This window comes from Eretmochelys imbricata, chromosome 1 (genome assembly GCF_965152235.1).
Source record: "Eretmochelys imbricata isolate rEreImb1 chromosome 1, rEreImb1.hap1, whole genome shotgun sequence".
NCBI classification, from domain to species: Eukaryota; Metazoa; Chordata; order Testudines; family Cheloniidae; genus Eretmochelys; species Eretmochelys imbricata.
The window spans coordinates 225516226-225588140 of NC_135572.1; the positions used below are offsets into that span (position 1 = coordinate 225516226).

A 71915-nucleotide genomic window follows, 5' to 3' on the forward strand; every position below is an offset into this window, starting at 1 on the left:
AAGGAGCCAGCCAGTGGCCGGCGAGGGAGCGCAGCACGGGGAGCGGCAGCCAGCCGCTGCCCAAGGCACAGGGACACTCCCGGGGAGGCGCACGGGGGCAGCGGGTGAGGCCAGGGGAGAGGCTCGGCCCCTAACACTGGTGGATCCGGGCCCTCATGCTCTGAATATTGGTGGAGCACGGGCACCACGGTCCCATATTAACTCGCTGCCTATGCCCATCCTTTCCCATATCCCTTACCAGGAGTGTCTGATAGAACACGGCTACGATGAATTTATGAAACAAGTTCCAACTACTGGTGAGCCCCATGGTGACAGGACACGCTGACTGGCTGAAGAGCTCTGCTGTGATGTACCAAGATACGGGACCAGGGTCAATCTCATAGAATGCCACCATGGTGAAAAGGGCCAAGATGAGAAAGTACTTTGTCCATGGCACTTCACCTTGCATGCACACAGATGCAGAGAGATGGGAAGGACTGAAATACACCGGTGCCCTGCCCCACCGGGCAAACCACCATTGCCATTCATTATATTGCTTTACCCCTTGGATCTGAAGAGCTGAGGGTGTTATACAGACATTCATGGAGTTAGTCTCACAGCCTTCCCCAAGACAGACTCGTTCTCCCCATGTTATAGAAGGGGAAACTGAAGTGAAGTTCACTCAGCAAATTTGTGGCAGAGCTGGTTCCCAGTCCCTACTCTATTCAATAGACAACACTCCATCCTTTTTCCTGCTCTAAGTAGTAACACATCCTGCCCTCAGCCTACTTCTGCTCTTAGCTCTACACACGGTGCCTCCAAGTCCTTTACTCTGACCGTTATACGTCACCGCTTCCCTCTCCCTAGCCGAGCACTGGATGAACTGTCTTGTTCCCTTCTCTAACCCCTAAACATGCTCCCGGCCTGCCCCCTCTTCTACCAGACAAATACCTCCCATTTCCTTCTGCACTAACTGAATTTCCCCAGCACTTTCTTTTTGTGCCCTGCTCTGATCAGTAGCCATGTTCGTTCCTTAAGCCGGGCTCTAACAATTAGATGAGCACCACCCACTTCCTTCACTCTAGCCACTAGACATACTGTCTCATTGGCCTCAGCTCTAACCACCAAATGCCACATCTTTGCTGTATCCTGTATCCTTCTGCATCCTGCTGTAACCACTAGGTCAGAGCCCTATGGACCCGTCCTTTCACCTTGAGAGGACACTGCTTGCCCCCAGGTACCCAGGGGCTACCAGTCTCCTGATCTAGCCACTGGAACATGACGTCTCGGCCCTTCTGCACCGAAGTCCTGTGGTCTCTTGCCATGACTGCATTCCCACAATCCTTAGCAGCTGTATCTCATAATCATTTGTGGCCATTGAGGACTGTGGGATTGGGAGCCTGGGAAGAAGCCCTGGCTGGTTTTGGTGGGGGTGCTGAAGGGTGAGAGATGAGATGAGGATAACAGACAGGGCTGACCCCAATACCTCCTTCCTCCTCCCCACATGTTCTCTGCTAAGCTCCAGGGACGGGGCCCTTTCATGAGAGTGATGAGGCACCTGAGCACCATGCCACCTTTACAGCAGGCACCCTTCTGGCCAGAGCAAAGGCTAGGCAGAAAGTTGCAGAGTGGGGCAGCAGCAGCAGGAGGAGGAAGCAAGTTTCTCCTTCTGGCTTATACACCCCGTTGCCCTGTGCCCACCCCCTAGTCATGGAGACAGAGCAGGAGAAGAGTGAGAGCAGGATGCCTCTTACCCCACAGCCAGCCTCTCACAGTCCCCCTTAAAGTCATGATCCCAAGACTGAGAGATGGGGCTGAAGAGCACACCGTCTCCCCGGTGCCCTCTCTAAGTAATAGCCACATTGCCCGACTGCCTCGCTGTAATCACAACCACGCATCTTTTCTGTAACTGTCTCTCCCACAATTCGCACTTCAGAGGCCAACGCCTCCCAGCTACCTCCTCTCACCACATACTTCCTTCTTGTCTCTCTTCTCTACCACGCACAACTTCCTCTTGTCTCCTGCTCTAACCACTAGACACGCTGCAGGTCTGTCCTGTGCACTAATAACTAGACAACCTTGCCTGTCAGCTTTCTGCCCTGACCACTAGCCAGCACCCCTTCCCTGTCACCTGTGCTAACCACTACACTCAGTACCTGGCTATCTCTTGTGCCAGTCACTGCATTACACTGCCTCTCACACACTTAATGTATTCACTATACCACTATACAGCAATCCTGACTGCCCCCTTCTGTCCATCAGACACCGCCTGCCAATTCCCGGCTGTACCCACTAAACACACTGCCAGCTGCCCAGTTCCATGCGCCAGTCAATAGAGTACATTGCTTTCATTGGTGATGGAAGATGGAACATGGCTTCATTTGTTTAAACCCAGAAGAATGCAAGAGTACCGACTTAACCAACGTACCAATGGAAAAGGTGAGCAGCATATTGCATAAAGCCATAACAAACTGGCCAAACATGAGCAGGCTCCTCCAGCCTAGTCTCTCTACAAGGAGACCTGGAAAGGAAAGAGAAGAACCTTCATACAGTCCTGAGGTTCTTTCTGCTATTTTATTTTAGCCCTTGCACATTTGTACTAAGCATCTAACCCACGGGGTTCCAAACTTTTTACTGGCATGACCGCATTTTAATGAATTATATCCTCCCAGGACCCCAGACAGCATGGAGGATACCATTTTGCTCTTCAAAATGGCATCCTCCATGCATCGTGACCTCGCATGCACCATGCATGCGAAGTAGGGTTGCCAATCCTGCAGGATTGTCCTGGGGTCTCCAGGAACGAAAGATTAATCTTTAATTAAAGATTATGTCATGTGATGAGACCTCCAGGAATACGTCCAACCAAAATTGGCAATCCTAATCTAAAGTCATGCAGTGTGGAGCAAAATGGGGTTCTCCACACACTAGGGATCCCCACAACCCCATCTGCTGATGGCATGACCCCATTTAGGGTTGCCACGCTCAGTTTGGGAACCACTGATCTAACCCATAAACACCCATGCTCTCAATGATACATGTACCATGAACTTAGCAGGCACCAATGATGTGTTAAAGATGAACTCGGGAAATGGATCACTCAGAACCAGGGTAAATTTCAGTGGAGAACCAAGAAAGATTCCATTTGCTCATCAGGCCTTGACCTTGCATTATAGATCAGCTATAGAAAGAGGTAAAAGTGAGACAGGACATAATGGAGGACTATAAATAATGAATGGTAGAGAGAAGGTTATATGAGTGTTCCACTATACCCTTTCTCCTTAATGCAAGAAGAAGAGGGCACTAAAAGACAGCAGATTTCAAATGGATACAAGCAAATACTTTTGGATATTCATTATAATTAATCTGTGTTGCTTGCCTTACCGGGATATTATTGAAGAAAATACTTTTAAAAATGCATAAAATGTGTTGGTGTAAATGAGTGAAAATTACGAGTGGTGTCAACCCACATGCTTCAGGGCACGGACTGCTCACCAGCAGTGGGAAAGGAAGACACTTCGCACCCCCTGCCCAACTCCAATACTCTGATGTAGTGATGCAAAATTGTTACAGGGTTTTATTCCTTCTAATGAAGTACCCAACATTAGACCCATTGGTCTAGTCACTCTGGCAGGCAGGACTGTTGGAATAGATGGATGAGTAATATGGTTTGATATGGAAAGAAGGTGGATAACAGATCAGACAGGCTAACTGGTGTGTTTCCGAGTGATAGGATGTAGAATACAGGACTAGAAGGAGGTGAGATACTAGACTAGATGAACCAGAGGATCTGAGATGGTAAGGGAGAATGTAGAATACTAGACGGGATAGGTGCAGTGTGGATCTGATATAGCAGGAGGCAGGATTTCAGACTAGCTAGTCTATTGGTCTGTTCCCATCTGGCAGGAGGTGGGATATCAAAATGAACAGACCATTGTTTTGTATCTATAGGGTGAGCAAGTCCTATGTTCTGATTGCCCCCTGTGCACTGGCTGGCATGTCTGCCAGGACAGACTGACTGCCTATCAGCCAAACAGCCAGAAAACAGAATTAAAGCCCTGCGTGAAGCCCACTTACAGAGAATATTGTGAAGAGGATGTTAATGGCCCCAATTCCCATGGTAGTGTGTGTGGGATGGGCAACACCAGCTAGCCGGAATATTTTTGTGGAATAGTTGATTACCTGGGAGAAAAAGACACAAAGTAACATGATGAGAAAATGCTCCTCCCCTTTTAAATCAGCTGTAGGGTCTGCCCCTCAAAGCTCATCCCGAATGCCAGCTAAACCACTCCTAGAGATTCCCCTGTATTTACATTCAGTCCCACACACTCACACTGTACAGAACCCTTAATCATTGTTCTCTCTCTTTGCCCCAGGAAGTTCTGCTCCTTCTGTGGCCACCTACAGCATTGAACCCTGACAGCTGGGTGCTGGCAGTAAGAATGAGAGCAATCAGGATGGGCTGCTTGTAGCTGGGGACAATGAATAGTCTCAGCATGGTGACATCCTCTGTTCCCTTAAGGTTGGCTGCTTCTTCCTTCATCTCCTCAATCTCTTCCAAGATGTCCTGGATACCTCTGAGCCTCTGGAGTTCTGTAAGGCACCAGAGAACAGGAAGAACAACTAGACGGTATCCCTGGAATCCTCCCTGGTTCTGAGTGTGACACAGTTCCACAACTGATCTGCAGTGTCAAATGAGTTAATGAGACCTCTGAACCTTTCATGGATATCCTTTGAAACTCCCCTGGTTCCAAATGACCCATAAGAACACAACCATGGCCATTCAGGAACACACCGTTGTTCTGTCTAGTCCCACAAACTGTCTTTGACTGTGGCCCATGCCAGATGCTTCAGAAGAAGACAAAGCCCTCCCTCATTGTGCAATATTGTCCTCTGAGAAGGCATTTATTCCTGACTCTCCAGCAAGCTGGAAATCAGTTATGCCCTGATGTATGGGAATAAGTAACAGCTTGAAGAATAGGCTGTAAGGAACAACTGCATTACATCCCATCTCTCTGATGCCTGTGGATCTAGGTTTCACAGTCCTGCAGTTTTGGAGTTTCAGTGGGCATTTTGTGCCTTACCTCTGGAAGCCAGTTCATCTTCGTGGCAATTGATGAGAAAATAACGGGGGCTCTCAGGGCAAAAAGTGAGGGTGAGGTACTGGAGGATGGCTGGTAGGGCAGACAAGGACAGCATGACTGGCCAACATCGGCTAGTGCCCAACGCATTCTCCAGACTCACGATCTGAAACCAAGAGACAGAGAGAAACTTTCCAGAGAACATTATCTCATGCCCAGTAGGGGGAGGCAGTAGCCCTCTCTGTCCCACCAACATTACCCTGTGTCATAAATCCTGAGACTGAGGGACCCAAACCCAGCAACTTTCTGGACCAAGAGGTGAGAGCCATGCTGCTAGGTGTGCCAGGCCTTTGTACCAGCAGTGCTGTGTTTCAGATGCATAGGTCTGCAAAGGCATTCAGTGTGTCCTATAGAGGGATATATCCAGTGGTGAGCTGGAGCCAGTTCGCACCGGTTCGCGTGAACCGGTTGTTAAATTTAGAAGTCGGTTTAGAACCGATTGTTAAAGCGGTGGGCAAACTGCAGCCCGAGGGACCGTCCTGTCCGTCCCGGCTGGGGAGGCTCCCCTGTGAATTTTTACTCACCCGGCAGCACTCCGAGCCTTCGGCGGCACTTTGGCGGCAGGTCCTTCAGTGCTGCCGAAGACCCGGAGCGACTGAAGGACATGCTGCCGAAGTGCCGCCGAAGGCTCGGAGTGACTGAAGGAACCAGTTCTTCAGCTTCTGGCAGCTCATCGCTGGATATATCCTTCCTCATGCTCCCTCCCAGCTCCCCACCTCATGTTCTGATGGGCTCAGGCCTATGAGTCATAAGCCCTCACATTGCTGGAGCTAACAGAAATGCCATTATTTCTCTTTTAGGTCAGCTAGTCAGGGGCCTGGGCTCTGTTGCAGAAGGATCTGAGTTTTGCTGTGAAATTCTAGGTGGAAATTATAATTGTAATCCTTGCCCAGGGCCAGCTCTTTACCTGCCCAATGAAGATGCCCACTGTCTGAGACAGCTGGTTCCTGGTGGAGAAGGCCCCATGGAGCCTGGTTGGGGATATCTCCTGGATATAAAGGGGAATCAGGGTCATGTTGAGTCCACAGAAGAGTCCAGTGAGGAAGCACCTCACAATCAGTGCCTTCAGGGAGCCTGCAATCTTGGAGATGCTTATGAACGCCACGGCCATGAGAGAGAGGGAGTTAGCAGTCAGGATGGAATTGCATCTGAGAGAGCAAAGAGATAGCAGGGTGGGTTATGGAGGAAGGGAATACATTAAAGTCTGGCACAAAGACACTGGCTCTGACCCTGAACATGCCCAGCCTTCTCCCTGACCCAGGCCCTGAAAATATACAGCTCCTCTCTGACATGGCCCCTGTAAATACTTGCGGGGCCAGCTCTAAGTTTTTTGCTGCCCCAAGCTCCTAGAGCACAACTGCCCAAGCCAAAAGAAAAGAAAAGAAAAGAAAAGAAAAGAAAAGAAAAGAAAAGGATGGCCGGAACACTGCCCCTGGAAATGTGCCGCCCCGAGCACGTGCTTGCTTTGCTGGTGCCTAGAGCCGGTCCTGGATACTTGGTACCATTCTGGTACTTGCTCTGGGAATACCCTGTTCCCCTCTAGTATTGACTCTGCACTTTCTCTGCCCTTGCGTGGTGATTAAACACAGTCCCACTGCATGTACCTTCCATAATGATCAGCCACTATGCCCACAGTGAGTGCTGAGACAGTGGCCCCCCAAAGCCAATGTGCTGACGGTGAAGGACCAAAGCATGGTGAGTGCATGGAGAGACACTGGATCCTTGAACCGTTCCTTCCAGGTCTGGTTGAAGAACTCCTCTATCACCTGTGTAGGAGAGAAACATTTCATGCCAACTTCTTCTCAGCAGTCGTCCCTTCACCTACATTATGCCCAATCTGCATTCCGCTTTGCTGGTGACACCACTCACTTCCTCATTGATCAGTTTAGCGATAACATCTCAGGCAGGACTCGATCTGCCACCTGCCATTGTCATCACTGCACGCAGCTCACAACCCCCTCTGTTCAGCCTTCCTTCCATTCCTGTCAGTCCCCATTTCCTCCAACCTCCAGCCTCCTCCCCTTCATCTCAGGACAACCCCATATTTCTTACCAATCTTTTCCCTCTCTCTTCATCCTCCTTCTTCCTGTTCCCTCCACCTTTATCCCTCCTTCCTTTCAGCCCCTTTTCCCCTCCAACTCCATCCTCCTCTCTCAGTCACCTTCCTTTCTCCTCAGACTTTATCAATGTCTTCAATTTTCCATCAGCCTTAATTCTCTTCTCCTCATCCTTCATCCCATCCCTCCTTCACTCAATCTTCATCACTCCTCCTCAGCTTTCCCCAGCCCCCTCTCAGCGATCATCTCGTCATACCTTCTTACTCCTCACCATCTCCACAGTCTTCAGCCTCCTCCATTTCCTTCCATCTTCCTTCAATTCCCTTCAGCCTTCACCCCCTCATTCCCCAGCTTCCTCCACATCAGCCCCCTTTTTACTCCCCCTCAGCTTTCAGTGACTGAAAAGTGTTGACACCAAGGAGGCAGAGAAATTGTTCAGGGTGGGTGAAGCAAAGGAAGCAAACAGGATGAAACTGAGCCAAGTGTGAAGATTTCAGACTGGATCATCAGGAAACATTTCCTGACAGTGAGGCGTTTGTGAGACTAGAGTCTCCCCAAGGGAAGAGATGGAAGCCCCATTGCTTGGGATAGTTAAAAACAAGGACTGGACAAAGCCCTGGAGAACAACTGTAGGGAACCACCTTGTCCTGGTTGGTGGGGGTGGGCTGGACTGTTCTAGATAACACTGTTAAGATAAATTAATACTGTGCTTTTTAAAGCTGCTGGCCTAAGTTCACCGTCAGTGTAGAAAATATCATGTAATGAAGAGGAAGGATTGTCCAAGAATTAGGACACTAAGCTGGGATTTTAAAGACCTATGTTCATGTCCCTGGTTTTCCTCTGTGACCTTGGTCAAGTCCCTTCGTCTCCCTTTGCCTCAGGCCACCATTTGTAAAATGGAGATAATAGCACTGCCCTGCCTCACAGGGGGGTGGTGAGGATAAAGACATTAAAGACTGTGAGGCACTCAGATAAATATGGTAATGGGGGCCAGAGAAGTACTACAGAGAGAATGTCCTGTTAAATGAGAAGTTCTGTGAAGGCGCTCTGCTCAGAGCAGACCTACGTCCTTTCCTGCAATGGTGAACATTAAATAACTGTTTTATTATAATGCAAGAAATTGAGTGAACTCTCTCCTGCTTTTCAGAGTGTGCTAGCACCCATCTTTCACAAGGTGGGCCTGAGATGAGGCCTAATGTATGGTTTTCCTATCGTTTAGTTGCAGGAGTCAGTCCCTCTATGCTCCTCAGCACTGCGCATCCCATTCTCCAAGCTCCACGCCACATTTCCTTCTCCTGGTCATTTACCATCTGTGGGGCATTGATGTTTCCTGTGTGGTAACCAATTTGCAACGATCCCAGCACTGAGGCCATCACTGAATGCACCAGGGTCCGTGTGACTGTTTGCTAAACAAGAAAATAGTTGTACAACGTGGTAAGTAAACAGGAACTCAGCATTTCAGTCATGTGTCTACCAGACACTAGGGGGAAAGTATGGGTTTTTAAATATACCACTTAACACATCTCAGTGTCCTGTAGTGTAGATAGTGAACACACAGGGTCAGTCATGACCAGCTTTTAAAGGTGTTAAGCTCTGTCTACACTAGATACTAACATGTTTATAACAAGTACTTAATTCAAATGTGTTTTTAAAACACAATTTCTTTTTCTAGTCTAGACAATGCCAGACATCCCCCATCTCTAAGCTCTGCTACCTCAAAGCCTCACCCTCTGCAGGGTGCTTCCGCCCTTCTCATAACACCTGCCTCTGAGGGCAGGGACAGATTAAAGCATAGGCATTACAGGCCTGTGTCTAGCGTCCCAGCTCTTCGAGTCAGAATTTCAGCTGTTTTGTTTCTAGCCCTGTTGGTTGTGAACCAAAACCTTGAAAATGTGACCTAAGTGTTATCAATGCAGTGACGCCTGCCTGATTCAGGAGAGCCTGAACCGATACTCAGAGAGGTTTGAGCTGCTCCAGGCATCTCAATTGGGTGTTAAGTCTGAAACCAGCTATGGGTGGAGGCCCTACTCACTCATTCTACCCCAGTAGAGGATGCTATAATGGGGAGCCCTCTCTGCTGCCTCCCCATCACAGCTCTGCTGGGGTATTGTCAACAACCATCCCCACACAGTACCTTCTCTTTGTGTGGGTGGGATTGAGCCCTCTCCCCTCCCAGGATGGACTGCAGAAGCCCACCTGAAAACAGGGAGTGGTGGCAGTCCAGAACATGGCTCTCATTTGGGTAGCTCCTGCCACTAATACCCCAAGCAGCATGGGGCCTTGAGGGCCTCACTGAAGGGTATGCCTACTATGGCCTAGAATTGCCTTAATCTAGCCCTGCCTGGGACTCTGCCCCCTCACACCTCTACTCCCCCCAAAAATGCTGTTAATTTCCTGTGATATCCCCAGTCTCCAGAAGATGGAAAGGAGGGCATTTAGCCCCTGTACAATCCAGTTTCACATTCAGTCTCACTGAACTACTTTTCTTGTCTGATGTAAGGATCCCTATACCACACAGTAAATCTGCATCGTATCTACCTTGTTCCAACCCATACAATGATGCCGGCACCCTAGGTCCTGGCCGATGTGTGAGGCAATGGGGTTGTGTGTGACCCTGTCAATCCCTGGCGGGGAATTTCTCTCTGGATATTTTCCCCTTAAAAGGATTCTTCGGTGGTCAGCTCACTCAGCCACCCCCTGGGGCCTCCTGGGAGAGAAAGCAGGTCCCGGTTTTCTGGGCAACATGGGATTTATTTGTGTGTGGTATCATCACTGCCCATCAGCCAGCAGGTGGGATTGGCCTCAAGGCTGGCCCTATGTTCTCATGACTCTGCCATCACCTGCCCTATGACATCACAAAAGGCTCTGATCGTCTCAAGGTTCCACAACACAGGAGACTGGGGAGGATGTTCATCCTTCCTTCCTCTCTCCCAGGTAACACCATGTAATGCTTCCCTGGTTTTGTTCATCCCAAAGACTGTGCACTCTACCAGCACTGACCTGCAACCAGCTCTGGTGGAAGGCAGCAAGCAGCCAGAGCTCACCATGCTGCACAACAGGGAATGAAGGATAGTCTAGCTCTAAAAGGCATCCCCACTGCTAATCCCTGCTCTTACAACATATTATGAGAGACACTTAATATTCAAGGGTATGAGCTCAGTTTTTAAGGTTGCATCTGAGACACTTGCACGCAGCATGGAACGCGAACGATCCATCTCAGAAGAGGGCCAAGACAACTCTGCTGGGATTTCAACTGGGCTTTCTGCCCAGTGAATGCTCCTTAGCTGATTCTTGGACCCCTAAACCATCTCCTCGCTAAGTACATGCCCACAGCCGCAAAAACAAACATCAGCTGGAAAACCACAGCACTCCAAAACATAAGTTTTTAGAAGGCCCAGTCTGGAGAGAAATTGGTGTTACCTTTGGCCTGTTGAGGTAGGAAAGGATTTACCTGGTTCTCAGCTGCTCCAGGTGGTTCTTGTTGTGCAGTCTATTTGCTGCAGGTGTGAGGGTGTTGCATCATCTCACATCTGCTCTTCACATTCAGCAGAGGGACTGGTGGGGCAAGCGTGGCATTCTACACCAACTCACGTATGTCAGAAATGCCATAGCTGCCCCAGGAATAAGGATAAATAGTGACTTCTCCATTCAATGGGGTTTCCTCCTTGCCACCCTAAAGCCCATCCCTTGCTCCCTCTGAACACCTTACGAGTGAGTGAGACTCAGGGCATGTCGACACCACAGCCCTAAGCCGACCTACGTTAGGCCATCACTGCAGTGATGCATGTCCACACTACCCTCCTTCTTTCAGTGGTGTGTGTCCTCACCAGGAGTGCTTCCACTGACTGAAGAGTGGTGGGGGGCTGCCAGCCAGTGCTCTTAGCTCCACGCAGCTCCCCACCAGGAGCCCAGCTGCCCCCTGTGCTTCTTACCTCTCCGCTCCCAGCTGAGAGCAGAGGCCAGCCACCCAGGCTTCTCAGCTCCCTAAGCTTGGAGCCTCTGGGCAGCAGCCCGACTTGGAGTGTGGGGACCCAGGGGGCAGCTGGGTTCTAGCTACCCGGCTTTCATGGAGCCATGAAATTGACAAGACAGCCAACAGCTGATGTAAGGGACGTAGTGTCTACACAGACCCTGGGTCACCCTAACTACACTGAAATAAGTGCTATGCCTCTCGTGGAGGTGGAGTTATGATGTCGGTGTAGTAGGGCACTTACATCGGTGGGACAAGGCTGTAGTGTGTACACTGACATAATTAAGTCAACTTAAGCTGCCTTCCATTGACCTAACCAGTGGAAACTAGGCCTCAGAGGGGAAGACTCTCTAGAAGATACCTGCAGAGGGACAGGACAGACCAGCGCAGGGAAACCCCCTTTTTAATATCTTCCTACAGACAAATGTAGAGAGGTGAATTTCTAGAGGACATACACACAGGGCTGAGAGAAGCATTACCATTGGCCAGTCAGCATCACAGTGAAGTAGAAAGCCCAGCACTGGAATAGCAGGGGGGCTGCAGGGAAGGACTGAGGGGCATTGGCTGAAGACCAGGACTGGGATAGCAGGGGGGCTGCAGGGCAGAATCGAGGGGCATTGGCAGAGCTGGGTCTGTTCCAAGGACTGGTGCTATTACTGGTTTGGAATGAGGGGAGGTAACAAACCCAGAAGCAGATATGTAATATTTACATCCACAGTTTTTATTTTAGAAACATGTAACACAATCACAAATTAATAATAAGTATATAAAACCCATCGGCAATACTCATACTGCAGACATAGAGAAAGAGAGAGAGAAAGAGACAGACTAAGATAGAGTGAGAGTCCAAGGCATCATACAAACACCCTGATGTGCTGTTTGCAATGCTCTAGTGCCCAGCTGGAGGGGAATTTCCTTTCCTTACATACAGACATACAACCGGAAAGCTGTACCTTCCACAAATATTAAGGGATCAGAGTTATAAGGAGAATCAAAGGAATGAAATCTGTATAATTTAGACAAATGATGAAAGAGGGGAGTATAACCGTCTACAAACTCTGAAAGATGTAAATAGCAAGGAGGAAGAGGGAGTCCGAGGAAGGTGGGTGTGGGTGGAAGACCGAGGAGTAAGTTGATGAAATTGAGCGAGGAGGGAAATGTTCTTGTTAAATCACAGGAAATATTTCCCAGCAGCAAAATTTACCGGACTTTACAATTATTGTCCACAAGGGAAGGGGTGGAGGCTCCATCACTTGAGTCATTTAAAACTCAGACTAGAGCAAACCCTGGAGAATACACGGTAAGGAACCCCGGGCATGGTTCTTGGGGGCAATAACCAAGATGTGCCCTCAGATGATTTGGGGAGTATTGTTGTATTTTTGTTTTCTTTAGCCAGCTATGTGATGATGAGGTCAGGCATACTAACTTCCCTGCTGCGTGTTGTATGAAGTCCAGCCATGTAATTCTAGCTTTGTTGTAAATGGACCCAGGGTCTTAATTCAGATCCAGAGTTTGTTTCAATCCAAAAATGCAGAGGTGCTCAGTGCTGGAGTTTGAGTTTGGACTTCCTACACAAATGTTGATGGAGTGTCAATGGGCCTAACCACACTGGACTTTCCTTCTTTCTCCCTACTGAGTATTCCAGTCAGTGAAACAGAGCTCTCAACCCTCTGATTCAAATGTACTATATGCACTAAGCCTTGCCCTGCTAAGCTAAAGGAACTTTTCAGTCCTCTGGCAACTAAGAGACAAGAGGAGGGACCATTATTAACTGAATGTGTCTGACATATCCCATCTAGCAGAGGGCAGTAGTGTACACACACAGAGACACACACACAGACACACAATACATTACAGTATTCCCTGGAGCCTCCAGAATGGACAGCCCAGCCCCTGTAGCAAAAATTTACCCTATAGCCATGGACTAAACATCTTTCTGTCTGGCTATCAGGTTTCAGGAGCTTTGGTCTCTATTCCTTCATTTCTACCTTTACAGAGTCCTTTGTGTCTTGGATAACTAGTCCTGTATCCAGAAGGTTCATGCTACGTGCCTTTGTCTAAAGTTTAACTATAGGAACAATTGATAAGAATATACAGTTTTGGAATTTTTTTTTTATACACACATCTCTTTAAATTACAATCTGTCTCTTTCAGACTTCCTTTACTGTTAGAAAAGAGGAACAGAGAAGCCAAATTTCAAGAAAAGAGGGTTGGATGAGTCAGCGTCTGGCCTGAAATAATCACCCAGCCTCCACAAGAACTAATAGTGACTGAAAATAGTGTCAAATAACAATGCCCTTTTGCTGTAATACTGCAATTTTCAAGTAATCCACGTGACCATTATTTAACATAGCCACCAAAAAGTCCTGAAGAATATAAGAACGTTGGTGGACACAAGAATGTTCACAAATACTGTCACATGCTTATTCTCTCTAGTACTCAATTTTTTAAAATTTGTGTCTGGAGGACAGAAATGTCCTTTAATGGAGCCATGCATAATCAGCTCCATTTCATGTACAACCAGAGTGTAATTTTTCTCTTTAGTACCATATTTCTGCTTTACAGTTTTATTGCACCTCAAACCTACAGTATCATCTCTTAAAAATAACTATTTATCATAAACATCTTCTGCTTCATTATCTGTACATATTTTTACATATAAAAAAAATAAATATTTACAACTAAACTGACACACAAATAAATAAACCAATGTAAAACTGAGCTTTCAGACTAGCTGTACAAAAAAGAAAAGGGAAAAAGAACCCTCTCTGGTAACTTGGTCCGCTTCTCCTGAGGCACCCACCAGACAGCAAATATGACATAATGGCTTTTTGCATTTGGGTAATTACATTAAATTCCAGCATAATACTGCATACTCACGGTGGAGCAGAATTAAAAGTGGGAAGAGACGGCACTGTGGAGTTGTTTGGTTGCTTTAGCTCACTATACAAAAATAATAGTAAGTTTAAAAAACATAAGAGGTTGCTATGCACAAAAATACCTTAATACCTAGGAGCAGTTAAAGGTGAGAGCAAAAATATTGCCCATATGTTCTCCTCCTCAAGTGCATAACAGGTGGAGATGAGGTTATTTTTGCTCCTGATGCCCTCCCGTGTTGAAAGCAGATGAGACCTTCCCACTTCAGACCATCTTAACCCTGGCAGGGCTTGGCGGAAATGTGGAAGGGAGCGGTGCGAGGGGAAGAATAAAATAGCAGCAATTTTTAAATTGTCCTAGATTTTCTCCTGACGTATATCTCTGCCCAATCCTTGAAAGACTCTCTGCTTATTTCTTTAACAATGAAAAAGGGTCAAGAAGGGGTGCGTTAAATATTTGAGGTAACATCATTAGCAGACTCTATGCCCTTCAGTTCCACCATGGGGCTTTTCTCCACTGCTGCAACGGTGCCACTTCCTTCCACTTGTCCTTCAAAGCCCCTGGAAATGTCTTCAAAAGTCCTGCCCCTGGTCTCAGGGACTTTGAAGAAGGTGAAGACAAAGAAGATGACCAGGAAAACAATGAAGATGATGAAGACATAGGGACCACACAATTTCTACAGGGGGGAAAGAAGGGAAAGGTTATAATTTGAAAAGTGCATAGGCCTAAAATCAAGGTACAGTCATTATCTCCTAAACTCATCCAATGCATCCAATGAAAAGAGCTGTAGCTCACGAAAGCTTCTGCTCAAATAAATTGGTTAGTCTCTAAGGTGCCACAAGTACTCCTTTTCTTTTTGCGAATACAGACTAACACGGCTGTTACTCTGAAACCTCCTAAACTCAGAATCACAACACCCTCCCCAAAATATGGACTTATTTACTTTTAACATAGTATTTTTAAAGGAACACCCCAGGCCATTTAAGGGATTTTTAAAGCTTGATTCTGAACTTTGAATGCTATCATGACTTACAAATATTGTGGCTCTCAAAGGGGGCTATGTTGATTGGCTATGTTGACTAAGTGTCCAGCTATTTGTGGATTATAAACATTAAGTGAAAGCAAAGGAATGGGGATGTTGTTTAAACTACAACACTCTCTTAACAGTAGCTAACAATCAGATCAACACAGTGCTTTCCAAATTGTGTCCTTACCTCTGCATAGGGGAAGAGCATTCCCACCAAGAAATTGGAGGTCCAGTTGGAGCAACCAGCCACTGCCACAGCTGCAGGACGGGGACCTTGACTGAAGAGTTCAGCCACAATGAACCAGGGAATAGGTCCGGGGCCAATTTCAAAAAAGGCCACAAACCCAAAGATGGCAACAATGCTGATATAGCTAATCCAGCTCAAGACATCCTGCAAGGGAGGGAAACATGAATAGCTGTAATTTGACAAGCAAACATGGGATAACGGAACACGTGCTCCAACATCTCTATGTCCTTAATCATGGTATATAGTTCCTGCTGTATGGGAATGTATATTCCCCCTAATCCCAGCTGTACCCCCACTATAGATTCTCCTTTCTTTATACTCAAGAGTCCCCTGTTTCCATACTCATCCCAATCCCTCCAAAGATGCCCTTTCCTTTACCTTTGGGTCCTTTACCTCAGTTTACCTCTGTGTCCCTAATGACATCTCAACTCTACAAGAATAGGCAGTTTGCTGTCAACTCACCTTAAGTGTCAAAGCTATGGTCATGAGAACGGCACAGAGAGCCATGCCACCCAAGCCGACCAAATGAAGGGTCCTGCGCCCTGCACGCTCCACCAGGAACAGCTGCAAAAGTGGCAGGAGAGAAAAACATTAGATTAGAAAGCAACAGCCAAAGGGGCTGGCTCCACATCCTGACAAGCTCTGCACCCCCATCCCCAAGGGGTTTATCTGCCTTTTACCTCCACCTCTCCAGTGCTCATGTGGTCAGTGGCAGCTTAAATGGATGGGGATATAGGATGCTATGTCTCTCCCTACCCCTTCACCCAGCGTTTTTCTATCTCTTTCCCCACTCTTTCCTCCCCCTCTTCTTCCTCTGACTTTTACCCTTGTCCACATCTCTTCTACACCATTCTATCTCACCCTTCTCTCCCTCTTTCTTTCTTCTAGTATGCTCACATTCCCTCCTTCTGCCATGCTCTCCTCTCCTGCTCTTTCACACTTCCCTTTGTGCCTCCCCTCTCCCTTCTGCAAATCTCAGCCACAGTTTGGCTGAAGAGAAAAAAACTGGCTCCAGGATAACTATTTTCCCCAAAATCTCCCTCCATGCAGATCCACACCAGCCATCATCTCACCAACCGCTCTCCGCAGCGCTACTTACCGATACGACAGTGAAGACCGTGTTAACCACACCAGCACCAATGGTTGCATAGACAGGCTGCTTGACACCAGCTTTTTCGAAAATCCCCGTGGAGTAATAGAACACCTGGGAGTAGAAGAAGCAATTGGATATGGTTACAAGTTCCTGCACCTGAAGGGATGCCCCTTATTTTCATGCCTGTCTCTCCATGTGTCCAATAAGAGCTCAGTCAAAAAAGTATATACTTCAATCCATGATCATGCAAGGACCATTCATTGTCATACACAGGTATAACAATTTTCCATGAAAAAAAAAAACCCACTATAGGGAAGTGCCGCTTTAAAATAATCTTTGTTCCCTCTTGTTCATATAGTTATCCATGAAATGGAGGTGGTCATCCTAGTTCCTAGCTACACATCTCCTTTGATGTGCTGAGCAGCCCCTTTCTAGAGCTGGGCTATAAAACACAATCGGATCCTGATGAGTTCCTGAGGTCACGGAAGGTTTTATGGATCTCCCTTGACTCCAGGTGACCTGCTTCCAGGGGTGAGCTATACCTGATGAGCTCATAATGCAGCTGAATATTTCAGGGAGCTGTTTTTGGCAGGGAGTATCACAAAAATTGACCTCAACTGAAGACAGGAAGTGAAGCCCAGGAGCCCAGATTCTCTTGCTATTGTAACTGGCTGACTCTCACTGAAGTCAATGGGAGACACTCATACACAGCAGCAAGAGAACTGAGCCCAAGAAGTGAAACAGGAAGCTGACTTACAGCATTGATGCCCGAGAGCTGCTGGGAGAGCTGGAGTACGATGGCAATGATGATGGCCTGGCGGTAATTCGGCGAGCGGAAGAGCTCCGGCACTGTTGCTTTCCTCTCCTGGGACATCTTGGTGCTCTCCTCTTTCATCTCTTGGATGTCTTGGGCCACATCCTGTGTACCACGGAGCTTCTGGAGAACTACAGGGAGGAACCACACATAGAATACATGAGATGTCATCAATTTACATGCCCCAGCCAACAAGAGGCTTGAGTTCCACTCTCAACCCTAGTCTCCAACTCTCCAAGGGGGGATCAAATGCTGTGGACCCCCTAGAAGTTAATATTCTGCCTGGCTATGTGGGACAGATTAAGGCTCTATTCCTGGTCCTGGCCTTCTATTCAACCTGGAGCTAAATGTGTTAGGAGCACAGTAGATGTTAGGCCTAGTGATCTGTGCCTCTGAGCCAGAAACCTACATTTGATTCCTGCTCCTGTTCACACACTCACCTTGGGGCTACTTAGGAGCACAGCAGAGGCTGAGTCCAGTGATACCATGAGGAAGACCTCTTTTCCTAGTCTCAATCACTTTATTTTCCAAAGATTGGGAGGGGCCAAACCTGTTGTCCTAGGCCCTATCATTCTACACTAGGCCATGTAAATTCTGGACTTCTTACTCTCACCAAGAATGTGCTGGGAGCACCCTGATGGGCAAGCCTGATAGGCAAGCCTGATGCCTCATAGGGACCAGGTAAGAAGGTAGGACAAGAAGTAATGGGCTTATTCTGCAGCAAGGGAGATACAGGTTAAATATTAGGAAAATCTTCCTAACTAAAAGGGTAGTTAAGCCCTGGAATATGCTTCCGGGGAGGTTGTAGAATCCCCATCACTGAAGATTTTTAAGAACAGGTTGGGCTAACACCTGTCAGGGATGGTCTAGGTATATTTGGTCCTGCCGCAGCTCAGAGGGGTGGACTTGACAACGTCTCTAGGTTCCTTCCTCTCTTACATTTCTATGATTCTATGATTTTGCATTGCCATGCAGCAGACCCCAGATCAGTTACAGTTCTCTCACACATCCTGGAGCTCGTGCAGGCTGGGGGTACTGCGGAGGCAGGTCTGGTGACCTCTGGGAATCAGCTGTCTACACTATCGTGCAGGAGATCCAGGTTCTCATATCACTCCTCATCATCCATTCCCCTAAGTTCAGTTCAGGCTAGGAGGACTGTGGTGACTGGGCTGACCAGTAGCTGTCCTGTGGTGCCATTTAGAAGTGTTCACGCACCTGCTTGCGCTTTGTCTTCCTCCATCTTGTTGATCAGCAGGAAACGGGGACTCTCAGGGCAGAAGGGCAGAGCAGCACACTGCAGGATGGCTGGGATAATAGTGAACCCCAAAAGCAGTGGCCAGAGACTCTCACTCCCCATGATCTCCTTCAAGCCGAAAATCTAATCCAGCGAACAAGAAGAGAAAGAAATATTACGAGATATTCCCCTGTGTTGAAAATTAAGTCTTTACCCTTTCTCCTCCTCAAGAATTACACAGTAGTGTGGTCAGTTAGCTATTCAACCCACCCATTCCTCCCCATGGTGACTATAGAATGGTCCATGAGGTCTCATTCCCCTCTAATGATACCCGTGAAGCAGCCTGTTAGCCCCATAAAACCTTCAGTGCCCTCCCCAACAGCCATTGAGAAAGTCAGGATCAGGCTTACCTGTGCCACCAAGATGCCCACAACGATGCCCAGCTGGTTGAGGGTGCCAAAGGCACCACGCAGGGCGGTGGGTGAGATCTCGCTAATGTACATGGGAACAAAGCCAGTGCTGAGGCCACAAAAGAGGCCAATGATAAAGCGGCCAAGGATCAGCATTTCTATTGCTTTTGCCGTCTTGGAAAAGCCCATCAGGGTGCCACCCACGAAGGCCAGGATGTTCACCAGTAGCATGGAGTTCCGCCTGCCAAGGAGAGAGACATTAGCATAGGCCAGGGGTTATTGGTGTGCAATGACAGGGAGAAAATTGCAGAAGTTATATGCCCAGCCAGATCCCCCTTCCCCGGGCCACGCTTCCCCACTCAGCCTTCCCTTTGTGCCTCACTCCCTTTGTCTGCTTCTTTTCTTCTCTCTCTCCCACTGTCTTGCCCTTCCAGGAATCGGTCCCTTCTCCCCAACCTACCCTCCTTCTCTGGTCCATTGGTCCAATTTTTTGGAGAAAAATAATTTCTCCTAATCCTTCCAATATCCCATAATTCAGAGACAAATTCCATGGTGGCTTAGACCCCCTTCCTAACGTACCTTCCAAATCGGTTGACAAAAAGTCCAACAGAGAAGGAGCCGATCATCCCTCCGACGGAGAAGATGGCGACGGAGAGGGACCACAGCGAGGTCAGAAGCTCGGAGGAGGTTGGGGTCCCTCTCCGCAACTCTAATGTTTGATTGAAGAATGCTTGAATAATCTGCATGGGAGAAAACACACCCCAGAAACGGGAGGAGAGAGGGGTTACAATAAAATATAATGTACTGTGGGAGAGGCGGAGCTCTGTATGAGATCAGGGGGTTCTTTTGTCACAAAGTCAGGGTGGTGGGGAGAGATCTCAGACATTTGGAAGTAGAGAAGCTAAAGTGGGTCAGGACAGCTGAAGAGGAACCCAAAGTTTCAGAAGGAGAGACGCTCAGAGAAGAGCAGTAGGACATGATTAAGAGGATGGAGAGACTGATTTACTTAGTATGATGAGATTGGGCAAGAGATGATTAAGGAGATAAGGCTAACTCTCTGTAAGTAGCGGAAGGATGTAGACAGCAAGGAGGGTGTCTTTGGTGACAGTAGGTCTGAGTGAGGAGAAATAGCAGCAATGGGACTAAAATGAGCAAAGGGACATGTTCTCTCACAAATGAGAACATTTCTGGTATCAGGATACATTCCCCAGCGGCGAGGGGTATGTGAGACTGTGAAATAGCTTCCCCAAGAGACTGAATAAAATCCTGAAGCACTCCAGGGAACTATCCTGCATTGTCTTCTAGGATGGATGAGATGATAGGCAAAAGAACTTTTCCTATTGCTAAGTTTTCGGATAGATATCCTGTCTGATTACAAAGTGTTGCAGGGCCCGAGTTTCACATTATGTGCCCCCAGCAGGTGGCAGCAAGGCGCTAGTTTGACTGCACACCCCCATCTCTGGTTATGACATCTGTATTCCGGGAGACAGGGTGGATGTGGCAGACGTGACTCACTTTTTTGCATGAGGTTTAGCTCATCTGGTTTACAAGAAAAAAAAAAACGCCTACATTTTTCATTTCTTTTTTTTTTTCTTGGTGGTGTAATTTGCAAATTACTTGGTTGGAATTTCCCCAGACAGTCACATCCCCCACCAAGCCCCCACTTTGAGCTTAATATGAAACTAGATTAGATAGATAGATAGATAGATAGATAGATAGATAGATAGATAGATAGATAGATAGATAGATAGATAGATAGGAGAAAGCCTGAGAGAGGAAGCCCAAAATCAACAGGGAAACCATAATCCCATGCAGCCCTCTCTCAGCTCTTTGCTGTCCCCTCCAACCCCTGAAAGGGCTGTTCTGTGACTCAGAACAGCCCCCACTCCTGTCAGTGTGCTTCATCCCAATCTATAAGGGAGGGTGAGAAGGTTTCTGTGGTTCGAACGATAACAGACTGGCAGCAGGGACACATCGTTTTGGTGAGGATATTCCCCAAAGTAAATTATTTTAAAGGGGTGGAATCTGGATAGAAAACTAGATTGGCAGGAGGGTTATAGAGTCTCCCCAAACTCTCCATATGCCCAGTCCCTCCCCTTTCCTGGTTCTAATGTCTCCTCTATGCCAATGTTCAGGTTTGGTTTTCCCCTCCTTTCCCCTTTACTGCACAATGGAGGCAGAAACTCCACTCCAACCTCCCTCTGCATCCCCAAAATGAAGGAAGCAACTTCATTCCCATATTCCTGTGTATTTTGGAAGATAGGGATACCCCTCTTTCGTGCTTTCGCTCTACCTACATCCAAAACATGCAGGGACAAGGCTTCCAACTGCCCCAAACAAGATGGCGTCCCTTCATAATTCTCCCTCTGGATGTCCAGATGAGACAGAGATGCCATCCACACTCCCACTGTACCTCATAAATGGGAGGACCCCATCACTCCCTACCTGCCTGAAATGGCAAACTGACCCCTCTCCTTTTATCCCTCCTGTACATGAAGTGGGACAATGACCCTCTTTACTCAATCTCTCCTCACCAAAACGTAAAGGTGACCCTCTTCCTCCTCTTCCCCTGCACTAAAAGGGATGGTCCTCTCTCTTCCTTTGCCCTTCAAATAGGAGAGACAAACCATTCACCCACTAGCTCCTCAATGACCTTCCCTCTCTCCCTGCCTCTAAGATGATCCTCAGCACCATCTTTTGAGGCAGAATGAGCTCTATGGAAGAGATGAGACCACCCGGCTATGTCAAAACCCAGAGGGCTCTTTCTCTCTCACCTTCTCAGGTGCATTGATGACACCCGTGTTGTACCCAAACTGGAGCGATCCGATGGCCGCAGTGGAAACGGCACAGAGAAGGGGACAAGTAATTTTCTGAAGAGAGAGAGGGAAAAATCAGTCATTTAATTAATTTTTTCACTTTTTCCACACAAATTGTTTTTCTGTTTAACACAACAATCTCAGCTAAGAGCTCCTCAGAAGCCAGGTCTAGTGCTCCCTATGGGTCGCTTGGGAGAGTAGGGTTCCATCCCCAGTCTCAATCTTTCATTATCCTGGGCCAACATGGGCCGGGAATATTGAATATAATGCTAATCATGGGAGCACATGTATACTCAGCCCTGTCATGTGACAGGGCACCCATGTGTGTTACATCCTGATTGCATGGGGTCAGAAATAAAATAAAATTGGTTAGGAACCTGCCAATGTAACAGCAAACTATCCACACAAAGGTCATATGGCACAGACATTTCAAGAACCAGTCCTACTGAAGGAACAGAAAACACCTCAACAAATCCAAGCAGGACACTCGTGCTGCATGTTTTGAGGATACCCAGAATGCCACTGAGAATGGTCCTGTGCTGGCCGATGGAACACATGCTCACCCAGTCAGTGACAACGGAAAACAGGTGCAGCAAGCGTGAAGTGGTGGAGCCACATCAGCAGCTCAACAAGCCATTGCAGGAGGAACTGTTCTGAGAACAAGAAGTTCAGAGACCCACTGAGGTTCACTGACAGTTATTGACAGATATTGAATTAGAGGCAGGATGGTTATCTCACCTGTCAGAGGTTCCAGTTATACACCCTGCTCCCCAGTTACACACCCTCTATTTGCATCTCTTAATTGGCTGTACTAGCTAGTGGCTGTTATTTTTTGGTTTATATGCTTCATTTAGAAGTAGATTCTGACCCCTGGCATGTTTTGTAAACATCTCCCATGCAATGTGACTGGGGCCACTAAATAAATATAAGTCTCAGTACTCCTAGGATTAATACCTTTATTACAGTGGAAGCCAGATCTAGTGCCCTGAGGGATTAGCTCTTTGCACTGCCATGCAGGAGACCTGGATTTCTTTCCCCATACTGGGATTTTACTCCCTGAACCAAAGGCTGATGGTGTTAAGACTCTTAGAAGGCAGTACTCCCAACTCTTGTGATTTTTTTTTGCAAGGCTCTCAATATTTCATGTATTTCTTAAAGCCCCAGCTCCTGGAGTCAAGTGATTATATCAGACTCTCAGTTTTCATTAAAGTAAAAAGTATGTTTCTAGCCCTGGCTGCCAACCAAAGCTGGAAAATATGATCCATGTGAATTCTAAGGCTCAGAAACCAAAAACCAAATAAAAAGTGTGCAACATTTTTCATAGTTTTAAAATCTCACAATTTTGGGATGCTGACTGATAATTTTTGAATGCTTTGAGTTGGCAACACTTCAGAAGTTCCATCCTTAATACCCTATCCTGGTTTCTCATTCACTAGGGACTGGGAACTCTTCCAAAGGTGTTAGCAATGTGTATTCCCAGCCCTAGTTTTCACTCTCTAAGGCCAGTGAGGACTGGGAATAATGTGGAGACCAGTGTAGTACTTCCATTCCCAATTTCCGATACTCTCGCCTGGGGCCAGCAGAGACTGGGAGTGCTACAAGGTCAGACCTGATTCCCTCTGCGCTGTCATGTAGAAGACTCAGATTTAGCTTTGCTCTCTCATTCCCTTGGGGTCAATGAGCTCTGAAAAGGCCTAGATTAGTGCCACCTAGAAGCTTGTTGGATGCAGAGGCTAGCACCCAAATATCTCACAGATATTGATGGATTTATCCTCACAACACTGCTATGAAGTAGGAATTATTATTCCCTCCATGTTGAAGATGAGGAACTGAGGTACAGAGAGAATAAGTGCCCCGGGTCACAGTGCATCTGGGAACAAAACTCAGATCTTCCGTTTTTCAGTTCAGTGCCTTAAGCAAAAGAGCATCCTGCATTGCCATGGCTTACTCAATGTCCAGGCCAAGTCTCCAGCTCCACAGGACCCATCTGGGCACGATATAACATAGGCATACTTTGCTTACATAGTATACACACACATACTATAGATGGTATAGTTCATATATATTCCACACCACGTTTCATGCCTCCTGCCTTTTCTAATCTATTTCTTTGTATTACACAGCCAGTCTCACACTCAAGTATACATGACATGGTCTCACCCCTTCCAACCCTGCAGTGAAAGGACTATGATCTAATGTATATTCTCTCCAGCCAGCAGCATATCCATGGAGCTCAGAAATACCAGGGTGGGATCTACACAAACCACAGTGACAGAGTTGAGGCTTAGACGCTGGCGGGGAATTCAAAACACCACCCATACCCCTCCCTCTCACAATGGGTGACAATGGTATCTGACTGCATGTATATTATCGGGGGAGACATTTCCCACCACTTTTCTCTCTTTTCATTGGCTGGAAACCCAGAATAGTAGCACTCATTGACCTCAACTGGGGCAGCTTCTTTACTCTCCTCTAAATGACCTTGACTGGGATGCTTGTTCAGAGTTCCCTCCCTCATGCCCTCACACTTTCCTCTTGTCCCAGAAAAAGGGAAAGAAAGGCTTGGTTTTATAAACTGATGGCTACTTGAATACCCCTACGAGAGCAGTAACCCCCAGGTATCCTTCAATGAGCACCAGCATCAGTCAGTTATTTGATGCCACTCTCCCTCCCTCACTGTCTCTTCCCCAGCTACCATTGCCTGCTTTTTATCCTTGATGCTCTCAAACACACACAATTAATTAGTTCACAGATTAATGCACACAACACACATGGACGCCCATCAACAATGCTGCCCACAAAGGCTCTCTAGCTCAGTGTCATGAGAGGGAGTGAACCTGCCATGTTCTCTCGGTTGAAATCGGAAGGTTACTCATTATTTCTTTAAAAATAGCCTTCAAAAACCTTTAAGAGAAATTGTCCTTTTCTCATCACAACCACATTGTCATCTTGGTCAACCTAAAGACAAATGGCTCTCATTCGGCCAGCACAATAGATCTCATGCCAAATAAAACATGACAAGGAAAGCAATATTTTGAAAAACTACAACCACAAAAATGTACCCAAACAAATGCCATGACTTGCAACAACCCTACATAAACATCTTCCCCTCCCCCCACCGTGCATCCCCTATGGCTGCCACTTTCTCAGAGTCATCCTTAAATAATCATAGTAAAGGCTCGCCCTCATGCACATTCAGTGTTTGATTATAGACCTTTCATCTGCTCAAAAGGCACACAAATAAAATAGTAAAAGAGATAGTAATAATCATCAAACACCATGATGTTATCTGTAAAGACACCTCCTGCGAAGGGATGCCCAACAATTCAAAACATCTTCAACAAGCCAGGCCGAGGGTTTCACAAGTCAGACAAATTGGGTAGCGCTAACCCAGAATGTATAAATGCTGGATGAACAGACGCAACCATGTTCAAACCAAGGCACGCACTGAACAACAAAACCACTCATAAGCAGGCTAAAAATATAAAGGCAAGGAGAAAAAGATCTGCTGTAGTTACCTTTTTGCTCTCCATGGTCCTTGGTAAATGTCAAGGAATGTCAAGACACTGCACACCCACTGCCCCCTTCTTAATGAAGTCGTTGATGATCTCTCAAATGTCGTGTATTTGCTTCCCACGTAATTGAATATCTGGAACCGTCTCTGTAATTTTTTGCTCTGTGCAATTTGCAATATCTCTCTGCTGAGGAGCTGCCTTAGAGCAATCTATTTATGGTTTCTGCTAGGAGGTGCGGATATTAGGGAGGGACTGAGCCAGACAAGACCCCGCCCAGCTCCCGTAATAAGCCAAAAAAAAAACAAACTTGTGACCCTGCCTAATTTTGTGACTTCAATGTTTCATCACTGGAAATTTAGATAAGGCATTTTCCTTCTCTCCTTAAAAGGCATTTGTGTGTGGGAGTCTGAGCAGAGCCCTCTTTATGTTTCACAGATACTACAAACCCTGAAAACATCACTCAGGAGGGCAGCTAATGGGATTTCCCATCTGTTCCAGTTGTGATTGCTCATATTATTTAACTCCAGACAGCATTTTGGAAAGGACCTGATTATGGAGATGAGTATTTAGCAGGCTATTGTTGCCATGCAATTATATAGCAATAAAATAATAATGATTTGTGTTAAAGTCTCCAGATATAATTAATTTGTACTGTGTTCAGAGATGGCAGATAGATAGATAGGTAGATAGATAGATAAAATGAATATAAGAGAGAGATGCTCAGTAACTGTGGCCCTATGGCCCCTCCCCCATCGAGACATGTGGAAGGGAAACACAGACCCCAAAAGCTACATGGGATTTGGAGAGTGGTCTTTTTGACACAACACCCCATTCTCCATCTGAAGCCAGAGACCCTGTGGGCAGAGGTTGAGGCCTGATTCTGCTCTATAAACTGGGGATCTGCAATAGGAATGCCATTGCCCTAGTGCTCATGGCTCTGCTGCTGCTCCATAGCAGTGAGCGAGTGCCTTGGGGAGCATCTCATGGCAGCCGGGCTTTGCAGGCAGAGGCCAGCTCCAGGGGGTGTCACCAGCTGGTGTTGGGCTCCTTGGGGGGACAGGCAAGAGTGTGTCAGGAGCGCAGCTCGGAGCTGTGCCACCCACCCTGCCAGCCAGCACCCTGGCTCCCCCAGCATGGAGAGTCAGGTGCCTGAGTGGCCCGGGTGGCTCCCACCAGCTTCCAATCCACTGGCTTCTGGCAGGAGGTGACAGCTTTCAAACTGTGGGGTGTGTCCTAAAACCTCTGTGCTTAATGTACGGTTGCCAAGCATCCAGTTTTTGACCAGAACACCCAGTCAAAAAGGGACCCTGGCAGCTCCAGTCAGCACTGCTGATAGGATCATTTAAAGTCTGGTCGGTGGCACAGCAGAGTTCAGGCAGACTTCTTGCCTGCCCTGGCTCTGCATGGCTCCCAGAAGCGGCTGGCATATCCCTGTGACCCCTAGGTGCAGGAACGGTCAGGGAAGCTCTGTGCACTGCCCCCCGCCTCTGGCATCAGCTCTGCAGCTCCCATTGGCCGGGAACCATGGCCAATGGGAGCTGCAGGGGCAACACCTGTGGGCACGGACAGCGCACACTGCACAGAGCCACCTGGCCATGCCTCTGCCTAGGGGGCGGACATGGCAGCCGCTTCTGGGAGCAGCGCAGAGCCAGGGCAGGCAGGAAGCCTGCCTTAGCCCGGCTGCACCACTGACCGGGAGTTGCCTCAGGTAAGAGCCGCCTCACCAGAGCCCAAACCCTCTGCCCCCAGTCGGAACCCCCTCCCGCACCCTAACTCCCTCCCAGACCCCGCATCTACACCCAACCCCTTGCCCCATCCCTGAGCCCCCTCCCACATCCGAAGCCCCTTGACCCCAGGCCCACCCCAGAGACCACATCCCCAGCCGGAGCCCTCACCTTCTCCTGCACTCCAACCTCCTGCCCCAGCCCAGTGAAAGTGGGTGAGGGTGGGGAAGAGTGAGCAACTGAGGGAGGAGGGCTGGAGTCAGTGGGGGCAGGGCCTCAGAGAAGAGGCAGAACAGGGGAGGGGCCTCGGGGAAGGGGTGGGGCAAAGGTGTTTGGTTTTGTGCAATTAGAAAGTTAGTAACCCTAGCATAATGGAAGACAGAAATCTGGGGGAGGGGGCGTGTGCCCCCAAACATTGCCTCTGGGGGAGCAAATGTGCTTGCTCACCCGGGGCACTAAAATGGCTAGTTACAATTCTGGCCCTTCCAGCCATGCAGAGAGGCTTTCCCTCCATGCTCCTTGCAACCCCTCCATAAACCAAGCTATAACAAAATAGCTGCCATGCTCTCATTGGAAAGAGATGGAGACATAGGTTTTCAATCTCAGCCAGAATAAAATATGTTCAACATCTTTATTAATGATCTAGACAATGGGATAGATTGAACCCTCAGCAAGTTCATAGATGACACTAAGATGGGTGGAGAGGTAGATATGCTGGAGGGTAGGGATAGGGTCCAGAGTTATCTAGACAAATTACAGGTTTCAGAGTAACAGCCGTGTTAGTCTGTATTCGCAAAAAGAAAAGGAGTACTTGTGGCACCTTAGAGACTAACTAATTTATTTGAGCATAAGCTTTCATGAGCTACAGCTCACTTCATTGGATGCATACTGTGGAAAGTGTAGAAGACATTATATACACACAAAGCATGAAAAAATACCTCCCTCCCCCCCACTCTCCTGCTGGTAATAGCTTATCTAAAGTGATCACTCTCCTTACAATGTGTATGATAATCAAGTTGGGCCATTTCCAGCACAAATCCAGGTTTTCTCTGCCCCCCGCCCAAACCCACTCTCCTGTTGGTAATAGCTTATCTAAAGTGACCACTCTCCTTACAATGTGTATAATAATCAAGGTGGGCCATTTCCAGCACAAATCCAGGGTTTAACAAGAAAGTCGGGGCGGGTGGGGGGGAGCCTGCTCACTTCTACATAGAGTGCTTCCGCAACATGCACGGGCTGAAATTGTGGAAAAGTAGCATCACTTGCCCCATAACCTGAGCCGTGCAGAACACAATGCCACCCACAGCCTCAGAAACAACTCTGACATCATAATCAAAAAGGCTGACAAAGGAGGTGCTGCTGTCATCATGAATAGGTCGGAATATGAACAAGAGGCTGCTCGGCAGCTCTCCAACACCACTTTCTACAAGCCATTACCCTCCGATCCCACTGAGAGTTACCAAAAGAAACTACAGCATTTGCTCAAGAAACTCCCTGAAAAAGCACAAGATCAAATCCGCACAGACACACCCCTGGAACCCCGACCTGGGATATTCTATCTACTACCCAAGATCCATAAACCTGGAAATCCTGGACACCCCATCATCTCAGGCATTGGCACCCTGACAGCAAGATTGTCTGGCTATGTAGACTCCCTCCTCAGGCCCTATACTACCAGCACTCCCAGCTATCTTCGAGACACCACTGACTTCCTGAGGAAACTACAATCCATTGGTGATCTTCCTGAAAACACCATCCTGGCCACTACGGATGTAGAAGCCCTCTACACCAACATTCCACACAAAGATGGACTACAAGCCGTCAAGAACACTATCCCCGATAATATCACGGCTAACCTGGTGGCTGAACTTTGTGACTTTGTCCTCACCCATAACTATTTCGAATTTGGGGACAATGTATACCTTCAAATCAGCGGCACTCCTATGGGTACCCGCATGGCCCCACAGTATACCAACATTTTTATGGCTGACTTAGAACAACGCTTCCTCAGCTCTCGTCCCCTAACGCCCCTACTCTACTTGCGCTATATTGATGACATCTTCATCGTCTGGACCCATGGAAAAGAAGCCCTTGAGGAATTCCACCATGATTTCAACAATTTCCATCCCACCATCAACCTCAGCCTGGTCCAGTCCACACAAGAGATCCACTTCCTGGACACTACAGTGCTAATAAACGATGGTCACATAAACACCACCCTATACCGGAAACCTACTGACCACTATTCCTACCTACATGCCTCCAGCTTTCACCCTGACCACACCACACGATCCATTGTCTACCGCCAAGCTCTACGATACAACCGCATTTGCTCCAACCCCTCAGACAGAGACAAACACCTACAAGATCTCTATCAAGCATTCTTACAACTACAGTACCCACCCGCGGAAATGAAGAAACAGATTGATAGAGCCAGAAGAGTTCCCAGAAGTCACCTACTACAGGACAGGCCGTCACCTTCAGCTCCCAACTAAAATCCCCTACAATGCATTATTAAGGATCTACAACCTATCCTGAAGGATGACCCAACACTCTCACAGATCTTGGGAGACAGGCCAGTCCTTGCCTACAGACAGCCCCCCAAACTGAAGCAAATACTCACCAGCAACCACACACCACACAACAGAACCATGAACCCAGGAACCTATCCTTGCAACAAAACCCGTTGCCAACTGTGCCCACATATCTATTCAGGGGACACCATCACAGGGCCTAATAACATCAGCCACACTATCAGAGGCTCGTTCACCTGCACATCTACCAATGTGATATATGCCATCATGTGCCAGCAATGCCCCTCTGCCATGTACATTGGTCAAACTGGACAGTCTCTACGTAAAAGAATAAATGGACACAAATCAGATGTCAAGAATTATAGCGTTCATAAACCAGTCGGAGAACACTTCAATCTCTCTGGTCACGCGATTACAGACATGAAAGTTGAGATATTACAACAAAAAATCTTCAAATCCAGACTCCAGCGAGAGACTGCTCAATTGGAATTCATTTGCAAATTGGATACAATTAACTTAGGCTTGAATAGAGACTGGGAGTGGCTAAGTCATTATGCAAGGTAACCTATTTCCCCTTGTTTTTTCCTACCTCCCCCTTGCCCCCCTCAGACATTCTTGTTAAACCCTGGATTTGTGCTGGAAATGGCCCACCTTGATTATCATACACATTGTAAGGAGAGTGATCTCTTTAGATAAGCTATTACCAGCAGGAGAGTGGGGTGGGGGGAGGTATTTTTTCATGCTTTGTGTGTATAAAAAGATCTTCTACACTTTCCACAGTATGCATCCAATGAAGTGAGCTGTAGCTCACGAAAGCTTATGTTCAAATAAATTGGTTAGTCTCTAAGGTGCCACAAGTACTCCTTTTCTTTAGACAAATTAGAGGATTGGGCCAAAAGAAATCTGATGAGGTTCAACTAGGACAAGTGCAGAGTCCTGCACTTAGGATGGAAGAATCCCATGAACCGCTACAGGCTGGGGACTGACTGGCTAAGCAGCAGTTCTGCAGAAAAGGACCTGGGAATTACAGTGGAGAAGAAGCTGGATATGAGTCAGCAGTGTGCCCTTGTTGCCAAGAAGGCTAACGGCATATTGAGCTGCATTAGTAGGAGCATTGCCAGTAGATTGAGGGAAGTGATTATTCCCCTCTATTCGGCACCTGTGAGGCCACATCTGGATTATTGCATCCAGTTTTGGGCCCCCCACTACAGAAAGGATGTGGACAAATTGGAAAGAGCCCAGCGGAGGGCAACGAAAATGATCAGGGGGCTGGGGCACATGACTTACGAGGAGAGGCTGAGGGAACTGGGCTTGTTTAGTCGGCAGAAGAGAAGAGAAACGGGGGATTTGGTACCAGCCTTTAACTACCTGAAGAGGGGTTCCAAAGAGGATGGAGCTCGGCTGTTCTCAGTGGTGGCAGATGATAGAACAAGGAGTAATGGTCTCAAGTTGCAGTGGGGGAGGTCTAGGTTGGATATTAGGAAACACTATTTCACTAGGAGGGTGGTGAAGCACTGGTATGGGTTACCTAGGGAGGTGGTGGAATTTCCATCCTCAGCGGTTTTTAAGGCCCGGCTTGACAAAGCCGTGGCTGGGATGATTTAGTTGGTGTTGGACCTGCTTTGAGCAGGGGGTGGGACTAGATGACCTCCTGAGGTCTCTTCCAACCCTAATATTCTATGATTCTATGATTCTATGTAACAAAAACACTGAAAAACAATAAAGTTCACTATCTAGTTCAGAACCTTCAGATGTTTCGATTTGAGAATGTAGCAAAGGTTCAGAGTTGGGGACGGAGAACAGTAGCCCATGGCTTATTTCCTCATTCCCAGAAAGGTTGTTTAATGGCTTTCTATTGCTTTTTCCTATCTGATTTTAAATGATTCAATTTTAATTCCATTTAAGTAACTCTCTTGCCATGGTCACTAGCACAAGTGTTGATGTAATTAATGCATCAAAGTCTCTGTGGATGAAACACAGGTCCACAATGCAAAGTTTGGATCAGAATTTGAACTTTCCCTTAGTTTTGTGTGTTCAAATCTGGGGTTTGCTTGCGGCCCATCTCTAGTGTGTATATGATGGATTTAGAATGTGGTTGTTACGCGTTGGATCACAGAAACCCCCTTGGGGCTGCCAAGACTACTTCTTCCCCTGCCTTCCCTGCCAGTTTGGGACTCCAGAACCCTGCCTGGTTGTGCCAGACATGCTTCCCCCCTTTCCCTCAGGTTGGGCTTGCTTCCAGCTACAGAGTCCTTGGGGTCTGTTCCCACCGCAGCGGTCACCAGGACCCCAACTTCCACCTTCGGGACACATGTCTGTGTGCAACCCAGGGCAGGCCCTGTCCCCTGCTGACCTGCAACTTCCTTGCAGTCAGCAGCTGGGGTGGCCTCCCTGCTACAAGGAGGAACATTCCCCTCCCCCGGGCAGATGATTATGGGGCAGGAACTGACTTCGTCCAGCCCTTCCCTCTGGAACTTGCCTTGAGCCCCGGGGCTACAGGAACTGGTTACAACCATCCCTGCCCCCAAAGCTGCATTCTTTACTGCTACAGAGGAGTTTAAGAGACACCCTTCTAGTCCCCCAGCCGTCCATGTGACGTCACCACCACCCCCCACCCCCACCCCGTCTCCGGGGCTGTTAGCACAAGATTCCTTCTCACTGCTAAACAACCCTGGGACAGATTCTGCCACATTAAAGAAATCATTCCCCAGTAGAAATGGTGCAATATAGTGTGCCACTGTTGCAACAGTCAGTTCAGCCTGCAAATCACTAGTTTGTATATGTACTTTAGCTAAAGGTGCAAGGGCTTTGTAACCTCCCACCAGTTCTAATTCTGCCATTTTCCCTGGCAACAAATCCTCCTCATGGATCCTGACCACAGAAATCTCAGCACCCGTATGTCTCAATCCAACAAGTACTTTTCCATTAAGTTTAACAGCATGCATATGCTCACTGCTTGGTTGTGTGGAAGCAACCTTTACAAATCCTGTGTGGAAAGAGACAGCAGCCGGGCTCTGAGAAGCAGCAGCTTCATGTGTTACCTGTGATCCTTTTGCCTGTTCTCTCTTAGCAAAGGGCAATTATTCCTCAGGTGCACAGTGGACTTACAATGAGAGCACCTCTGGGGCTCCTCTGCATGTACAGGAGATTTGGGACCGGTAATAGGGGAACAGGGAGGTGAACACCCAGCCTCCTTTTTCCCAGGAGTAAAACGGTGATTTTGCTTTTCCCCAACCCTGCACTCCTCTGCCAGTGGTTTATGTTTAATTGCAGCTTTTACTTGCCTACAAGAGTCTGCAAACCCAGCTAATTCATCCACTGCATTCACCTTTTTGCCCCACAAATACTGTTTTACATCATCACTGCACATATTCAGGAATTGTTCCTGAGTTAACCAAATCACACATTCCTTCAAAGCTTGTAATGCCTTTCCCCCTCACCCACCTATCTACCAAATCTCTCATTTCATTTACATAAGCCACATTACTCAGTCCAGATCCCCTCTTAAGACTTCTGAATTTAACCCTGTAGGTTTCAGGTGTAACCTGAAACTGTTTCAAATTTACCATAGTTTGAAGCATCATCAATAGGCATCTTATTGAATATGTCCAGAGCTCTGCCAGTCAATTTTGCTATCAATGTGGTCATCTTTTGATCTTCAGGGATTGCATGGAGGGTGCACAGTCTCTCAAAGGTGATGAAATATTCAGCAATATCATTGGATTCATCATATTGTGGACATAGTCTCTCCCATATGTGGATTTTTGGGGAAGTGGAGCCAGCAGCTGGAGGGTTTTGTCTCTTCAACTCCATAACAGCCAGTTCAGGCTTCTGGGACTCAATCTGGCCCTGTATTTCTCTGTCTCTTAACTCCAGGTCTCTTTTGTGAGCAGCCTCCTTTCTGGCTGCCTCTGCCTCCATAGCTCTCTTGTAGGCAGCCTCCTCCCTGGCTGTTTCTGTATTAAATTCCATTTGTTTTAATTCCATCAGTCTTTTATGTTCATTTTCTTTCCCAGCCATTTGCAACCTGTGCAATTCTAGCTTTTTTTGATCCTTACTCTCACTCATGTTGCTGATTTTCCTGCCTCTATTCCCTTCCCCAAAATAAGCAAACAGAAAATAACAAATCAGTAAGCACTTTGTTCTCCAGCCACCACATCTAAAACTCACTTAAAATCACTACCAGTATCTCAAAACAATCAGCTGTGCACAGATCCTGCTCGCCTATGCCACTGTGATGGGTTGGATCACAGAAACCCCCTTGGGGCTACCAACTGATGTGCCAAGACTACTTCTTCCCCTGACTTCCCTGCTAATTTGGGACTCCAGAACCCTGCCTGGTTGTGCCAGACATGCTTGCCAGCTACAAACACAGACCCAGGTCTGAATCACGTCCCACAAACTGCAGGCTTAAATGAAAGCAGCTTAAGAAGTGTTCTTGTCTCTAATACTCAGATGCCCAGCTCACAATGAGGTCCAAACCCCAAATAAATCCATTTTACCCTGTATAAAGCTAATACAGGGTAAACTCATAAATTGTTTGCCCTCTATAACACTGATAGAGAGATATGCACAGCTGTTTGCCCCCCCACCCCAGGTATTAATACATACTCTGGGTTAATTAATAAATAAAAAGTGATTTTATTAAATACAAAAAGTAGGATTTAAGTGGTTCCAAGTAATAACAGACAGAACAAAGTGAATTACCAAGCAAAATAAAATAAAACACGCAAGCCTATGACTAATACAGTAAGAAGCTGAATACAGATAAAACCTCACCCTCAGAGATGTTCCAGTAGGCTTCTTTTACAGATTATTCTCCTTCTAGTCTGGGTCCAGCAATCACTCACACCCCCCGTAGTCACTGTCCTTTGTCCCAGTTTCTTACAGGTATCCTTTTGGAGTGGAGAGGCTAACTCTTGACCCAGCTGAAGACCGAATGGAGGGATCTCCCAGGGGCTTAAATAGACTTTCTCTTGTGGGTGGAGACCCCCTCCTCTCTCCTATGCAAAGTCCAGCTCCAAGATGGAGTTTTGGAGTCACATGGGCAAGTCAGATGTCCATGCATGACTGAGTTCCTTACCAGCCAGGCCACATTCCTGGGAAAGCTCAGATGTGGATTGGCATCTCCAAGTTCTTTGTTGGCTTAAGTGTTTCTTCCATGCTGCCTTTCATTTTTTACAGGCAGCAGCCATTGCCCACATGCTATCTTGAATGTCTCCAGGAAGACTTCTTATGTGGATTGGAGTCTTCCAAGATCCATTGTTCGTTTAGTGTTTCTTGATTGGGCACGTAATTTTCACATTCTTTTTTCAAGAAGCTGACCAAATGCTTTACTAAGGCTACTTAAAATCAAGCAAGTACACAGCTAATATTCATAACTTTGAGTACAAAAATGACACATACATACAAATAGGATGAATATATTCAGTAGATCATAACCTTTACAGAGATGTGTTACATGGCATATGTAGCATAAAACATATTCCAGTTATGTCATATATACATTCATAAGCCTATTCCCATAAAGCCTTATGGGGTGCAACGTCACAGTGGTTATAGTCAAAAAAGTGGTTCTCTGTGGGGGAGGCTCCACATTTATCCTCACACACAATTTCCAGCTCACACTGATATAGTGTACAAGACTCAATCCTTTTCTCCTAACTCACCAGCATCGCAAAGCTCACCTTGGATTTGAAAACCTCTGCCATGAGCACTTGGAATAATTAGAGAGGGGCCACAACCAAACACTCTATAGTTTGGAGGTGCTCTACACAACTCCAAATTTCACAGCTAACCCCTATCTCCATATTGGGCTGATCACAATCCTAGCATCTCCATATCCTCATGTTCCCCCATATCCTGCCTCTCTCCTCCCACCCACCCCCATGTAAGTGTTGGGAAATTCACAATCTAAACCTAGGTTTAGATAGAAAATCTGCAGCTTCAAACCCAGCTCTACCAGTAAAAATATTTCTGCCATAGGAACTTAGCTTGTAAGTCCATCAGTGATACATGAGGCAGAATCCATTCTGGCTTGCAAATCCCATACCTTAATGGGCTCTTCAGGGCAAACAGGAATAATAATTAGACATAAGCCTAAAATACAAAGTGGGAATCCAAACACCCCCAAAGACATATGGAAAATAGACTCACCATTTTGATTAGAGGGTTGGGGCAAAATTATGATCCAGATCCAAATACCTCCACAAGTCAGACATGTTTGTACCTGCAGTTTGGGTATGAGACATCACTACACTGGCAAGAATCTTTTATGCCTATAAGACCTGGTCTACACTAGGACTTTAAGTCGAATTTAGCAGCGTTAAATCGATGTAAACCTGCACCCGTCCACACGATGAAGCCTTTTATTTAGACTTAAAGGGCTCTTAAAATCAATTTCCTTACTCCACCCCTGACAAGTGGATTAGCGCTTAAATCGGCCTTGCCGGGTCGAATTTGAGGTACTGTGGACACAATTCGACGGTATTGGCCTCCGGGAGCTATCCCAGAGTGCTCCATTCTGACTGCTCTGGACAGCACTCTCAACTCAGGTACACGATTGTTTGCCGTTGCTCTGACGCAGGGAGGGGCAACTGACAACACGGCTTACAGGGTTGGCTTACAGGGAGTTAAAATCAACAAAGGGGGTGGCTTTACATCAAGGAGTATTTCAGGCAGGACTTCATGGAGGGTTCCAATAAGAAATGGTGCACCTAAGTTATTGTTCTTATTGGAACAAGGAGGTTAGTCTGGCTTCTGATTGATACATGGCTAGATTTACCTCGCTGCACCTTCTCTGTGAGTGACTGCAGTGTGACCTAGAGGAATGAGTCCCCTAGATGGGGGAGGCGGGGGAAGCAAATGAGTACAAAACAAATCTGGTCTATTTCTTGTTTTGATCCACTCCATCTATCTTTTACAGCTTTGGCTGGCAGCAGACGGTGCAGAAGGACTGCATGCCATCCACATCTCATGGCTGCTCGGCAGAAGTTGGTACAATAGGACTGCTAGCCATCCTCATCTCTTGCCTGCCCGGCGGAGGATGATGCAATAGGACTGCTAGCAATCTGTATCACCTGCCTGCTCACCATAAAATGGTTCAATAGGACTGACTGCAGGACTAAAGAGAATGACCTGATCAAGTCACTCCAAATTTAGTCCCTGCGCCCGTGTCTGCCCAGGCGCTCCTGATCGACCTCACACAGGCAACCAGGAGCACCTCGGACATGATGATGACGGCTATCAGTCCTATTGCACCGTCTGCTGCCACAAGGCAATGGGTTGCTGCTGCTGTGTAGCAATGCAGTACCGCGTCTGCCAGCACCCAGGAGACATACGGTGACAGTGAGCTGAGGGGGCTCCATGCTTGCCGTGGTATGGCATCTGCACAGGTAACTCAGGAAAAAAGGCGCGAAACGATTGTCTGCCCTTGCTTTCACGGAGGGAGGGAGGGAACGGGTGCCTGACGATATGTACTCAGAACCACCCGGGACAATGTTTTAGCCCCATCAGGCATTGGGATCTCAACCCAGAATTCCAATGGGCAGCGGAGACTGCGGGAACTGTGGGATAGCTACCCACAGTGCAACACTCCGGAAGTCGACTCTAGCCTCGGTACTGTGGAAGCACTCCGCCGAGTTAATGCACTTAGAGCATTTTCTGTGGGGACACACACACTCGAATATATAAAACTGATTTCTAAAAAACCGACTTCTATAAATTCGACCTAATTTCGTAGTGTAGACATACCCTAAGACACGTGGGGTTAGGGTTAGGGTTATAGATACAGGGAATAAGAATGTTAAAGGCACTTTTCTATGTCTGCACTACTACACATAGTGGGCAATAGATCTACCTGTCAATCTATTCTCATCACTCTGTTATCTAAGCCCCTTGCATATATTATACATCCATTTCTGCATTACTGTCACACTTCCAATTCGGTAGGTGCTACCCCATATGATGAAGCTGTCTCTGCAATCTCCCTCCTTCCCCACCTCCATGTTACTCAGAAAATCTCTTCCTCCCTCAGCTCATTTCCTGGAATTTGAATAAAACCTTTTTCATGTTTCTGTTTTGCCTGAAGAAAAAAATTCTTCAGTGAGATGGGCAGGGACAAATGAGACAGTTATGTGGCGTATTTGCCTCAGGCTATGATTTTGTGCCTTAATTTTGTTCAGGTCAACGACAGAGTATTATGAGAGAAAGAGAATGTGTGCAGGGATCTGTGCTTTCCCTGAAAAATATAGTAACGTCCATTGTTGAGGGAGGACACGGAAAGAGTGGAAAAGGGGAGAAAGGATAATGGAAAGACACAACATGAGGAGCGGGGAAAGATCCTGGTACCCAGGCAACACGGTGATTAGAGACAGAGAGAGTGACAGAGCAGAGAAGCAGAAGAGAAAGGGAAGAGAGAATAATAGAGAGATAAAAGGAAGAAAGAACAAAGGAAGGGAAGGACAGAGAAAGTGGAAGAAAGAAAGATAAGGAAAAAACAAAAATAGGAGAGTGAGAAGGAGGCAGCTGAGGAAAAGGAGAAACAAAGGAGGAGGGGTGGAAGTGGAGAGGAGTGGAGGAGTGATAATAGAGGAGAGAAACGCATGCAGAGAACGAGGACGGAAGTGAAAGAAGAATGAGAGCAAAAAGGATGCAGACAGAGTGAAAGAGCTCCTCAGCTTACAGACGAAGTGAGTCAGCAGGATCCCTAAACCCAAAGAGCATTAGCACTGCACTGACACTGCATGATGAAGGAAGGGAGCACCCAGTAACATGTCAACAAGCATGAGGTCTGCAGAGGCAGTGCGCAGGACTGGCCAGGAAACCACAATCAAAGTGAGGCCGTTCTCAGAATGATGATGCTGGCCATTTTCTGAATGCCACTCCCTGCTACAAGAGAGACGTGACATTGCCCAGAAGGTCATCTGAGGTCCTTCCTCTACCCCCTCAATTCTTCAGGCCTCTTCTTCTTTGATTGCCCTAATTGGAAAAAGCTCCTTCTCAACATCTAGGGCACAAGCCTAATTTTTCCTGATTGATGTTGTCAGGGCAACCAGGCCTAGTAGCAAAAAGAGAAGGGGAGACCTGAAAGCAGCAACCATGTATTACAGGCTGATATCTCTCCCTCTGTGTGTTGTCCCTTTTCAAACCCTCTCTCTCCCTCCTTGTCTCCCACCCTCCCCATTTATTTGCCTCCAGCAATCCATCTATCTATCTATCACTTATAAAAAGTACTGCAGCATACTCCAGGATTGGTCCACACCACTCCATCTCCCAACAGCAATGCTGTAATGTTTGGGTGTAATTACTGGAGAATACTGTAGTGTTATTTATATGAGGGACCCCTCTCTCTGGTATAGGTGTGGGTTTTTTGCTCTATTTCTGCTACAGCCTCTCTCTGCTTCTTTCCATATCCTTTTCTATTTGTCCCTGCCTCTTTCTTTCCCTCTTTTAATTTAAAGCGATAAGTGAAGCCCCTGTGAGTTGAAGGTGCTGATCACCAGGGCAGTAACCAGGGCGAGGCGAGCAGGGCAGCCCCCCCAGGGCACAAAGCCTCAGGAGTGGACAGAGGGGGCCAGAGGTGACGCCAGGTGGGGCTGGCCCAAGCGGCCTGGCATCACTGCTTACCCAATGTCCCGTTTTCAATTTAGGGAAATATGGTCACCCTAAAAAACGACAGGAAAAAAAAAAGCTAGTCAGCACAAATATGCTTGCTTGCCCCAGCATGCCTAAAATGCCTAGTTACGGGTCTGCTGATCAGGCTATGTTCCAGTTGGTGTCAGGTTGTGAAAGGCATATGAGCTGCACAGAGGGGCTGATGGAAAGGGAGAGCTGCAGATAATGCATCTGAGGAAGGGGAAATCGGCAGTGGAAAAGGTGGCATGAGAGGATATCACAGAGATGAACGTGATAGGTTATGACAGGCGTAGGCAATAGGTAAATCATGGCAGGGTTTGCACTCCATAATTCAGTCCTCAGGATAGGAGTAGCAGGGGGACTGCTGGAAAGGATTGAGGGGCCTTGTCAAAGCTGTGTGTGGAATCTACGTCTGGAATAGCAGGGGAGCTGCAAGGCACAAGGGAGGGGCATTGGGAGAGCTGTTTGTGGTGTGGGTTTATGCTTACACATCAGTTGCTTCTTCTCTCCTTGGACATTGGATGGTAACAACCTGGCAAATTATGTTCATTTAAAAAAGCCATGGAGCCAAAGAGAGAATGAGCAATGCTAGGGAATAACTTTTAATAAGGGACTGTTTCTCCAGGTTTCTGATCCAGACTGGGGCTTCACTGCAATGCAAAGATACCAATTCCAGGGCTTCCTGCCTGGTTGGTTTGGGGTTCCAATAGGGGAGCTGTGGGGAGGAGGACAGAGAAGAGGCCCAGGAGTCCAGGTCCATAAGAACTGAATTCTCCTCTGACTGCCCTGAAGGTGGGGCACTCCAGCACAAGGCAGGGTGCCATTGGGGAACGTGCAATATGTGACTTCTCTCTCCTCTACAAGTTAGTCAGAAATTCACTAGAAAAATATATTCTTGGGAAGGAAAACACATGAGCCTGTGGTTTCCTGTGTGGTTTTCTGTGTGTTTCTGTTAAAAGGCACTGAAGAAGCTCTGTCTCTTATGTGCAGGGGGCATGGAGCCAGCAAGACACAGGATGGTGGCAAGCGAGCTGGAAATTGCTCTCACACATATAAAGACATATACCCACTCAGACAAACTTACACCTACACACTCACACAGGCATGCCTATGCAGATATGCCTATTGACATTAGGGTGACCAGACAGCAAGTGTGAAAAATCAGGATGGGGTGGGGGGGGGGGGTAATAGAAACCTATATAAGAAAAAGACCTAAAAACCAGGACTGTCCCTATAAAATCGGGACATCTGGTCACCCTAATTAACATGTTCCACTCCCAGCTGCTTGGCCTGGATCCCATTGGCTTTTGCAGCAGCTGCATGGAGAGGAGAGGAGATGGGGTTGGGGGGGGGGGGGCAGAAGAGTGGGAGGAGTCCCATTAAGCCTACGTGATTACAGCAGCAAAAGTAATTGGAAAAAAAAAAGCCTCCATCTGCCCCCCTCCCCCAGCCCTGCTCCCCTTACTACTGAAGTCTAAAATTAGCTGCAGATGAGCGGATGACATCCAGAAATGGCAGGATTTCAGCTGCCCCCCTCTTCCGGTCAAGAGGTCCTGGCTCACTGCAGGCTAATAACAGCGAAGCCACTTTGAAACGTTAGAGTTTGTGACGCCCTCCCTCTGACTCCTTCCAGTAACCTCACCCGCCCCTGGCCCTCAACAGCAGAAGGCTCCAGGGACACCCCTAGTACTATTACAGGAAGAATCAACACTGATCTGAAGGAGGCCCTCTGTGCAGCACCCTGCCCCCCCCACCCCCCTCCACCAATGCTACCGTGAAGTGTCATCACTAAGTACTCCCCAGAGACCGAAGAAAAAGGACCCCAGGTTAATGCCACCTCTGAAGGACAGCTCCTCGAAGCACCCAACCCGCACCAGGATTGGCCCGTGGTGCCAGCACCCACCAGAGATGGGGCAGGAAGGAGCTCAGGATATTGTCTCCTTTTCAGAGGGCGCCTCTGGCACTTCTGCAGCTCCATCCCTTCCCAGCCCTGTGGCGTCGCCGTCAGGCATTCCGTGAGAGAGAGGGCGCAAAAGGGAGCTTGGGTAAACGTCTCCCCCAGTGCTCTGCCCCTCTAACGCTGCTGCACTCCTCGTCCTCCTGCCAAAATGCTGGCCTCTGGCATCAGCAGTGGGGTCCACCAACCCCTTCGGAGAGGGGACAGAAGGAAACTCCCCCAAAGGGATGGCCTCTCTAGCAGCGCAGCAACTCGTCCCCTCATCCTTCAGTGGGGATAAGCTCCAAACTATTGGGTGCAGAGATTCAGTTCCGTTATATTCTGATGCAAGAGGTGAAGCCACGACCACAAGAATTTGGGATCACCTCATGCACCCCGGGCCAGGCATTGGCCTGTGGCAGGCTCACGACCTTTTTCTGTGTGAGGGAGCAGTTTGGATGGGGCGGGCCCTGGAAGCACAACATTTTTTGTCTCCATCTTTGGACTCCTGTGTGTCAGTGTGAGAGTGCGAGGGGGGCAAGGCAGGAGGGTGTGTACGTGCAGAGCATCAAGTGAGCTGTAGCTCACGAAAGCTTATGCTCTAATAAATTGGTTAGTCTCTAAGGTGCCATAAGTACGCCTTTTCTTTTTGCGGATACAGACTAACACGGCTGCTACTCTGAAACCTGTCTAAGCCCTCTGAGTATTTCCTCTCAGATAACAGAAATTCCTCCACCCTGCAGGAATTTGTCTCCCTTGTCTCCCTCTCTTCTTTATGGAGAGAACCACACACTACCCTGTTTGTTTACTTTCTCTCTCTCGCTTCTCATCCATATTGCTTTTTTTTCTGCACATAGAAGTACATTTCTCTAGCTCTCCACCTAGCTCTCTCATCCCCCCCCCCCCCCGCTTCCCCCTGGCACGGATCCAGCTCTCCTGGAATGGCTCTTCTTGTGTTCCTTTGCCTTTTTGGTCCTCTGTCCTTCACAGATCCTCTCCATTCTCATTAAATTGTGTGTGTGCCTGTGGATGTGCCATTTCGCAAATGAGAGTGCACATATTATGCCCGTGTAGCTGTGTGCATATGGCTATGTGTACTTATGTTTGCACGTGGAGATGACGGTGTGATTATCTATCTAATTATCTATCTATCTGTGTGTGTGTTTGCATGTCAGCATGCAAGTATTCGTGTGTCTGTATTTATCCAAGCGTGAATTCATGGGCATTTGTATATCCCTGTATTTGTGTGTATGCACATTCATGTCTATAAGCCTGTATTTGCATATGTGTGTGTGTACACGTCTAGATGCCTCTATTTATCTCTTCGTAAGCCTGGTCATATGTCTGTGCTGGTCTTTATGTGTGCACATGTCTATATGTCCGTATTTGTCTTAATATGTGTGTGTCTATATTGGTGTATGTCTACATGCCTGTATTGGTGTATGTGTGTACACACATATCTACATGCCTGTATTGGTGTATGTGTGTACACACATATCTACATGCCTGTGTTTTGTGTGTGGGTGTGTGTATATCTACATGCCTGTATCAGTGTATGTGTGCGTGCATTTCTAGATGTGTGTATCGGTATATGTGTGCACCTATGTCTCTATTTGGGTGTGTACATATTTGTGTGTGTCTGTGTTTTTCTGTCTGTGTGCATGTCCATTTGTATTGATATTTCTGGGGGGGGGGGCGTGTGTGTCTGTGTGTGTCTGTGTGTGTGTGCATGGATGCATGTCTACATGACTGTATTTGTCTATTTATGGCATGTTTATATTTTATTTTTATTTATTCGTTTATGGTAGCACCTGCTTTGTGTGAATGTTTTGAGGGTCTGGGTGTTTTCCTTTGCGTATCCGGCGTACAATTTGTCCAAGGACAGTGTTCTTATGAACAAAAAGGAAGGCAAAACAATACAAATACACAGAAGCTTTTGGTACTGGTAAAGTTATTTATATTTTGGTGCGTTCTTCCCTGGGCAGGAATGAGGTCACAGAAACCAGAAAGAGCACAGCAACTGGACGGGAGAGATAAGAGTTCAGCTGACCGTGATAGGTAGCTCAACAGTATTGACTAAAGCTTCACAAGAAATCTAGTTCCTTTTCAGCAACATGTGAGAGAGAATGAATACAAGTAAACTTTAATGTCACCATAGAGAATAAGGTAGGTCACAGCTACCCCTAGCTTGGCCTTTCCCATTTGGAGGCACTGTATGCATGGTATGCTATGGGCACTATTTCATTAAAACTGTAGCACAGACCTGTGTGGAGGCTGGGGAAGGTAAAGTGAAGCATAGAGAAAGTAAGTAGCTTTATCGTTGTCACATAAAACTTTAGGGACCAGAAGAGAAGCACTGACTCTGGAAATTACAGCCTTTCAGAGGAGGAGGCACTATAAAATGTGGTATATGCCATCATGTGTCAGCAATGCCCCTCTGCCATATACGTTAGCCAAACTGGACAGTCTCTATGCAAAAGAATAAATGGACACAAATCTGACATCAAGAATTGTAACATTCAAAAACCAGTAGGAGAGCACTTCAGTCTCCCTGGACACTCAGTAACAGACCTAAAAGTGGCCATTCTTCAAGAAAAAAACTTCAAAAACAGACTCCAATGAGAAACGGCAGAACTGGAATTAATTTGCAAACCGGACACCATCAAATTAGGCCTGAATAAAGACTGGGACTGAATGGGTCACTACAAAAAGTAATTTTCCTTCTGCTGATACTCACACCTTCTTGTCAACTGTTAGAAATGAGCGAGGACCACCTTGCATTGGCCTCATTAGCACTACAAAAGTAATCAACTGTTAAGAATAGGCCACTTCCGCCTTAATTGAATTGGCCTCCTTAGCACTGACCCTCCACTTGGTAAGTCAACTCCCATCTTTTCATATATATACTGCTTACTATATTTTTCACTCCATGCATCTGATGAAGTGAATTTTAGCCCATGAAAGCTTATGCCCAAATAAATTTGTTAGTCTCTAAGGTGCCACAAGGACTCCTCATTGTTTTTGCTGTTACAGAATAACATGGCTACCACTCTGAAAACTATAAAAAGTGTAGAAGGAATACTAGCTCCATGGGGAGCTCCTGACTACTCCAGACCTACCATCTTCCAGCAAAGCATGCCATCAAGAACAGTACAGTCGTGTCAGCTATGAAGAGATCACATCTACTACAGTCCCAGCCTCCTACTGCAAAAGGCTCTGTAAGGAACAGGGAGGGATCACTGGCTACAGGTAATTAAAAACTATTCCAGTCCTAGCATCTTTCAGCAGGAGAAATGCTAGGAAATAGGCCTGGGGCACAATGCACAGGGAGCACCTAGCTTCTCCACACTTCTTGTCTCCCAGCAGAGTGCTGCAGGGAACAATACAGAAGCTCTGGCTGAGTGCAGCTCCCGCCATGCCAAGCCTGGCCCCTCCCAAAAGAAACTTCTGAACACAAAAGTGCAGGAACACTGGCTGCATTAGTGTCTCCCAGCAACCTCCAGTAAGAGTTGCTCTATGCAGCTCTGGCTGTTCAGAGCTCAAAGCTCCTGTCCCAGCAGGAGGTTCAGTTGGGAACAGTGCAGGAGAACTGGCTATGAGTTCAGAACCTCCTTCAGTAGCATAGATAGAGAGATATTTTAAAGGTTAAATTATTTTGAAGGTTTAAATTATTAAAGGTTTAAATAGAGAAGGAACAGGTTAAAGAATATTTAGATAAGTTAGATGTATTCAAGTTAGCAGGATCTGATTAAATTCAATTTAGGGTATTTAAGGATCTAACTGAAGCAATCTCAGAACCTTAGTGATTAACTTTGAGAATAGAGGACACATGAGGTCCTAGAGGACTGGAGAAGAGCAAACACAGTACCTATCTGTAGAAATGGGAACAAAGAGGATCTGGAGAATTACAGACAGCCTAACTTTGATACCTGAAAAAATTCTGGAATAAATCATTAAACAATGGATGTGTAACTACGTAGTGGATAATAGAGTGATAAGCAATACCCAACATGGATTAGTGAAGAACAAATTAAGCAAGACCAACCTAATTTCCTTCTTTGGCAGGGTTACTGGCCTAGTGGATAGGAGAAAGCTGTCGACATGATATATCTTGATTTCAGTAAGGTTTTTGACACAGTCCCCCATGACATTCTCATAAGTAAATTAGGAAATGTGGTCTAGATGAAATTACTCTATGATGGATGCAAAACCGTATTCAAAGAATAATTATCAATGGTTTGCTGTCAAACTGAGAAGGCATATCTAATGATGTCCTGCAGGGGTCAGTCCTGGGTCTGCTACTCTTCAATATGTTAATTAATGTCTTGGATAATGGAGTGAAGAATACAGGCGAGTCTCATCTTACGCTGGGGTTACGTTCAGCAGTCAGCGCATAAAGCGAAATCGCGTATAGTCAAAATTACATTGAGTGTAATGGCGGGCGGAATCGCCCGCACTACAGGTACAGTATTTAAATTGTTATTTTTCTCTTTTTCTTTTTTTTTTTGCCAACCACGCAAAGCTGAATTCACGCATGTTAAATGCGCGTAAGATGCGATGCACCTGTATACTTATAAAATCTGTGAATGACATCAAGCTGGGATGGGTAGTTAGCACTCTGGAGAACAGGATTAGAATCCAAAATGTCTTGACAAATTGGAGAGAGAAATTTGAAACTAGCAAGATGACATTCAATAAAGACAAGTGCAAGGACTTCACTTAGGAAGGAAAAGTCAAATTCAAAGCTACAAAATTGAGTAAAACTGGCTAGGTGCTAGCACTACTGAAAAGGATCTGGAGGTTATAGTGGATCACAAATTGAATATGAGTCAACAATGTGATGCAGCTTCAAAAAAGACTAATATCATTCTGGGGTGTATTAACAGCAGTGTTGTAGAGACCTGGAAGGTAATTGTCCTGCTGTATTCAGCACTGGTGAGGCCTCTGCTGGAGTACTGTATCCAATTCTGGGTGCCACACTTTATGAAAGATGTGGATAAATTGGAGAGAATCCAGAGGAGAACAACAAAAATCATAAAAAGGTTTAGAAAAGCTGACCTATAAGGAAAAGTTTTAAAAAACTGGATACGTATACTCCTGAGAAAAGAAAACTAACAGGGAATTTGACAGAAGTATTCAAATACGTTAAAAGCTGTTACAAAAGGGATGGTGATCAATTTTTCTCCATGTCCACTGAAGGTAGGATAAGAAGTAATGGACTTAATCAGCAGCAAGGGAGATTTAAGTTAGATATTTGGAAAAAAAATTTAACAGTAAGGATAGTTAAGCACTGGAATAGGCTTTCAAGGGAGGTTGTGGAATCCCTGTCATCGGAGGTTTTTAAGAACAGGTTGGAAAAACAACTGTCAGGGATGGTCTGGGTTTACTTGCTCCGGCCTCAATGCAGGGAGCTGGACTAGATGAGCTCTTGAAGTCCCTTTCATCCCTACATTTCTATGATTCTGAATGTAAAGAAGCTCTGAAGCTAAATTCACAGAGATATTACAGGTGATGAACCAGTCTGGTGCAGACATGTTAAAACTGTGAACACTCACAAGGTAGAGTTCTGGATTTGAATTTGAGCTGAGACCCTCACTTTCTGTGTGATCTTAATACAGATCTAAGTAAAGCATTTCACCTCTAGAACATCAGTTCCAATACAGCCCTAGGTCAGAGGGGAGTGGATAGCTCATGAGGTTTGGGGACTGGAATACAAAATCTTTTACCTCAACGGCACCTTGTCCAATCCAACCCTGGACACCAGCAAGTGCAAATTAATTTCAATCTCAATTCCTTCATTAGATACTCAAATTCATTCCCATCCAATGGATGTTTGGTGGGCTCTCTCTAATGAGATGGGGGTGTCTCCATCAAGTTCTTAGTGGGACAGGTGTATATGTTGCAAAAACCACCATCACAAATGGGCATAGGTGACCATGTTGTTGTCACTCTTAGGAGAGAGGCCAAGGACTGACATGGTCCATGGAAATAGAGCTCCCCTTTTACCACTCCAGGGCAGATATGAGGTGGTGTATGTGGGTGAAGCTCTCACAACTGCTGTACCCATTTCTTTGCAGGAGGGAAGGTGCTTTGGCTGAGGACAGTGCCACTCCCCAGCTCAGTTCTGGTTTATTTTAACAGGTGGGAACCACCTGCACTTCTGCATGCACTTTGTTTGAGGGAGATTATAATCCTGTGCCAACTCTCCTGGGTAGACCCTTATCTCTCTACAAACAAAGCAAGTGCAGGGGAACAGGGAGAAAGAAGCTGATCCCGGATGGGGAAAGTAGGGTACAGTTCCCCTTTCCCATGATACAGACAAGCAGGATGCTGCCCATTCCCTGATGCATGTTAAAATAAAGAAATGAAGGCGTAAGTTTGGGCTGAGCCGGGTTATATGACACAGTGGTTAAATGCTGGCAAATGCAGACCCGGTCTGCACTAGTGCTACCATTGGTGGAGCTGCATGCCTGTTAGCATGGCAACAGATGGAAGGAAAATTGCAGACAGAGATGGAAAGAACCACAGACGGTGTCCCACACAGTAGCGTAGTCAAGGATAAATCCGGATAAACAGGTTCCTCACTTCTCATTTGGGGAATATGATATTTGCCCACTTCTGACCTAAGGAATAAAGCGTTTACTCACTGCTCTCTTGTGATAAGCGAATCCTGGCTGCACAACTACCACAACTGATGTGCGCATTATCTACCATCTGGTTACGCTCAGCAACAGATCTGTTGGGAAAACTGTGGCCTGTAAAAATCTGCAACGAGACATCCCAAGCTACTGCCTGGTACTTTTGCTGACCGATAAAAGCAGGTGACATTTTCTTTTTTACAGGTTTATGTCATTTTCTCCTATTTTATAGAAAATGAAGTGTCAGCTATCAAACAGTCTTTTGTTTTAGGGCAAGAAACAGAACGTTTCCTTGACAAGTTGGAGTTTGGTTTCTGAAGCTGAAGTTTACCCACGTCTTTTTTTACCCCTACCCCCGGTCTCACCCAGTTTGTCTGTGCAGCACCTGCTGCTCCCGTACTTTTTGCTCGACGCGCCTTTCCCCGTCAGCCTGAGCATTTGTCCACACTAGGAGCAGCTTTCTGAAAAGTGCAGAGTCGCTAAATATGTTTTAAAACCCCCTGGGTAGGCAGCACAAGCTGTGGGTTTGCCATGTTTGCTGGGTCACGGTGACCCCTCGCAAGGTGCTTTGTGGTCACCCCCCCCAACGTGTTAAGGCCAGTGAAAGCTACAACTTGCCCTCTCCACACCATAGTTTTAAAACATTACCTATAAAATTGTTAAAAATCACCTCATGTAGACAAGTGCAGTCTTTCCCTACCCAACTCTCCTGTTCTCTGCTTCCCTTCTGTTCTCTAGCCTTCTCCTCTTCCCTCCGTCCCACCTTTCTCTCCACCTGATTTTCTCTGTCACTCCCTCTGTTCTCTCTCTCCCCAAAAGTCTCCCTCTACCTCCCTGTGCTCTTTTCACCTGCCTCTTTCTATATCTTCGTTCTTCGTATCAGATACTGATTCTCTCTCCCCATCAGCCTCACTCTCCCTTCTCCTCCCCATCATTTTATCAGTATCTCTAGACCTAATCCCTCAAGCTTGCCCAGGAGCTGTGGAGGGAGGATGTCCCAAGGTTACAGAGGGGTTAAGAGGAGGGGGTTAAAGGGGAGAGAATGGGGTGCTGCCCTTAGTTGTCCTTTGGACTTGTTCTTCTCCTGATGGTGTGACAGTAGCTGGCAGGAAATGGAGCTTTGAGGCTGTGTGCAAGCACACACATCCTCAGCAGCACAAGGACAGCATTCTTGCTGCAGCCCGCAGCAAGCTGCAGCCCTGGGGGAGGGGAAGCATGCGAGGTAAAGGAAACTCAGAACAAGGCAGAGAGATTTAGTGCCACACATGGATCTCAGAGGAGGATGGAGATTTGAGTGGAATCGATGCGGTGAATTATCGCTTCTTATTAAATGACAAAAAGAAAGTGCAACTCATTCTGCTTCATTGCTTCCATTTGCCATCTCTCTGCTAAGGCACCTCAATCCTGCCCTGCAATACACCCTGCTAGTCCTGTCTTGGGTGTCCTCAAAGCTCTGCTGATGCCCCTGAGTCGTGACCAGAAGTCCGTCCCCGCTGATATTCCACTTCTGCCCTCAATCCCCCTCCCAAGCTGTACCAATGCTTCTTCCATCCTCCCCTGCAGCCCCCTGATATTCTATTTCCACAGCTCTGCCAATGCCCCTCACTCCTGCCATGTAGCCCCCTGCTATTACAATCCTGGGCTCCCCACACCGAGAGTACTAAAGTATCAGTCATTCCAACAAGGTCAATTAGAGAGATGACCTTGCTGAGGAAGTGACAGGGGAGCCAGTCCTTGTGCAGCGAAGAAGCTGTGGGGAGGGAGACCAGACAACAAAATGAGATTTTGCAATGATAAGAACATAGTCAAGAGCAGGAGGGGGAAGGAGAATGAAATTGGTAAGACTGGAACATCCTTTCCCAACCACAAGGACCAGATGTCCCGTTGGGGTGGAGGTGGGGAGGTAATTTTTGTCAGCCCTTCTGTCAAAAACAAAATAGTAAAATGTAGGGAATAAAAATGGAGGAGATGCAGAAACCCGCTCTTTCTGCCCCCCAGCACAAGTGATTAAGGAAGCTGGAAAGACAGATGTAAGGGGGCTGGCTAAAGGAGTTAAATCTGTACAGCGTGGCTAAGTGACAAGTGGGGCAGACAGGATAACTGCAGCCAGGTCTCCCAGCTGCAAAGCAGGGAACATAGCAGCTCTGAGAGCCTTAACTCAAGCCAGGGCTTCAGGGGCTGATAAGAATATGGAGGGTGGGAGGAAGTAAAACTGTTTGTGGAGCCCCAGGATTTACTGTTTGACTTCCCCCCATCACACTTTTATGCCCCCTCCCCATTACTACAGCATCTGAGCACCTCACAATCTTTAATATATGTTGCCTCACAACACCCCTGTTAACTAGAGCAGGGCTATTATCCCCATTGTACAAATAAGTAACTGAGGCCCAGAGAGGCTAAGTGATTTGCCCAATGACACACAGGAAAACTGAGGTAGAGCACTGAATTGAACCCAGGTTTCCCCAAGTCACAGGCTTGCACTGTAACCATTGGACCATCCTTTCTCTCTTTCTGCTGTTCACCTGCTCTCTTTGCAGATCTCCCTCACTTGAGCAGGCAGTGACTGGGAGGGAGACGCTGGAAACAAAGGGAGAGAGACTGAAGGGAAAAAAGGATGAGGGAAGGAGAAACATACAAAGAGGCAGGGACAGAAAGAACAGCAAGAGTAAATGAAATAGAAAAAAGGGGAGACAAGTTAAGAGATGCTGAAAAAGAAGAAATGAACAAGGGAGAGAGAAAAGAAAGATGTGTGGGAAAGAAAGAATGAAAAAGAGATGGAGAAAAATAAGATCAGTACTGAAGAGATAGAAAAGAAGAGAGAGAAGGAGAGCTGATGTAGAAACGCCCCTGTTGCAATTGATGAGATCTGCCCCACTTCCTGGAAGTGGCTTGTGGGTTCTCTCTTCTCCCTCAACAAGAGTTGCTCAAGAGTGTTAGCTGAAACCTTGAGAAGGATGCTCAAGCAGCCACTGAAGGAAGTGAAGCAGTGCTTCAAGGAGGGGGAGAAGAACGTGTACTCTCTGGTCTTTTTTATCTCTAACTTCTGTGACGTTTATTTACAAACCTTCAGAAAGTCTCTGTTACCAGTCCCAAAACTCCTCTGAAGAACATTGGGAAGTATCACTTGGGTGTATAACACCAAAAGATTCCCTGATGTTCTCTGCATGTTTTCTGTCCAGAATATCAGGTCCACAACAGACAATGTCTGCAACCACCCTCAGATATAGGATCCACAGCCTATGCCATGCCAAGAGGACAAGTTTCATTGGGCATTTGAGCACATTAATCATGCAGAGGTTCTTCATGGGACAGACAAGTGGCTTCTACAGATATTTAGACATATCCTGATGGACACCTGCTTCAATCTCTCAGAAGAGTCATTCTGTCAGGATGACCAGACATGAAGAATCATAGAAGTGTAGGACTGGAAGGGATCTCGAGAGGCCATCTAGTCTAGTCCCCTGCACTCAGGGTGGGACTACATAATAACTAGACCATTCCTGGCAGCTGTTTGTCTAACCAGTTCTTTAAAACCCCCTTTCATCTAGTCCTGTCCCCTGCACGCAAGGCAGGACTACCCAACCTATTCTTAAAAACCTTTGCAAACAGATTGCTTGATTATTTGCTCCATTATCTTTCTGTGTATTGAAGTTAAGCTGACTGGTCTGTAATTCTTTGGGTTGTCCTTATTCCCTTTTTATAGATCGGCACTATATTTGCCCTCTTCCAGTCCTCTGAAATCTTTCCCATCTTCCATGACTTTTCGAAGATAGTCACTAATGGCTCAGATATCTCTTCAGTGAGCTCCTTGAGTATTCTAGGATGTATTTCATCAGGTCCTGCCGACTTGAAGACGTCTAATTTGTCTAAGTAATTTTTAACTTGTTCTCTCCCTATGTTAGCCTCAGATTCTACCTCATTTTCATGGGCATTCACTACGTTAGACGTCCAGTTGCTGCTCAACTTTTTGGTGAAAACTGAAACAAAAAAAGTCCTTTAACATGTCTGCCATTTCTACATTCTCTGTTATTGTTTTCCCCCCTCACTGAGTACCTACCCTGTCCTTGGTCTTCCTCTTGCTTCTAATGTAATTTTAGAATGTTTTCTTGTTACTCTTTATGTCTCTAGCTAGCTTTTTCTCTTTTTGTGCCTTGGTCTTTTGAATTTTGTCCCTACATACTTGTGTTGTTTGTTTATATTAATCCTTTGTAATTTGACCTAGTTTCCACTTTTTGTTGGACTCTTTTTTCTATTTCAGATCATTGAAGATCTCCTGGTTAAGCCAGGGTGGTCAGTTGCCAGGCTGCCTCTCTATCCTACGCAGTGGGATAGTGCCTTCCTTAACAATGTCTCTTTGAAAAACTGCAAGCTCTCTTGAACTGTTTTTCCCCTTAGATTTGCTTCCCAGGGGATCTTACCTACCAACTCCATCAGTTTGATAAAGTCTGACTTCTTGAAATCCATTATCTTTATTCTGGTGTTTTCCCTCCTACCATTCCTTAGAATCATGAACTTTATCATTTCATGATCACTTTCACCACTCAAACAGTTCCTCCCTATTTGTCAAAATCAAATCCAAAACAGCCTCTTCCCTAGTTGCTTTCTCCACCTCTGAAATATAAAATTGTCTCCAATGCATTCCAGAACTTGTTGGATAATCTGTGTGCTGCTGTATTATTTTCCCAACAGATGTCTGGGTAGTTGAAGTCCCCCATCACCACCAAGTCCTGTGCTTTGGATGATTTTGTTAGTTGTCTTTTTTTTTAAATAAAGCCTCACCCACCTCTTCTTCCTGGTTAGGTGGTCTGTAGTAGACCTCTACCATGACATCACCCTTTTTTTTACCCCTTTTATCCTTACCCAGAGACTTTCAACAAGTCTGTCTCCTATTTTCATCTCAACCTCAGTCCAAGTGTACACATATTTGATATACAAGGCAACACCTCCCCCCTTTTTTGGTGTAATGTCCTGGGGAAGGTTCTGTGATGGGTTGGACACCCTAGGATGTCACCTGGTGTGCTGAGATGCCACTGAGTCAGACTATTCTACCAGCCTGGGTCCAACCTATCACAGTTGTGTAGTCGAGCAGGATCCTATGCACAGCTTATTACCCTGAAACCAGGGCCATCCCTAGCTATTCTGGGGCCCAATGCAGCACCCCCGCAGGGATGGAGGGACCGAGGCCTCTGCGGGGTGGGGAGCGGGGGGGGCTGGCCCCAGGCTTCTGTGGGAGGGGGAGGGGAGGCAGGCCTCCACTTTGAGAGGGAGAGAGCTGGCTTGGGGGGCAGGAGGGGGAACCACCCTCCAGCACTCACTGGTGGCCCAGCTGTGGCCAGGTGGCTGCGCTTCCCGCCGCCAGTGAGGGCAAGCCCGACCCTGCTGCAGAGCTCAGGGGAGTGGAGGTGGGGAAGAGGCAGGGCGGGGGCAGAGCAGGGGCGGGGGCCCAGGGGAAGAGCCGGAGCAGGGACTGCATCAGCACGCAGCATGCAGCTGTGCCCGGAACCTACGCAGCTGCGTACTTTGCGTATGGGTAAGGACGGCCCTGCCTGAAACACCGGTGATGATTTTAAGAGAGTTTTAAGTGTGGTGGCTAGAGAACAGACAAGGTGGTTACTGGTTTGTTATTTTCTGTTTATTTTGGGAAAGAGAAGTAGGGACAGAAAAGGAGGAAAAAGAGTGAAAGTGAAGTTATCAAAAAGTTGGAGCTGCACAGGATGCAAGCAGAAGAAAAGGAAAGGATGAACAAGAGATAGATTTGTCACAAGGGGTGGGGGTGGGTGGAACCAGCTCCTGTCCTGTGGCTGTTCCCTCAGGAGGGGAACGTTTTGGCTGACAGTAGAGAGACTGTTCACGTTGCTGGCTGTCAGGAAGTTGCAGTTAAGCAAGGGATAGATCCTGCTCTAGGATGCATCGGGAAATGTGTCCTAGAGGAAGGGAAGCCTTAGAGGGGGAAGGTGGGATCCAAGAAAGTGCTGCAGGGTACAGGGTGAGGATTCCAGGGGCTCTGTGACTGGAGGCCAACCCAATTCAAAGACAGAGGAGGGTATAGGGCTGGCCAGTGAAGGGTCTGTCATGGCTAGTAGCTGTGAGCTCACAGCTGGACAGATTGCCCTCCAGGGACCACAGGGGTGTGTGCCCTGGCAGGGGGACCAGACAAAGAGGTTAAGAAGGAATGTGGGGGACTACAGGAGTGTTTCCCCACTCATTACAGGGAAGGGTTTGCCCAGGAGAAATTTGCTGGATCTGCATCTGTAATACCAGGCACCTCACCTGTGGCTCAGGTTTTAAGAAAGAACCGTGTAACTGACCTTCCTGAAGGGAGCAGCCATACAGCTGAGCTTTTGGGAACAGCGAGAAGGGTGATCAAGGGTACCCCAATCCAGGCCCCACTTTTTCAAAATGTTTTACTTGCTGTACTTGTGAAAACTAACTCTGTCTCTTGGAGGCAGCGGCAGCAGCAGCGGGGTTGGCGGGGAGTGTTTCTTCCAAGCATTTTCGTGTCTGTGAACATGCTAATAATCCACCTGATGAAGGGGCAGAGACAGCCACTTCCTGGGCAAGTAAACCCCTCATAGAATATCAGGGTTAGAAGGGACCTCAGGAGGTCATCTAGTCCCACCCCTGCTCAAAGCAGGACCAATCCCCAACTAAATCATCCCAGCCAGGGCTTTGTCAAGCCAGACCTTAAAAACCACCAAGGATGGAGATTCCACCACCTCCCTAGGTAACCCATACCAGTGCTTCACCACCCTCCTAGTGAAATACTGTTTCCTAATATCCAACCTAGACCTCCCCCACTGCAACTTGAGACCATTACTCCTTGTTCTGTCATCTGCCACCACTGAGAACAGCCCAGCTCCATCCTCTTTGGAACCCTCCTTCAGGTAGTTGAAGGCTGCTATCAAATCCCCCGTCATTCTTCTCTTCTGCAGACTAAACAAGCCCAGTTCCCTCAGCCTCTCCTCGTAGTCATGTGTCCCAGGCCCCTGATCATTTTCGTTGTCCTCTGCTGGACTCTCTCCAATCTGTCCACATCCTTTCTGTAGTGGGGACCCCAAAACTGGACAAAATGCTCCGGATGTGGCCTCACCAGTGCCAAATAGAGGGGAATAATCACTTCTCTCCATCTGCTGTCAGTCCTCCTTCTAATGCAGCCCAATATGCCGTTAGCCTTCTTGGCAACAAGGGCACACTGCTGACTCATATCCAGCTTCTCATCCACTGTAATCCCCAGGTCCTTTTCTGCAGAACTGCTGCTTAGCCAGTCAGTCCCCACCCTGTAGCGGTGCATGAGTTTCTTATGTCCTAAGTGCAGGACTCTGCGCTTGTCCTTGTTGAACCTCATCAGATTTTTTTTGGCCCAATCCTCCAATTTGTCTAGGTCTCTCTGGACCCTATCCCTACCATCCAGCATATCTACCTGTCCCCCCAGCTTAGTGTCATCTGCGAACTTGCTGAGGGTACAATCCATCCCATCATCCAGATCATTAATAAAGATGTTGAACAAAACTGGCCCAAGGACCGACCCCTGGGGTACACCGCTTGATACTGGCTGCCAACTAGACATGGAGCCGTTGATCACTACCCATTGAGCCCAATGATCTAGCCATCTTTCTAACCACATTATACTCCATCATCCAATCCATACTTTTTTAACTTGCTGGCAAGAATACTGTGGGAGACCGTATCAAAAGCTTTGCTAAAGTCAAGATATATCACGTCCACCGCTTTCCCCATATCCACAGAGCCAGCTATCTCATCATAGAAGGCAACTGGGTTGCTCATGTATGACTTGCCCTTGGTGAATCCATGTTGACTGTTCCTGATCACCTTCCTCTCCTCCAAGTGCTTCAAAATGGTTTCCTTGAGGACCTGCTCCATGATTTTTCCAGGGATTGAGGTGAGGCTGTAGTTCCCTGGGTTCTCCTTCTTCTCTTTTTTAAAGATGGGCTCTATATTTGCCTTTTTGCAGTCGTCCGGGACCTCCCCCAATCACCATGAGTTTTCAAAGATAATGACCAATGGCCCTCCCCACAACTAAATATCAGGCACTGAGGGCTTGTCTACACTGAAAAAACACCCCCCTGAGCGAAGCAAGTTTCAGCGCTGTAAAGCGGCAATATAGACAGTGCACCAGCGCTGGGAACCACGCTCCCAGCGCTGGTAGCTACACCCCTCGTGGAGGTGGTTTTTTTAGAGCGCTCGGAGAGCTCTCTCCCAGCGCTCTGCCGTGACCACACATGCCACACAAGCGCTGTGGCAGAGCTTTAACATTGCCAGTGTAGACTAGCCCTGAGTGATGGTGGTGAACAACACAAAGGAATCTCAGGAAAGAGGGTGGATTCTTCACATGGCCTTAACCCTGGAGAGGAAATGCAGCTTCACAGGGGGTGGACCAGTAACATACAAGGTCTCCTTACACCCTCTTCTTGCCAAAACCCCAAAGACTTTCCCAAAGTAAGAACCTTTACTGAGGGGATGAGAAATACCATAAATGCTGAACAGACTGATCTGTTTAGACCAGTGGTTCCCAAATTTGTTCTGCCGCTTGTGCAGGGAAAGCCCCTGGCGGGCCGGGCCGGTTTGTTTACCTGCCGCGTCCGCAGGTTCGGCCGATTGCGGCTCCCAGTGGCCGCGGTTTGCTGCTCCAGGCCAGTGAGAGCTGCTGGAAGTGGCGGCCAGTATGTCCCTTGGCCCGCGCCGCTTCCAGCAGCTCCTATTGGCCTGGAGCAGCGAACCGCGGCCACTGGGAGCCGCAATCGGCCGAACCTGCGGACGTGGCAGGTAAACAAATCGGCCCGGCCCGCCAGGGGCTTTCCCTGCACAAGCAGCAGAACAAGTTTGGGAACCACTGGTTTAGACAGAAGGTGCGGTATGATAATCATACTTGGAAGCACCTCTCTATCATGAATTTGCTGGTAACTTTATGTCTCTTACTACACACTCTGTGGGTTAAGATAAAGAATTTGATACTGGTGGTAAATACTTTAAAAATGTGTGACATATGATTTTTGGAAAAATCTTTGGTACAGACTGGGAGTAGTAAAAAGAAGGTCCTATGAGCGTACCACCTGTCAGCTAGTACCTGTAAACAGGCTAAGAGCTTGGCACAGCAGAGAAAGCGTAACCAATCTAAACTGCTGTGTGGAAGGGGAAACTGAGGCACACCACCTCATAGCATTGGTGGCTAAATGCCAAGACACCTACACGTTAAAGGACATTGACATCTGCATTATGTACACAATGCTACACATCACAATGTTTTCTGGCAACCTGGAAACAGAAATCCAGAACTTTGCAAAAACACCTATGAATGGCATTACAGTGTTTGGTAACACTTGGAGGTTGTATAACCAAAGCCAAAAAGGGATTTTAGGCATACATTGATCAGTGACCAACCCTCTGGCAGTAATCTCAGAGGGGAGATGTGACATGGCATTCCATATTCTTTATGAAAATATGTTTATGGTATGAATATGACATAACTGAGATATACTGTGTGCAAGATGGCATATGTGAGATATCATTGGAAAGGTTATGATTTACTGAATATGATTATCCTATGTGTATGCATGTATCATTTCTGTATCTGAAATTAGGAATATTGACTATGTTTTTGTATTTCAACAATGTTACTTTGGGTGACACCCCCTGCCAACACTTCAGTGTAATAAGGCCGCCTATGGGAGCCAGCTGAGGTCACTCAATTAGGGTGAACTGCAAACAGAACGGGGCAGACACACCCCAAACACTGGTGGATATTCCAGTACTTAGATTTGCCAAGCCAGAACAAAACAACTTCTGTATTACCTCACAGGTTACTCAGAAGTCCAAACAATGCAGTTCCCTTAAAGTGCCCAGCCTCAGGCCTCCATCCAGGCATACATGTCAAACGTATGATGATAAATTCTGAAAATCTTATTTCATCATATAAAAGAAAAGGTTCTCCTGACCCCAAAGGACCAAGCCCCAGACCCAGGTAAAATAATAACTTAGATCTTACCCCAAATACACGCTTACAATCAATTCTTATTAACTAAACTAAAATGTATTAAAAAAAGAAAAGAGAGAGAGTGTTGGTTAAAAGATCAATATCCAGACAGACTTGCATTCAATTCTTGAGGTCCAGATCCACAGCAGAGATGAGCTTGTAGTTGCCAAAAGTCCTTTTAGAAATAGTCCAGAGGTTATAGTCCAATGTCCATATTCAGGGTGACTCCAGTCAATGACTGGGGATCTCAATTCTTGTGGCTTAGGGTTTCCCCTTCTTCAAACCTAAAGCAGATCTGAGATGAAGAAGGATCGTGTCCCAGGGTTTTTATACATTTGCAGCAGCTTTTGCCTGAGAAAACAACAGGCTTAACTTTACTTCTCCCAAACATCATGGCAATTAGCACAGGATAATTTATCCATTAAATAGTTCAGCTGCAGGTTACCACAACCTTCAAAGAGACATATAGACAATAATACTGTTTCACTCAAGTGTCTTCCTAAATACTAATACTCCTTTTTTTTTTAATCTTTGACTCAAAGCTATAGCCATAGACAAGACTTGTTTGCTCACATCACAAGACCTGAGCAAACAGCTACTCTTCTATCTCTAACAATGCAGGCTGCATTTCAAAGCTCTATTCATTTACATCTCTTCCTAACAAGTCTTTAAAGTTCGGCCATGGGTCAGGTTAGTTTGGGAGTTAATTAACTCTTTCTGGCCCTGTGTCCCCTTTCAATGAGATATTATATTACACTCATAACGTCACATTCAGGGTACAACAATGAAAAAGCTGGACAGTGCTGATGGCCCATCAGCAAGAGACAGTGGACTGTAAAAGAGCTTAGTCTTCCTGTGAATGCGTGGGTCAGCCTGTGAAGAATGGCTACAGGAGCCCTACAGAGGCATGTGACCATGTCACCTGATACTGGAACCCATCTTGAATTCTGTACTTTTCCATGAGAAGCTTACATGTAACCAGTTTCTTTAGTGTATTAAGCTTAGTTTGTGTGCTCTTTTTAATTTTCTTAGAAATCTGCCTTGTTCTGTCTGCTACCTCCTTAACTACTTAAAATACACTTGTAATAGTTAATAAATTTATTTCTGGTTTATAATATAACCCAGTTTATGTGATTTCTAACCAGGGAGCAAGAAGTTGTGCATACCCTCTTCCACACTGAAGGAAGAGTCAAATTTCATATAATTTTTGTACTCCAAGGGAGGATGAACATCTGGGTGCTGTGGCAAGCCCTTTAAGCTGAGCCTTTCAAGAGCGGATCTCTGTCTCTCTGTGAAGCTGGGTATGGCCCTGCCTGTGTGCTTGGATGGAAAAGGCTGGGAAGCCTAACCTAGCAAGACCAGATGAAAGGGGGCCCATGCTGGCAGAATAGTCTGACTCAGTGGTGTCCCAGCACATCAGGTGACATCCCAGGGGGTGAAACCCATCACAGGTTCCCTTCAGCTTCCTGGAAAAAAACTTGGGAACAAAGAAAGGAGCAGCTCACAGAATCTATCCCATATCTTACACTGCAGATCCTGCACTCATTTATGGAGTCTTTGAAGAAGAGGTGTGTAGTGAGGCAGTCTGGTTCCCCGCCGCCCCGGAGAGAGACAAGTCATAGAATCATAGAATATCAGGGTTGGAAGGGACCTCAGGAGGTCATCTAGTCCAACCCCCTGCTCAAAAGCAGGACCCATCCCCAATTAAATCATCCCAGCCAGGGCTTTGTCAAGCCTGACCTTAAAAACTTCTAAGGAAGGAGATTCCACCACCTCCCTAGGCAACGCATTCCAGTGTTTCACCACCCTCCTAGTGAAAAAGTTTTTCCTAATATCCAACCTAAACCTCCCCCACTGCAACTTGAGACCATTACTCCTTGTCCTGTCCTCTTCCACCACTGAGAATAGTCTAGAACCATCCTCTCTGGAACCACTTCTCAGGTAGTTGAAAGCAGCTATCAAATCCCCCCTCATTCTTCTCTTCCGCAGACTAAACAATCCCTCTGGACACCAGCATGGGCGGAGCCAGGGAGCTCTAAGCCCGCCCCCCAGAGGGTCAGGCATTGCCCCAGAAGCATAAAGGCCCAACCTCAGGGCTCACTGGGAGAGCAGCCACTGGGGAGGCCAGATGCCTCCAGCCTAGCTCATGATTGGGAAACTCCAGTGGCCTGTGGAAAACCCGAGGACTGGCCCAGCCTGCCCTGTGCCAGCTACCCAGAGGAAGTGCTGAGCCTGCCCCATGCCAGCTATCCCGAGGACCCCATGGTGCTGGACCCCTCTGAGGACACCACCCTGACCCAGGTACCTCAAGAGGGGGAGTTTGAAAGTAGCCTGGCGGCAGCTGACCCTAATCTGGCTGCAGCACTGCCAGAGCCCATGTCAGTGTGTTGCGACCAGTATCCCCACTGACTCCGCAGCGGGTCTTCTGCTACTCCTAGGGCCCCGGGCTGGGACGCAGTGGAGTGGGAGGGCCTGCGTCCCCCCAGCACCCAACCCACAGGTGGCAGCCTCCCCCTCTGCCAGGCCCTTTGGAACCTACTGTTACAGCTCAGCCCCTGCCTGTGCGCCTGACTCACCATTGCCCTGCCCTGACCTAGGGCCTGGGCTTACTGTGTTATTTCTACCTTCACAAAGGCCACAGAGGATGACTCCTGCAGCTGGACTAATTCCCCGCAAGACCTATTTATTCCCCAATTTAGTGAGGCAGTGTGGTTCCCTGCTGCCCCAGAGAAAGATGAGCCCTGGCTAACCTTGCTACACAGTACCACTGGACTTTCATGAATAGTGGACATTGAGAGAAGAGCTGATCGTGCAAAATAGTTCTCTATGTAAGCGGGGGAATAGCCCTGCTCTTGTGGGGAACTTTCCTGGCTTCTGCACTACCCCGGTGAAGTGGGCTAGCGAAAGGATCTGAGTCCTCGCTCCCACTTCCTTTACCCAGTGGCCTCCCTGCCCTTGAGGACTCCCCTTCCACTCTCCTGTCTGGCAGAGTCCTCGTAACCCCAACAAGGCTGGGCCCAGGATTCCTTGGGGGCTTGACCCCCAACCCTGCTGTGGTCACCTAGGACAGGGGCTAGGGTGTCCCCACTCCAAGGTATTCTCTCTGCTCTGAGCACCTCTCTGACCATTACACACAAGTTAAAGCAAATGCAAGTTATTTAATCAACAATTTTCTTTAAAAAGAATAAGGAAAAATGGGAAAGGTGAAAGGAAACGCATCAACCTTCTCTGTGGCAAGGAATATCACAAACAGTGTCTCTGGAATGTCAAGGCAGTTCACAGTCTGTTCCTTGTAAGTCCCAGGCCTTCTTCTCAGGCCCTGGTTGTGCTGCAAGGATGCTGTGGGTTGGACACTTGCTCTGGTGGTGGCCACACACTCTCAGGCTCTAAGTGATAGGACCCTTCTTCCCAGTGTCAACCCCGACAGGGCGGGGGCATGATCCAAGCCTGGCCTGCAGAGCCTCTTGGCTGAGGCATCTCCCTGTGCTGGGCCCGCTGCCCAGGGTCCCCCTCGCTCTCCCCAGCTGCTCACTGCACCCAGCTCCGGACTGCTCCAGCCCCAGCTGCACCACTCAGTCTCGGCGCTGCTGCTGCCTCCAGCTCCCTGGGCTGCTTCTTTGGCCCCTCTGCCTCTGGTTGCTGCAGCTCTGCTCCCAGGACAGGTCTGCTCTGCAGGCTGCTTCTGTGACTCTGCTCCCAGCACTGACCTGCTTCCTGGGCTGCTCCTCTGGCTCTGGTTGCTGCAGCTCTGCTCCCAGGGCAAGTCTGCTCTCTCTGGGCTGTGCCTCTGGCTTTGGGGCTGCAGCTCTCCTCCCAGGACAGGGTCTGCTCTCTCTGGATCTGGCACAGCTCAGTTTGGGCCCCTGCTTTCTCCTTAGCTCGGCCCCACTCTGTCTGACCCAGGCAAATCCAGCTCACACAGAGGATGGGACCTCCCTGGCCTCCTGACTCTCTGATTAGCCTGCTTGCCCTGTCATTGAGGCTGACCTGGAGCATTGGCCTCTCCCCAATGTACCTGGGGGCTGTCAGTCTCAGGGTCCTGATTCCCCATCGACCCTTCCACCTTTTAGTACTGGGAGCTAGCCAACCAAAACACCCCCACTGAATGTTAGTAAGGGGGTAACAGTCCCCTTACATTTGTAAAGGCAATCGAATCATAATTCTTAAAGCTGTGTGTCCTGAAATGCTAAACCCCGTGCACTTTGGCCACACAGCTCCTGAAGCCTGCCTACCATGCAAGGGCCTGAGAAGTGCTGTATTTGCCTAGCAAGAGCAGCAAAGCCAAAGACTTCATAAATGAGTGCCGAATCTGCAATGTAAGATCTGGGATAGATTCTCTGAGGCAGCTGCTCCTTTATTTGTTCCCAAGTTGTTGTTTTTTTTTTTCTGGGAAGCTGAAGTGGAACCTTCCCCAGGACGTTACACCAACCAACACAAGGAACCATTCCTGACATATCTCATAGACCTTGGAGCAAGCTAGACATGGATTATTGATAGCATTACAGTAGCTCCTAGAGCCCCCAGCTGAGATCAGAACCACATCGTAATAACAACTGTATACACACATAGTAAGAAACTTGCCCTGAAGAGCTTGCAACCTAAATGGACAAGGGAAAGGAATTATAATTATATCTGTTTTGCTGAAGTGGACCTGAGGCCAATAGAGATTAAGTGGTTTGCCTGGGGTCACAGAGGAAGTCTGTTGTAAAGCTAGGAATTGATTCCAATGCTCCTGAGTGCTAGACCATGGCATCCCCACAAGCTATTTTTAATCCTCCTTTGCACAATGAACAGTCAGCCTTGTCACAGTGATTAATATTGTAGTTACTGGGAAATAGATCTATTTCCATATATCATAGATCTATTATATCACATAATTTTAATGTGGCTCACACTCTGTCTAGGCCCCAAGTTCCCATACTTGTATCAATAGCAGCCTCTAACATTGAATGTTTCAAAGCATAAATGGTTGGAAGCCCAGAAAGTGTAGTTTCAGATAACGGACCTCAGCTTGCATGTCAGGGATTTGCAGGTTGCAATATTAGTGGAATATGAACGTGTCATACCCTGCCCACTCTACAGCCAGTATATGGGCACAGCAGAAGCAAGAAATAACTATAAAAAGCATACTGCACATTTGTGCCTAGTTTTTTATGGTGTTTAGGTGGCTGGGGCCCACTAACATAACAATCAGACTATTTAGATAGATGGGAAGGAAACCGATGGAAAGGCTGACTGGGCTGGAGACATTCATCAGATGAAGATAGGCATAGCACAATGGAGACTGCTGCCCACAACATAACTACTGTTATGAACAGGCTAGTGTGTGTATTACTGTTTTTTACTGTATGGAATCAGAACTGTTCAACTGTGTGTCATAGCCCCTATACTGTTGTTGATGGGCAACAACAAGGAGTAATAGATTGAAACTGGGGAGGGGAATGGAGAGGAACAGATATCGGAAATGTATCCTACTGGTGAGGATCTACTAGACTGTGGCCTAGTCTCCCTTTTTGACAATTAGAACTAGACAAAGCTCTGGAAAATGGATTGTTGGGAAGGAAAAATCCTGCCTTGATCCCAGGGGAACAGATATCGGAAATGTATCCTACTGGTGAGGATCTACTAGACTGTGGCCTAGTCTCCCTTTTTGACAATTAGAACTAGACAAAGCTCTGGAAAATGGATTGTTGGGAAGGAAAAATCCTGCCTTGATCCCAGGGGAGGGGTGAATGAAGATGTGATCAAATGCTCTAGATCTTTTCTGTCCCTAATCTTTTCTGTCTTTTCTGTGCTCACTGGCCCCACTTCAAAAACTGTTAAACACTTGTCCAAGGATAGGGTCATCTGAGTCCAATAATCCTTAGTAGGTCAGCAGCCTCATCCTTCCAGATGCCTAGCAGCCTGTGCTACACCAGCATTGAACTCAACTTGCTCCAGTGTGACATCAGCTTTTAACACTGTCAGGGAGGGAGAAGGGGCACCTTTGATCCCTTCTTTTTTTCCCCTAGTTTAGAAAGCTACCAAGATGCACACACATTTCCACACAGAAGTAAGTAGCAGATACCCCAGTCCCTTGGCAGAAACCTGTGTTCATGTTCCCTGGGAGCCATCAGACCTCCCTCCCACCTCTCCAATTCCATCCTTTTCCTTTACATCATATGACCAGCTGATGTGAAGTCTCTTCCAGCCCGTGCTGAGTTTAGGTGTGAGAGGCCAAGGGATCCCAGCCAGGGTAACTTTATACAGACAGAAACCAAAGGTCTGTTGGGGACACCTTCCCATCATACACATGACTGGGTATAGGGTCAGCTTCTAGGAAGGGGAGCATGAGGCTGGTATAGACTGCAGGGGAAATCTTTTGAAGCCAAAAGAGGAAAACCAAAGTTATGGAGGGATGGGAGGGTAGAGGAGATAAATGCACCCCTATTCCTCTCTCTGGTTCTCCTACAACTCTCCCTGATAAATATCCTATACCCCAGCCGTATCTGATTGCCCCCCCATCTCACACTAGTGTTCACCTGGCCTCCTCTGATGCATCCCCCTAATACCCTTCCCTCCCTGCTTCACCCTTTCTCTCATGCTCTCCTGATCTGCTCACTCCAGGCACTTTTGACCCCTTCCCAATCTGGATTGATTCTCCAGCAAGGCTGTTCCCCTGAGCCCTTCTCTGGTGCATTCCTTCTCTACATGCTTTCTCATACCTCTCTCTGTCTGATGTACTCCATTCCATGGTGCACCCAAGATATTCTCCTTAATCCCTCCGTAATGGAACACTGCCCCCCACCACCACTGATGCACATGGAAATCCTCATCCTCAGCCCCCTCCCTTGACATTCTCTTCAGCTGTTATATTAATTACCTTTGATATAAAATCCCCCCCCCCCATATTCTCCTCCAGTGCTTCCCTCCCACTCTGGAATCCTTGGCTCCCCCATGCCCATCAGCTGTGATACTGAGGTCCCCTCAGGACTTATCCTCACTCATCACCAGCTCAGTTTCCAACCTCTAAATAGCCCATGTATTTCATGCCTTGGCCATTTCTCTGCCAGGAAATCTGGATGGAGGGGGGAAAGCAGTACCTACCCCAATACCTCCACATCAGCAGAGCCAGCCACAGGATCCTGCAGCACTCTCCTTCCAAGAGCTCCTCTCCCATCCCCCAAGGCTGTAGGCACAAGGAGCCCACCATGCCAACTCCTTGCCTTTCTCTTTCTACAACTGTTTCCTAAAGATGAAGGAAGGCCAGGCCTTGGAGATATTATCCCCACTTCCAGGAGAGAAGGAGGCCCAACAAAGGGAAACCCTCAAGATTGAACCCAGGTCACTGTCCTGGAAGCCCTGCCTACAAGAGGGATTGAACAAGAGCTCTTGTCCTGTGTATGAAATGTCTGGGGGTGCTGTGGTGTAAGAGAAAGGAGGGAAGTGACCTAGACCATGTGCTACCTTTGGCTGCTGGATCTCAAATGTAATCAAGAATGAATTCTCAACTTCCTCTATCCCACCCTTTCTGTGTCTGCCACCCTTTCTCTAATATATGCTCTCTCCTTCCCCACTCTTATCCCCAAGGGATGCCTCAGCTGAGGGGTTGCCATGGAGACAGTGCTGTCATAGCAACCAAATGATGGCAAAAGATTGAACACTGTAGAGATGGTGTGCAATCAGCAATCTGACACCTGCTGAGATTGTTTTTGTATGCTGCTGCCACTGTGGTTTCCTGCTCCACTCTCACAAACAGTGAAAGCAGAAGTAATGCCGGTCCCAGCTGTGAGAAGAGCCACCAGAGTGTACTGTATGTGACCAGTGCCTCCTGGCCTACCACCTGGAGCAGTGTGAAGCATTTCACCCTCTGGTTTCTCTGCAACACTACATACTTCCAGGAAAATTAGGAAGCCCTGTACACACCACTTCCTCTTGTCTGTCAGGTTCCCACCCCTCCAGACTGAGGCAGTCAAGTGGCTTTATTTTCTCCATTTTCAACAAGGATTCTGCTGTCAGGCATGTAACACATTTGTAACTACTTCAGAGTGGCTCTTCAGCTCATGGACCTTGTTAGATGTTAGCACTAAGATTTCTGGCCTAGATTCCCAAAGATATTTGGGTATCTAACTCCCATTAATGTCAACAGAGAGAAAAGGTGGGTGAGGTCACATCTTTTACTGGACCAACTTCTGTCAGTGAAAGGGACAAGCTTTCGAGCTACACAAAGCTTTTCCTCGGTTTCACCTCTTCCTGAGGAAGAGCACTTTGTAGCTCGAAAGCTTATCCCGTCCACCAACAGAACTTGATCAAATAAAAAATATAACCTCACCTACCCTATCTCTCTCAGATCCTGGGACCAACATGGCTGCAACACTGCATAATTTCAGTTGGAGACAGATGCCTAATAACTTTGAAAATCTGGTCCTTTGCCCTTCTGCCCAGGAATAATAAATATTTCTCTCTCAAAATAACTTCTTTTGAATAAAAAAAAATCCAATCTAAATTTTAAAATGACCAGTGATGGAGAATCCACCACAACCCTTGGTAAATTGTTCCAATGATTTATTACCCTCACTATTAAAAAACAAAAAAAAAACATGCCTTATTTCCGGTCTGAACGTCCGGGGGGGGTGGGAGGGGTAGAAAAAAAACAAGGGGAAATAGCCACTCCCAGTCTCTATTCAAGCCTATTTCCCCTTGTTTTTTTCCAACCCTCCCCCCCCCCCCCCGACATTCTTGTTAAACCCTGGATTTGTGCTGGAAATGGCCCACCTTGATCATCATACACATTGTAAGGAGAGTGATCACTTTAAATAAGCTATTACCAGCAGGAGAGTGGGGTGGGGGGAGAGAAAACCTTTTGTAGTGGTAAACACCCATTTTTTTTCATGCTTTTGTGCGTATAAAAAGATCTTCTATACTTTCCACAGTATGCATCCGATGAAGTGAGCTGTAGCTCACGAAAGCTTATGCTCAAATAAATTGGTTAGTCTCTATGGTGCCACAAGTACTCCTTTTCTTTTCTTGATTCTGGCTTTTTGAGCATCAAGTAAAGTGTTCTTAAAAGTTTTCCAATTACTCACATTTTCCCATTCAAATTCTTCCTTCCAGTTGTTTTTGTTCATAATTGCCTTGAACATTGTGAAATTTTCCCACTTAAAGCAGCAAGTGTGTATATATTACTGGTTTGAACTTCACTCGGTTTGTACTTTACAAATGTGAACAAGTTGTGGTCATTTATACCTAAGCTACCATAAATTTTTAGTTCCGTGATCAGGTCTTTATCTGCTAAGACAAGCTCTAGTAAAGAATTCCCCAATGTTGTTTACAACACTTTTTTTTTTTTTTTTTTTTTAATTCGGAAATTGTCTTCTATAATTTAAAATTCCAAAGATGTTTTAGTATTGGCAGCATATGTCACTCAAAGTGAAGTCCCCCATGATCATGCAGCTTCCCCCACCCCCTCCAGCACATTATAGAGAGTTGCTTAAGAAGCCAGTCATCTGGTTTCCTATTGTGATTTGGTAATCTATACCACCAATTAATACCCTGTCTTGTGCTTTATCTATTAGGACATTGATCCATAAGCATTGATCCAGAAGATCATTTTTCTTCCAAGTTGTCAGTGATTCAAATAGGTAATGCCATTGTTGACAGAGTGACAGTCCCCCACTCCTTTTACCCACTTAATCCTTCCTATATGTTATAACCATTGATTTTAACATTCCAGTCATGTAACTCATCTCACCATGTTTCAGTAATACCAACTAGATCAAATTTATGATTATAAATGAGCAATTCCAATTCCTCTTGTCTGTTAATCGGGCTCTTAGCATTAGTGTATAGGCAATTAAAGAATTTCTTCTCCATGTCCTTTGGTTCCTTGATTAATTTTGTTCTCAACATCTTGATTTTATGCTAAATGCTCATTTCTTCTCTCTTTTTACCCTCCCTTTTCATTATTACTTCTCCTGACTACACTAGCCAGCCTGTCCCCAAGAAGATTGGTCCCCCTTCTACTGAAATGGAGACCATCCAAACTATACAGCCCCTCTGGTCCACCTTCTGTGGGGTGTGTTCCACAAAACCCAAACCCTCAAACGCACACTAATTAATGGTTCACTTTCAGAATCTTCTGCTTCTGTCTTCCTTTGCTCACAGAACAGGAAGGATCTCTGAGAAGATTCACTGGACGTACTACTTCAGCATGCTTCTGAGTTCCCTGAAGTCCTTTATTGTCTGAGAGAGATCCTTCAATACAGTATCATTAGAGCTGATTATGAACCATCAGTGGCAGATCCTTGCCCGTTGACTTCACTCTGAGATTGGATAGGCTTCTGATGTCTTGTATCTTAGCTCTGGGAAGACCGCACACCATCCTGTTGTCTACCTATCCCTTGCACAATCATAGAAAAGAAGGGTTGGAAGGGACCTTGAGAGGTTGTCTAGTCCCTTGCGTTGAGGCAGGACCAAGTAAACCTAGACCATCCCTGATGACAGGTGTTTGTCTAAACTGTTCTTAAAACATCCAGTGATGGGAATAGCACAACCTCCCTTGGAAGCCTATTCCAGTGCTTACCTATCCTTAGAGTTAGAAAGTTTTTCCTAATCTCTAATTTAAATGTCCCTTTCTGAATGTTCTTCCAGTTCTTCATAGTACAGAATCCCAGCAAGGATCATTCATAGTGGTCCTCAGAGACTCAGCCTACACCTTGCTCCCATAGCCCATGAAGCTGTACACCTGCCCCTTTGACAGCAGCGAGGGGTGCTTCAACAACAGGCTCAGCAGGTGCAGAATGATACCTGAATGTGCCTTTGGACATCTGAAAGGTCGCTGGCACTGCCTACTCATAAGTTAAGGCCTCAGTGAAAAAAATATCCCTATGGTCATAGTTGCCTGCTGTGCACTTCATAATATCTGTGAAGCAAAGAGGGAGACATTTCTGCTAGGGTAGAGGTGGAATGGCTGTCAGCTGATTTTGAGCAGCTGGATACTAGGGCTATACGAAGAGTTCAACAGGGAATTATACAGCTCAGTGAGGCTTTGAAAGGCCATTTTAACAATGAGACACAGTAATGTGTGTTGCTGTGCTGTGCCTGGCATCGTTTTGTTTTGTTTTTCACCATGGTATGAGCCTTGTAATGAGTGCTGTGTATGCAGAAATAGAACATTGCAACAGCCCCATTACTATTATCTGTGAATGATGTCAGCCCCAGCCAGCATATAGTGTGAACTAATAGACTTTTATTCCAAACCTGTGAAAACAGACGTATTTATAACTGAATGAAACTTTATAAATACAGGGAAAAGAACCTCTGAAGGGGAAAGAACAGTCATTTCCATTTCACAAACACACATACACCAACTGTGTCTCTCACAGGTCAGTGTATGTGCAGCTGTGATTGTCTGTACTTTCCCCCAGGGTGGAGTGGTATGGGTATGGCACTGGCCCCGGATGCCATGTAGTAAAGGAAGGGGTGTGTAGGGAGGTCCTGGAATGCAGTTCTCTGTGGGCTGCAGGGGGAGGCAAGCACAGATCTGTTGAGCCTGAAGATCAGTCAGAGACTGCAGCATGTCTGTTTGCTCCCTGAGAAGTGTTATAATCTCTTGCTGCCTGTTTCTCCTGTCTTCACTATCCCTGTCCATTGTGTCCTCGAGCATCATCCTCCAAGCCCTCTGCTCAGTATCCAAAGCACCGAGGCTCAAGATCTCCTGGAACATGTCTTCCCTTGTCCTCTTCTTTCTCCTTTTCTGGCTGAGCCGCTCCGCTGGTGTGGATGGAGAGACCCTCAAGGCCACTTTCGCCGCTGCGACAGAAACAGTGGGCAGAGGTACTATTGTGAGTGTATTCACTCCGCTTGATCACACAAGTTACAAGCCCTACATTCTCACTTCTGCTTGGGATTCATAGAGCACAGTGGCATTCCCAGCCATAGTAATGATGGCCCAGGGGATGAGGGGGCGAGCTGGCAGAACACTTGGGGGGAACTCATGGGCATGACTATGTGCAGATAGGGCAATTGAACTGAATACTGGCACAGTTTTCCACAGGCAGTGGTGACTTTAGCTGATATCTCACTCCAGAGGGTAACGGAGGCTGAAAGGGAACAGCTCCTGCACCCATCCGGTGCAGACCGGGTCTGTAGGGTGCTACCCTGTGTACTGCAGTGGTGCCTGCTGAAGTAATTGCTGAGTGGTGTGGGAAAGCATCCTACTGTGGCAGAAGAAATAGGGCAGCCCTCCCCAGAAACCTTTGGCAGAGGATTGCAGACTGCCTCCAGGAAAGCTTCCTCGAGATCTCTGTGGAGGATTCACAGGCCTTCAGTGCACATAAACAAACTGTTCTGCAGGGCTCCCTCTGCCTAACTGTTGAGAAGCAGATAGCAACTCTACCTCTTGGTTATTTCACTACCTCTTGCAACGTGACTGAAAAAGAGTAAATGAACAGATGTGTCCCTGCAATGTCAAAGCAAACTACATACTTACCAGAGGTTTCTTCCCCTGCATCAGGCTTGCCATCCCTGGACTTCTGGGACTCACTGAACTGCTCAGGAGTCAAAATGGGTCACAGCACCACTGGATCCCCTGGTCACCTGTCCCCAATTCTCCTTCTCTTATTCCTTGTCCAACACCCGGTTCACTGTGGTGACCTGTGACTCCAGATCCCCCAAAGTACCCATGGGACCCTCAGGGGTGGTGTGGTGGGGTTGCCCCCAAGAATGACATGCAGCTCCTTGGAGAAGTGGCATGTCTGCAGCTCGGCACCAGAGTGACCATTCGCCTCTTTTGCCTTCTGGTTTGCCTGCCACAGCTCCTTGACGTTCACGCAGCCCTGATGTGTGTCCTCCTCGTAGCCCTTCTCCCCCCTGCTCTGAGCAATCTGCTCATAGATGACAAAGTTTCAGAGCTGTGCCTGCATAGCCTCTTCTCCCCACAGGCCCAGGAGATCAACCGCCTGCTGTGTACTCCAGGCAGGAGCACGCTTGCTGGGTGGAGCCGGCATGGTCAACTGGGCAGTTGCTATATGAGCTCTCCATGCCAAGCAAACAGGAAATGGAATTTCAAAAATTTGTCGGCCTTTAAAAGGGTTGGGGCATGTACCTGTGTACCTGGCCGCCGGGCAGCAGAGTTCAAAACGCTGACCAGAGCGGTCACAGTGAGGTATTGTGGGAAACCTAGTGAAGGCCACTAACATTGCCGTAAGTCACGCAACGTCTGCACTGACACTGTGTCACCCGACTATGTTGACCTATGTGCTACACCTCTCATGGGGGTGAAGTTATTAAGTTGGCATAACGGGCAAGTTATATTGGTGGGAGCAACATTGTAGTGTAGATTCTTACACAGTTAGGTTGATGTAAGCTGCCTTGTATCAACCTAACTCTGTAGTGTAGAGCTGGCCTGAGTTTCTCTGTCTCTTCCCACCTCTTTATCTCTGTCAGCTTCTGACTCACTGTCTCTCTGAGTTTCTCTTCTCTCTGTGTCTTTCTCTTTCTCTTCCCAAATCACATCAGTGGCCCCTCCCTTGTGATGGGGCTGCTACTTCTCCACCTCCCCAGGCAGGGTACAAACATGGCCTATCTTCATGGGATGATTTAGTTGGGGATTGGCCCAGCTTTGAGCAGGGGATTGGACTACATGACTTCCTGAGGTCTCTTCCAACCCTAATCTTCTATGATTCTCCCTTCCACCTGCAGGGTGGTGTTTCATCCAGACTTAAGGGAATCCTTTCACTCTTTCCACTTCAGTACTTCGCTCTTTGTGTGTGAATCTTTGCTTATTTTTCATTCCCAGGCTTTTATCATTTCTGCTTCAAAGTCAAAGATATGGGGTTTTGTAGAATAACAAAGCATTTTTCCCCCGCCTAGACACAGATAAGGGGTGTCCGGGATCCAGGAGAAGATTGCTTGCTAATTACACAGAACCTGGGAGGACAGGACAGAAGGGAGACCAGAGAATAATGAGGTTTCAGTGTGCAAGCATGAATGCAAAGGATTCTGGGTAGAAATCAGTGCCATGTAATATTTAGATAGGAAAGGGCTAGGTCAGACTGAATAACTGCAAAAAAGCATCCTGGAGACTCCCTGAAGACAGGCCAGTATGGGATGAAGAGTTAGCAGGTTGCCTAATTATAGAAACCAAGGCTGGAGCTTCCATTCCAACAGCTCACACCTCCCCTGATGGCCCCTTCCAAAAGGTTAGGGAAAAATTGCATCATTATAAGTGATGGGAGGCCACTCTCTGGACATCTCTCCCTTTACCAGAGTGACACAGCCATAGTCTATGTTGACTT

At 47.1% G+C, this 71915-nt stretch overlaps 1 protein-coding gene and 1 long non-coding RNA gene across 3 annotated transcripts; one reads left to right on the top strand and one right to left on the bottom strand.

Moving 5' to 3' along the window:
* Positions 1–11847: 11847 nt before the first annotated feature.
* Positions 11848–25373, bottom strand: LOC144269167 (solute carrier family 2, facilitated glucose transporter member 3-like). Its single transcript, XM_077824670.1, has 10 exons — positions 25184–25373; positions 21624–21719; positions 19429–19589; positions 18850–19090; positions 18421–18583; positions 17149–17336; positions 16398–16502; positions 15761–15862; positions 15239–15442; positions 11848–14700 (listed from the first exon to the last, which is right to left on the bottom strand). Exons 1-10 carry the CDS (start codon positions 25196–25198, stop codon positions 14473–14475), a joined length of 1503 nt encoding a protein of 500 aa, XP_077680796.1. The 5' UTR covers positions 25199–25373; the 3' UTR covers positions 11848–14472.
* A 17676-nt stretch (positions 25374–43049) lies between these two features.
* LOC144269176 (uncharacterized) lies at positions 43050–56175 on the top strand. Of its 2 annotated transcripts, none has more exons than XR_013346891.1 (3): positions 43050–43176; positions 44044–44259; positions 55394–56175. It is a non-coding gene; the product is annotated as an uncharacterized LOC144269176 (long non-coding RNA). The 2 variants fall into 2 exon arrangements; XR_013346890.1 differs by having other exon boundaries at positions 43116–43885.
* The last annotated feature ends 15740 nt before the right edge of the window (positions 56176–71915 follow it).

Bases quoted from the DNA above. Each gene is read 5' to 3' on its own strand.
- LOC144269167 (XM_077824670.1), bottom strand. The intron at 19,590-21,623 runs GTGAGAGAGAAA...TCTCCCATGCAG, and splicing joins TCATCAATGCACCTGAGAAG to ATTATTCAAGCATTCTTCAA. The intron at 14,701-15,238 runs GTAAGGACACAA...TCCCCCCTGTAG, and splicing joins TGCTCTTCCCCTATGCAGAG to AAATTGTGTGGTCCCTATGT.